Source organism: Spinacia oleracea, chromosome 4 (genome assembly GCF_020520425.1).
Source record: "Spinacia oleracea cultivar Varoflay chromosome 4, BTI_SOV_V1, whole genome shotgun sequence".
Classification (NCBI taxonomy): domain Eukaryota; kingdom Viridiplantae; phylum Streptophyta; class Magnoliopsida; order Caryophyllales; family Amaranthaceae; genus Spinacia; species Spinacia oleracea.
The window spans coordinates 100,040,746-100,112,834 of NC_079490.1; the positions used below are offsets into that span (position 1 = coordinate 100,040,746).

At 37.2% G+C, this 72,089-nt stretch overlaps 3 protein-coding genes across 9 annotated transcripts; all 3 read right to left on the reverse strand.

Moving 5' to 3' along the window:
- Positions 1–39,931: 39,931 nt before the first annotated feature.
- On the reverse strand, positions 39,932–53,824 carry LOC110801508 (uncharacterized). The gene is made up of 4 exons (XM_022006869.2): positions 53,678–53,824; positions 41,948–42,012; positions 41,037–41,622; positions 39,932–40,900 (listed from the first exon to the last, which is right to left on the reverse strand). The coding sequence occupies exons 1-4, from the start codon at positions 53,822–53,824 to the stop codon at positions 39,932–39,934; spliced, it is 1,767 nt and encodes a 588-aa protein (XP_021862561.2).
- Positions 53,825–54,056: 232 nt separating this feature from the next.
- Positions 54,057–54,581, reverse strand: LOC110801506 (uncharacterized). The gene has a single exon (XM_022006867.1). It carries the CDS (start codon positions 54,579–54,581, stop codon positions 54,057–54,059), a length of 525 nt encoding a protein of 174 aa, XP_021862559.1.
- Positions 54,582–66,884: 12,303 nt separating this feature from the next.
- On the reverse strand, positions 66,885–71,414 carry LOC110801519 (uncharacterized). 7 transcript variants are annotated; one of them, XR_002536934.2, is made up of 7 exons: positions 71,213–71,397; positions 71,084–71,113; positions 70,826–70,911; positions 69,551–69,692; positions 69,274–69,458; positions 69,062–69,190; positions 66,885–67,328 (listed from the first exon to the last, which is right to left on the reverse strand). XR_002536934.2 is itself a non-coding variant. In XM_022006879.2 (5 exons), the coding sequence occupies exons 3-5, from the start codon at positions 69,565–69,567 to the stop codon at positions 69,084–69,086; spliced, it is 309 nt and encodes a 102-aa protein (XP_021862571.1). In that variant the 5' UTR covers positions 69,568–69,692; positions 70,826–70,876; positions 71,213–71,387; the 3' UTR covers positions 68,627–69,083. The 7 variants fall into 7 exon arrangements, 3 of the variants coding, with proteins under 3 accessions (XP_021862571.1, XP_056682759.1, XP_056682758.1); XR_008918790.1 differs by lacking the exon at positions 66,885–67,328 and having other exon boundaries at positions 68,627–69,190; positions 69,551–70,536; positions 71,213–71,414; XR_002536932.2 differs by lacking the exon at positions 66,885–67,328 and having other exon boundaries at positions 68,627–69,190; positions 71,213–71,396.
- Between the last annotated feature and the right edge of the window lie 675 nt (positions 71,415–72,089).

Below are 72,089 nucleotides of genomic sequence, written 5' to 3' on the forward strand. Positions count from 1 at the left end.
TTAAAATTAATTAAAATTACGTAAACTGAAAAATTTCAAATTAAACATTCAAAACGATCTAATCGTAACGCAAACACCCTACGCATTGCACGCCCATGGGTCGCACGCACACAGCCATTCCTGGCCATGTGCGCGCAGCCCATGCGCTCGTCGCATAGCTGCTGCATCTTCCATCGCAAGCCATCGCACGCTGTGGTGCTCGCTGCGCGCGCGCCAGCGCTCGTCGCACGCGAGCCATCGCTCGCTGTGCGCGCTCGCCAGCGCTCGCTGCGCGCGAGCCATTGCTCGCTGTGCGCGCGAGCCATCGCTCGCTGTGCGCGCGAGCCATCGCTCGCTGTGCGCGCGAGCCATCGCTCGCTGTGCGCGCGCGATCAACGCTGGGCGCAGCGCTCGTGGTACGCGAGCTTGCGCTCGCTGCGCGCGAGGCTGCGCGCCCTTGCGCGAGGCAGTGCGCGTCGTGGCGCAGCTCGCGTGCTGCCCACACGCGACTGCCATGGCTCGCCTTTCGCCCATGCCCATTCGTCCATAGCTCGTGGCCCACGACACAAGGCAGGGCTACTGCCTTGTGCTCGTGCACCATGCCTTGCTCATTGCATTCGTGCCGCACGGGCGACGAGCTCCCTTGCTCGTCGTCGCATGCCCGCACTATACAACACCCCTTAAGGGTAACACGAAGCGTCCATTGCTTTGTGCGTGCAATTCATATGAACGAATCGCATAAAAAATTAAAATTTATATTTAAAATTAATGACAAATTAATAAATAATATTAATTTCATAATTTTAGGGCGAAAAAATCGAAAATTTATTATCCAATTGATTTCCGATTATTATGGATTCAAGTCTAGGTCATAAAAATTTAAAATTTATCATAAATTTACAATTTTTATGGTGGTTTTTAATCATAGGTTTCTAATTAAATTATAATTAATTATGAAAATCAAATTAATTCTAAATTATTCTAATTTTCAACAAATTAATCATAATTACAAATTAGATTGCATAATTAACAAGGCTAGGCATTCAAACTTGTTAAACATATACAGTAGGTCAATCAAAAATTCAAGATTTATCAACAAGAATCGCAAATATTTAATTTAACATCTTAAATTTACGAAATTTTGCATTCGAAAAACTAAAACCTTCGAAAAGTCATAGTTAGGCTTCGAATTTGAGAATTCCGGGTTCGGCAGAAAAATACTCTTTTTGTCAAAATTTTAGAATGCCTTTTACATGCGGAATTGACACAAAAATCACTCGATTTGGATGAGTAACGAAGAAACTGCCGAAAAACTGCGTACGTATAATTAAATAAACGCAATTTGCAATTAATTAACAATTACGAAAATTAATCACCCCTTTTAATTCTTGCAAATTTGTAATATTTAACCATGTTCATGCAATTTAGATTATGAAAATAATAAGGGGCTCTGATACCACTGTTAGGTTATGATACATATGACAATACATAAATCATGCGGAAACAACCATTAAGCCAGGAATACATATTATTTACACATAATCATATAGCATAATTTAGATGCATACTCTTTGTTGCGTGCCTTCCCTAGCTGCGCCCGAACCGAACAAGAACAAGTCTTTAGGACTCCAAGTGTCGTCCCTCCGTAGATAGTCCACAGCACGTCCGGATCCGCCTTAAGATTGACCAACTAGAATCGCCCTTAAGGTACTAGAATTTTCGGCACTATTGAGCAAGGAATGTGGCTAAATTTTTCTCTTAAAACTCACTTTGAATACTTGAATTAATCTCTGAAAATATGTGACCCTAGGCACGTATTTATAGAGTTATGGAAAGGGAATTGGAATCCTAGTAGGATACGAATTAATTAAACTTAGAATCCTATAAGAAATCTAATTAATTAATTTATCCTTTTAGGAATAGGAATTTAATCATATACTAATTCTAATAGTTTTAGGAATCGTGCATGAACACAAACTCACACACACACACGGCAGCTGTGAGGGCCGCCCATGCGTGCGTGCGAGCAGCAGCCCACGCAGCGAGGCCATGGCCTTGGCGCGCGCTGGGCCTGCCTTGCGGTGGGCCTGGGCGCTGCCTTGGCTGGGCGCGCGTTTGGCTTGCTGGGCGATGGCCCGACTTCGTGCTGGGCCTTCGTCCGGCAGGCCTCGTCCGATGCTAATTCGTACGATACGCTTCCGATTAAATTCCCGGTTCCGGAATTCATTTCCGATACGAACAATATTTAATATTTCCGATTCCGAAATCAATTTCCGTTTCGAACAAATATTTAATATTTCCGTTTCCGGAATTATTTTCCGATTCCGATAATATTTCCGATTCTGACAATATTTCCGTTTCCGGCAATATTTCCGATTCTGGCAATATTTCCATTTCCGATAATATTTTCCGATACGTACCATGTTTCCGTTTCCGGCAACATCTACGACTTGGATAATATTTATATTTCCGATACGATCCATATTTCCGTTTCCGACAATATCATCGTATCCGGAGTATTCATTTCTTGCCTGTGACGATCTCAGCTCCCACTGAAACCAAGATCCGTCGATTCCGAATATCCATAGATGGAGTATCTAATGCCATTAAATACTTGATCCGTTTACGTACTATTTGTGTGACCCTACGGGTTCAGTCAAGAGTAAGCTGTGGATTAATATCATTAATTCCACTTGAACTGAAGCGGCCTCTAGCTAGGCATTCAGCTCACTTGATCTCACTGAATTATTAACTTGTTAATTAATACTGAACCGCATTTATTAGACTTAACATAGAATGCATACTTGGACCAAGGGCATTATTTCCTTCAACTTTACTGTAAGAGATGAAAATCTGTCATAAGTAAATTTCATTAAAATTATTAGACACTAAATCCTCAATACCTGAGTGATTTGAGATTACTTGTTTGAGAACTGCTTACTTTGACGTTGACCAACCGTTGCACCGTAAAAAGTGGCTATAAAGGCAACGCTTAGGTAATCACCTATCAAACGAAGTCTAATCTCAAGATCGCAAAATTGGTATTGTCCTCCCATAAATTGGGATGAGATGCTGAAAAGTTGTACAAGGCCACTCGGAGAGCTAGAAACTGTAAAATGCATGGCCGTGCTCAGATGAATCATAGGCTATGATTATCTGTTTATTTGATCAGTTGAACTCTGAAACCGAGAAACACCTCTGGACGTAATAAGGATGACAACTCTTACCTTATGTTCAAGAGCAAGCATCGAGCGACAAAGGAATTAGGAAATGCACACTTGTCCCTAAGGACAAGTGGGAGACTGAAGGAAATAATGCCCTTGGTCCAAGTATGCATATAATGATAAGTCTAATAAATGCGGTTCAGTATTAATTAACAAGTTAATAATTCAGTGAGATAAAGTGAGCTGAATGCCTAGCTAGAGGCCGCTTCAGTTCAAGTGGAATTAATGATATTAATCCACAGCTTACTCTTGACTGAACCCGTAGGGTCACACAAATAGTACGTAAACGGATCAAGTATTTAATGGAATTAAATACTCCATCTATGGATATTCGGAATCGACGGATCTTGGTTTCAGTGGGAGCTGAGATCGTCAAAGGCAAGTAAATGAATACTCCGGAAACGATGATATTGCCGGAAACGGAAATATGGATCGTATTGGAAATATAAATATTATCCAAGTCGTAGATGTTGCCGGAAACGGAAACATGGTACGTATCGGAAAATATTACCGGGAATGGAAATATTTCCGGAATCGGAAATATTGCCGGAAACGGAAATATTGTCAGAATCGGAAATATTATCGAAATCAGAAAATAATTCCGGAAACGGAAATATTATATATTTGTTCGAAACGGAAATTAATTCCGGAATCGAAAATATTAAATATTGTTCGTATCGGAAATGAATTCCGGAATCGAGAATTTAATCGGAAGCGTATCGTACGAATTAGCATCGGACGACGCATGCCAGACGAAGGCCCAGCACGAAGCCGGGCCATCGCCCAGCAAAGCCACACGCATCACACATAGCCAAGCCTCGCCAGGCCCAGCGCAAGGCCAGGCCCAGCAAGGCCTTGGCGCGCGCGGAGCAATCAAGTGGGCTGTGACATTGGGCTGCGAGCGAGTGCAGACTCGCGTGGGCCGTAAGGCTTGCGCGGGTGGTGCTCGTGCTCGTGCTCGTGTACGGTTGTGTGCAATACAAATCCTAAAGGCTATTAGAATTTGTTCTACGATTAAATCCTAATCCTAGTAGATAGATTTATTTAATAAGAGTCCTAACAGGATTCTAATTAAACTAAATTGGTATTCTAATAGGATTATAATTCCTTTCCATAAACTCTATAAATAAGGGCCTAGGGTCACATATATATAGAGACGATTTGAAGTATTCAAAGGTAAGATTTTGGAGCAAAAATCAGCCAAACACTTGTAGCCTATTAGCCGAAATTCTTAGTACCTTAAGGGCGAATCTAGTTGGTCAAGCTTAAGGCGGATCCGGACGTGCTGTGGACTATCTACGGAGGGACGACACTTGGAGTCCTAAAGACTTGTTCTTGTTCGGTTCGGGCGCAGCTAGGGAGGGCACATTACAAAGTGTATGCATCTGAATTATGCTAAATGATTATGTGTAAATAATATGTTTCCTGGCATTAAGGTTTTTCCGCATGATTTATGTTTTGTCTTATGTATCATAACCTAAGAGTTGTTTGAAGTTGTTAATCTGATTTTAGATACTCGTTTTAATTGAATTGCAGTAATAAAATAAAGAGTGAGATGTTGGAAATAAGTGATGATGGTTGAGGTGTTATACAAGATATAAGTAATGATGATTTGGAGGATGATGTTGTGCAAACTATGGATGTTGTGCCACCACCTCCAGTGGCTGGGAGTATCGTTGATGTTGTGAAAACTCCAATAGTTGGGATCATGGATGTTGATTCACCTCCAAAAACTCCAACAATTGGGATCATGGATGTTGATTTTGTGTCACCTCCAGTAGTTGGGATGGTTTTAGATATCATGGATGAAGCAAATGATTACTACAGAAGTTATGGAATGCAAGAAGGTTTTGGGGTTATCCGTTGTAGTGCTAGTGGTCCGGGAAAGGGTCTGGGTAAGGTTCTAACTACTTCCACGTGGAGATGTGATTGCGTTGGTCAACCATACATACGGTGTAGAAGGCCGTAGAAAGTAAAAGCTTTGTGAATAAAACAAATTTGCAAAACCAGAGAAAGTCTAGTAAATGTGGATGTAATGCTCTCATATATGCTGGTGTTACATATGGTCAGTGGGTAGTTAGAAGAGTCGTACTAGAGCACACAAACCACAACCCCACACCAAGTAAATCCAAGACCATTTTTCAGCATAGGGAGTACGAGCTATGTAAACTATCGCTTGTAAGAAAAAAGTTGTTTGAAGACACCGATTCTGACATAAGTTGTCCTCTAATACATAGAATGTTGTCTCGACAAAGAAATGGTTTTGACGAAGTTCCATTAACCGTAAAGGATGTGCACAATATCTTAGCAAAAACAAAAAATTACAAAAAACTGATGGAGATGCACAAGTGATGGACGATTATTTCAAAAAAATGCACATTGTATTCAGGACTTTTACCATGTCCGTACACTTGATGCGGAGGGGTATTTGAAGGACGTGTTATGGATTGATGCTAGAAGTAGAGCGGCATACAAGGACTTTGGTGATGCATTTTGTTTCGACGCAACCTACCTCGTCAATTAATTAATCTCCCATTCGCTAACTTCGTCGATATCAATCACCATGGCCAGAGCATTTTGTTAGGCTCCGCTTTGATTTCTCATGAAAACATAGAAACTTATACTTGGGTCTTTCAAAGTTGGTTGACTGCTATGGGGGGAAAATACCTGATGTGGGCTTGGCATACTTCCACAAGGAGGCCCAAGAGAGGGGTAACCTGAGTCTAGCCCACCTGCCTATGGCACGTGGGTTCAAGGGCTGAATGATGGCCCAAGCCTCCTTCCTTAAACTGTAAAAGGACGTTAAAACCCACTTGATTCATGGCCAGGCCCAAAACCAAAGGGACCATCAGGCCTTATTCCATACTCTCACCCCTGGACACGTGTTCCAATCCCCAGCAGGCATCACATCTTACAGCTAGGGTTATGGGATCAATTCCCAAGGAACCCTAACCCTATAAATAGTTCAGATCCCAAGGTAAAAGGGGCATCCAATTCATTCCCACCTACCTAAAACTATCTTTGCTCTGCCTTCTCTCTTAGATTACTTCTCTCTCTAGCTTATACTTACTTAGGCATCGGAGGGAATATTCCTACGGGAATATTCTTGTTTTGCAGGTTGTTAGAGGATTGTGCCAGCTCATACTTGATACCTCTGAGGAACGCGTGACACGTCATCACCGTAAAAGATCACACAACATTTGGCGTCGTCTGTGGGGAGGTATAGTATCATGGCCGAACAGCAATCTGAGGAAAGCGCAGAAGGAGCACGGTCTACAATCAACAAAGGACAGCCCCTTGTTAGAGGCAAGACTGACAAGCATTGTGACGCCTCAGCAAGCCGTCCAGCCTCCGCGAGATCTCTGCGGCACTTGTTGCATGGTTTCCATCAGAACATCACGGATGAATGGCAAGAAAGACTTCAGCACGTCCTCCAGGAAGAAATCACCAAGTCCTTCAGCGAAACCAACCTAGTTCAAGGAAGTGGCAGGACGGTGGAGTCGGTTGCAAATGGACGTGGCCCACCCATGGAAAGACGACCTCTGAAGGAGGAAAGTCACCATGTAAGAGAACAACGCCCAGGACAGCGGACGAGCCTGGCACCACGAAGGCCAGCTTACAAGCCTCAGGATCGTCACTTCACAAGTAGGCCCACCATGACCTCTAGGAGGCCGCAATCAAACCTCACCCGAAAAGAAACTGGCCGAGACAATGAAGTAAGAAGGAAACGAAAGAAGCCGCCAACGGGAAACCTGCTTGTCTACAATACGGCCCTTGAAGATATTCTCCTAGCTAAGGGACAGAATCTGGGAATAGAACAGTGGTCCCCCAAAAGGCCGTATGCATCGAAACAGAACACCCTGTTCTATGCCTTTCACAAGGAGGACGGGCATGACACCCAAAGTTGTCGGATGCTAAAGAAGATACTGGATGGCTACATGGCTAGAGGATACCCGTAGGAATATTCAATCATTTATAGAGTAAATGACACTCTTGTTTTCTTAAATATTGGAGATAAAACTTAAATTACGTCCAACTACTTGTTTCTCCATGAAAGGATTCTTTCCATAATAGTATTGGAATGATGTTCTATTGTAAAGGAATAGTAATAACAATACCAACATATGAGCTTGTAACGATTGTGATAAAATACTACTGTTGTAGGAACTTTGTTGGTGATGATGTATCACCCTTTCCTCAGAGGTATCAAGTATGCGCTGGCACGGTCTTCCTGCAACCTGCAAAACAAGAATATTCCCGTAGTAGTATTACCTTCGATTCCTAAGTAAGTATTGGTTAGAGAGAGAAGTAATTTCTAGAGAGAAGGTAGAGCAGAATAGTTTAAGGTAGGTAGGAATGAATTGAATGCCCTTTTACCTTGGGATCTGAACTATTTTTAGGACTAGGATTTTGGGAATTGTACCAAAACCCTAGCCATATGATTGGCTAACCTCAGAGATGGGGACATGTGTCTTCACCTGATGTTTGTAATAAAAGGGCTTAAGGTGCCTTTTTGGTGTTGGGCCTCTTGTATATGTCTTTGGGGAAAATATATTGTAGCGTTTTACTCATCTGTTTAGCAGGTATGGTGGTTCCATGTGTTATTGCGTGGTTGGTCCAAGGTGGATTTCATTTATATAAGCCACATCATTTTACCCTCAAGGAGGATGTTCTATATTTTTTAGGGCATTCTTCTTGATGTAGATGTGCACCACGTGTTTGTTAGGTTATGATACATATGACAATTCATAGATCATGCGGAAAAACCATTTAGCCAGGAATACATATTATTTACACATAATCATATAGCATAGTTTCGATGCATACTCTTTGTTGCGTGCCTTCCCTAGCTGCGCCCGAACCGAACAAGAACAAGTCTTTAGGACTCCAAGTGTCGTCCCTCCGTAGATAGTCCACAGCACGTCCGGATCCGCCTTAAGATTGACCAACTAGAATCGCCCTTAAGGTACTAATAATTTCGGCACTTTTAGGCAAGGTATGTGACTGAATTTTTCTCTCAAAAACTCACTTTGAATACTTAAAACTCGTTATAAATTGTGAACCCAGGCCACATATTTATAGGGGTATGGAAAGAGAATTGGAATCCTATTAGGATACGAATTAATTAAATTAGAATCCTAATGAAACTCTTATTTAATTAATTTATCAAATAGGATTAGGAATTTAATCATTAAACGAATCCTGTACGTTTTAGGTTTCGTATGTGAACACAAACACACACGCACGCACAGCAGCCCACGAGGGGCGCCATGCGCGCGCGCGCACAGCCCGAGCATCGCAGCCCACGACTGCCGCAGCCTTGGGCGCGCGCTGGGCCTGCCTTGCGGTGGGCCTGGCGCAGCCTTGGGCTGGCGTGTTGTGGCGCGCGTTTCCCTTGCTGGACGTGGGCCTGGCTTCGTGCTGGGCCTTCGTCTAGCAAGCTCATCCGATGCTAATTCGTAAGACGCGCTTCCGATTAATTTTCCGATTCCGGAATTCATTTCCGATACGAACAATATTTAACATTTCCGATTCCGGAATTAATTTCCGTTTCGAACAAATATTTAATATTTCCGTTTCCGGAATTATTTTCCGATTCCGATAATATTTCCGATTCAGACAATATTTCCGTTTTCGGCAATATTTCCGATTCCGGCAATATTTCTATTTCCGATAATATTTCCCGATACGTACCATGTTTCTGTTTCCGGCAACATCTACGACTTGGATAATATTTATATTTCCGATACGATCCATATTTCCGTTTCCGGCAATATCATCGTTTCCGGAGTATTCATTTCTTGCCTGTGACGATCTCAGCTCCCACTGAAACCAAGATCCGTCGATTCCGAATATCCATAGATGGAGTATTTAATGCCATTAAATACTTGATCCGTTTACGTACTATTTGTGTGACCCTACGGGTTCAGTCAAGAGTAAGCTGTGGATTAATATCATTAATTCCACTTGAACTGAAGCGGCCTCTAGCTAGGCATTCAGCTCACTTGATCTCACTGAATTATTAATCTTGTTAATTAATACTGAACCGCATTTATTAGACTTAACATTGAATGCATACTTGGACCAAGGGCATTATTTCCTTCAGTCTCCCACTTGTCCTTAGGGACAAGTGTGCGTTTCCTAATTCCTTTGTCGCTCGATGCTTGCTCTTGAACATAAGGTAAGAGTTGTCATCCTTATTATGTCCAGAGGTGTTCCTCGGTTTCAGAGTTCAACTGATCAAATAAACAGATAATCATAGCCTATGATTCATCCGAGCACGGCCATGCATTTCACAGTTTCTAGCTCTCCGAGTGGCCTTGTACAACTTTTAAGCATCTCATCCCGATTTATGGGAGGACAATCCCAATCTTGCGATCTTGAGATTAGACTTCATTTGATAGGTGATTACCTAAGCGTTGCCTTTATAGCCTCCTTTTACGGTGCGACGGTTGGTCAACGTCAAAGCAACCAGTTCTCAAACAAGTAATCTCAAATCACTCAGGTATTGAGGATTTAGTGTCTAATAATTTTAATGAAATTTACTTATGACAGATTTTCATCTCTTACAGTAAAGTTTCATAGGTCTTGTCCGATACTAGTCTTCACAAAGTAAGTACCTATGCAAATGATTATGACATTGCCATGTCCACATAGTTCAAGAAACAGAACTACTAGTCATCTTGCATTCTAATCGTCTAACGTTTTCTATGCGTCCAATTTTATAGAAAACTCCGACTAGGGACCATTTTCAACCTTTGACATTCAAGTTCACTTGATAGACATTTCTTAGTCACAGGACTGGTCCTGACAGTCTATCTTGAATATATCGTCAAATTGAAGGGACTCATCATTTAATACTAAACCAAGATTAAATGGAATATGAAAATACATTTCATATATGATAAATGTTCAACCCCGATGTTTTACAACCATGGGCCTCAAACCCATCTTTAAAACATTTCATGGAATTCAAAGCTATGCTTGATTTCCAGTGCTACATCGTGAGTGTTGCTTCTCACTTGTTGCATAGGTTTAGTTATCACGCTTTGCCAATATTAACATCCTTTTCATCGAATGATATTCGAGATAGGATGATAAGATCTTTTGAGTTTGTTTATTAAGTGATCTAGTCTTTCTTACTTCGATAGTGGTTCTACGCATTTTGCAATGAAGAGCCATCAAGTTAGCAGACATGTGATCCACCAAAGTTCAATGAAGAACTCATTAATATAAACAACTCTGTTTTATTGCTTCTTAGGCAATAAGTACTTTTACTTCAACTGTTTAAGTTGCTAGTGATGCTTTGTTTGGATTTACTTATCCAAGCAGTTCACAGACATGTGGAAGACTTTCCAGCTGTATCTTAGAACATAGAAATTAATATTTTAATTTCCCACGCAACAACTCATGGTCTCCAATCCATGTTGCCATTTCAAAACACGATGCTCTTTAGCTCGTCCTTATCAATGGTTAACTCCAAAGGGTCTTGCTTGATCCTTTGCCAGTGTTTATGCGTGTAGCATCAATATTTAGCATATCTTTATTTCCTTGAATCAAGAACTATTCCTATGTACCTTTTCAAGTACCATAAGTATTCTTGATCTTAATCTAGTTGATCTTCACTTAGATCAATAGAGATTGGTATATGTTCATCATGCCTAAAGTCATACGATACGTTTTTGGCGATCCTCATATTATATCATACATGATAAATTCTTTTGCAGAATAATTCCCAATTGAATTCTATTCATGTAACTTTAGCTTATCTAGTTTCAGTAGATACTAAATTCAGCTAAATTCTTTGACATATAATATAGGTTAAGAATCTCATTTAGACTCTTTGATGTTTAACTTAGTAAATGCTTATACATAGTTCAAACATCCTTTACTTAGATTTATTCACATGGGTCGAATATCTCCAATGGAGACTTTCGTGTTTGATTTAGTAAATGCCATTACTTAATCCAAAACAATATCATAAGATCTTTGTAAATAGATCTTAATACCCAGTATGTACTAAGTTTCGCCTTGGTCCATCATTGATGAATAATTTCAAATCTAAGTCATTAGCATTTGAATGTTATTTCACAATAGAGAGATATGTGTGTGATACACACAGGACCAATCAAGTTTTTATGTACTCCCACTAAACTTCTTATATATCTATAAGAATCACGTACATTTTATGAAACTAAAATACTTATTAGCTTCACTAAAATACATTTCTAATTCCCAATTGCTTGCTTAAATCTGTACTTAGATTTTATAAACTAGCTTTTCTTTTCAAGCATTTATTTGGATCCACAAATCCTATGACATACCATGTACATAGTTTATTCCAACATTTGATTGAGGAATACGTTTTGTCATCCAATTGCTATATGTACCAATATGCAATCATTGCTTGAATATAGACTTGGGCATTACGATTATGCATGAGGTTTCAACACAATCCACACCGTGAAATTGTAACTTTTAGCAACTAATCTAGCTTTGTGTGTGAACACAATTCCATGTTTGATGGTTTTTATCCTTAAAACAAACTTGCAACCAATAGGTGTGAAACTATTCTTGCAAATCAACAAAATTTCAATTTTGTCATCAAAACATTGAGTAAGTTTTATGGCCTCTAACCATTTAAAACATTTGAGTCTATATATGGCCTCTAACCATTTTAGGGAATCTGAGTTTCGTCATAGCTTTCTTACAAGTCACAAACTCATTAATGATAATAGTTTGACTGTAAGTTGTATGTTTCTTCACTATCTAATAGAAGAATCTCATAGTTTCATTGACCTGATCTCTATGTTTCTTCACTATCGAATAGAAGAATCTCATAGTTCCAGTGACTTGAACTCTATGCCTATTTGGGTATAGAACATCAAACAATAGAATATCAACAGGCACTTTGAGAGTCCTTTGAATATTCTATTCCCTTTGAATATTCTATTCTCTTTGAAGCACTTGTAAAGTCTTCTAAGAGATGTCTATTCTTTAAAGCCACTTGTAAAGTCCTTACAGAATAAGTTCGGATTTTCTGAAGCACTTCGAAAAGCCTCCGGAATGTCCGTTTATGTTTGTTGTTCGCCTCGAAGACTTTCGAGGTCTATTTTCTCCCACTTGTCATTTTGGAAACGAATCTCAAAAAGGACATTATTTCGAGCAAACAAACATTATGTTCTCAAAAATTCGTGGTAGAAACAATACCCTTGTGTCTCATTTGAATAAATCACAATGAAACATATATCTATACTTGGGCCTTAGTTTGTTGAATAACAAACACTAAGCTCCCACTGAGTTTAGCAACTCTCTAGATATATATTATCGAAAAGATATTCTGAAATTTCTTTTCTATAGCTTTGACGAATTTAGTTTAGTTTGGTGGTAGTTGAGCATTTTGTTTTAGAAATTAAAGGAAAAGTCTTTATGATCCATCATTGATCGAATCAAGTACTAATCGACTTCGATCATTCCAACTAAGATATGCCATATCTTATGGACCTAGATTGTGAAATTACAACACACAATCATTGATGATCATATTTGGTCTCAAGTAATCATCAACATGATCTAACCTAGATCTTTATGATTTCTTGCCAAGTGGATTTTATACTTCTGAATCTTTGAACTAGCCAAACAGATTCAACTTATATCACATTTGAGTAAATAAACCTATATTCACTCAAATCCATGTGAAATAATAAAGTCATAAAATCTTTCTTTAGCTTTGAACTCTATTGTCTAGGCGTTCTAACAATAGTTCATATCTTTTGTTACTTTCAACAAGTAAGACTAGTTGTCTTAAAATGATCTAGAAATCAATCAACTTTCAAAAGTCCATAAAAATAGAGCTTATGAATGTTAACTTGTTGATATGGTCTAAGCAACAATGCCAAAGATTAGTGGAACTCAAATCAAGGGGTTGATTTGAACCTGGTAAAGTTCTTTAAAGAGTTGTTTGTTTTAATCAAGCATATTGACTCAACTTGTAATTGACCATTTCATTCAAATAAACAAACAAACATTGTTTTTGTTTTTCTTGAATGTGAGTCTTTCTGTGTTTGAAGCAGAAATTTAGGTATGCTGATTATGGAACAAAATAGCCATTAAGTTCCAGCCTTTGAAAGGACTTAAAACAAACTTAGATGACCCTACAATTAATGTAGCAATGCCATGCTTCATTTCCCACTTGTAGGTCATTAGTGTATCCTAGCTTCCATTGTTTGAGTTATTACCGAAGTAAGAACCTCAAGCGGTATATGATACCAAGGAAGTTTGATTGCTAGGTCACTTCTCTTTAAACATAAACTTATAGGTAGAAACGGAATTATAAATTCCTTTCATTTGTTCCTTTGTTTTCCTATTTCTTGTACCCTTTCTTATAGCCTTAAGAATTGAATTCTTTAGTGTTGACTTTTATACTTTGTTAGACATGTCCAATGTCACCAACAAGGTTCTTTCCATTTAATTTATGTTGAACATTCTGTTTCAACTAGATGATCTTACCAGAAGCTTCTAAAGTTCTCTAAGCATCGATCTATTCGAATGTCTAGGGACTAGACTCATTCGAGAATTAAATGGACAAAGATATTAGGTTGTTAACCATTGGTAAAGCTGAGCGTTTAAACTCAATGCTTTATGATCTCAAAACTACATTGTATTTTGAATTCACAAGCACCAATCGGTTCGCCATTCGACTTTGATACTCGAAAACAACCATAAAAGTCGCTAAAAGAAACGTACATTTTAAATTGCTCATTTTCTCTCATTTCCGTGAATCGTTCTTGGATTCACTACCAATCGAGGAAATTTACTGTTACCTTTCTAAAAGGATTTATTGCAGTGCAAGATATTTAATTATAAACAATAATTAAAACATACATTGAAGCATGCAAAGTCTAAACATTTATCATGAATAATAACTTGAAAATGAAAGCAATCATGCAATTTAAACAAATCATTAGCATTTTATTCGAATTTATTGTTCCGGCAGGTGTGAATAAAATGATTCCAAGATCCTAAAATCATTGAAGAACTAAGCACAGTTTGTCGACTTAATCCTAAAACATCTTAGGTAAGCAAAAGCCTTTTGCTAATAGTCTAGAAACTATTCTTGGTTGATAGGTACGTCTAAGAACTTATTAGGTAAACCTATCGATTTTGCCACGACATAAAAGGACTCCTTACTTATATCGTTGAGTTTCACCAAAACTAACATGTACTCACAATTATTTGTGTACCTTTCCCCTTTAGGACCAATAAGTAACACCTCGCTGAGCGAAAACTATTACTAGATTGATGTAAAGGATATCCAAGCAAGTGTATATTTTGGCATGGCACCTTTTAACTCAATTTTTTAAGTTTGGAACTTAAGGCTCTTACTATGTTGGTTAGATTTTAAGTGAACTAAAATCCTTAATCATGCAACATAATCAAGCTTTTGATCTCATGCATTTTAAGACATATTTAAAAGCAATAAATAACTTAAAACATGCATAAGATAAATGTGATCTAGTATGGCCCGACTTCATCTTGAAGCTTTAACTTCAAAGTCCGTCTTGAAAATCTCCGTGGGAGGCACCATTTTCTTCAAATAGGATAAGCTATAATTAAAACTAATTACAACTATTTGATGGTACGCAGACCATATTTGAATTGAAAAACAACTTTGGTACTTTAGACCAATTACATTCAAATTAATGGTACGCAGACCATATTTGAATTGAAAAACAACTTTGGTACTTTAGACCAATTACATTCAAATTAATGGTACGCAGACCATATTTTCTATCCTATTTGGGCCATACTAGTCACTTCATAACCTGCAAAACAGTACATATACAATATATACCATTCACCCATTCATTATCATGAATGACCCACATAGCTGGTTAGTAAAACACATTATGCATCACGTAAACATTTGCAGCAATTAATCAAGGGCACCAATAATCTACCAATTATTCAGTCCTTATTAATTCTAATCAAGTTGTTTTAACCTTAAGGATTTGTAGACCTAATCAAGAGTTTATGACTAAAAGCGCTCCAACTTAAACCAATAAATTCATATGCTTTACTAATTTTAAACATAAAAATGTATTTCTAGTCTAACCGGAAACATACAAATTTAATTAAAATTTAAAGCTCATATAAATTTATAATTGAATCCAAAAAGTTTAATTTAATTTCAGTCGTATTTAAATTAATTCATGATTTTAATTTTAGTAAAATAATTAGAATAAATAAAATTTATTATAATTACAATATTCAAAATTAAAATCCAAGAAAATAATTTAAATTATTAATTTTAAAATTAATTAAAATTACGTAAACTGAAAATTTCAAATTAAACATTCAAAACGATCTAATCGCAACGCAAACACCCTACGCATCGCACGCCCATGGGCCACACGCACACAGCCATCGCTGGCCATGTGCGCGCAGCCCATGCGCTGCATCGCATAGCTGCTGCTGCTTTCCTTCGCAAGACTCCACGCAAGCTCGTGCTCGCTGCGCGCGCGCCAGTGCTCGATGCACGCGAGCCATCGCTCGCTGCGTTCGCTCGCCAGCGCTCGCTGTGCGCGCTCGCCAGCGCTCGCTTGATGCGAGCCAGCGCTCGCCAGCGCTCGCTTTGTGCGAGCCAGCGCTCGCTGCGCGAGGCATCGACGCTGGGCGCAGCACTCGTGGCACGCAAGCTTGCGCTCGCTGCGCGCGCTTGCGCGAGGCAGTGCGCGTTGTGGCGCAGCTCGCTTGCTGCCCACACGCGACTGCCGTGCCTTGCTTTCGCCCACGCCCATTCGTCCATTGCTCATAGCCCACGACACAAGGCAGGGCTGCTGCCTTGTGCTCGTGCACCATGCCCTTGCTCATTGCATTCGTGCCGCATGGGCGACGAGCTCCCTTGCTCGTCGTCGCATGCCCGCACTATACAACACCCCTTAAGGGTAACACGTAGCGTCCATTGCTTTGTGCGTGCAAGTTATATGAACGAATCGCATAAAATTTAAAAAATTTATATTTAAAATTAATGACAAATTAATAAATTAATATTAATTTCATAATTTTAGGGCGAAAAATCGAAAATTTATTATTCAATTGATTTCCGATTAACATGGATTCAAGTCTAGGTCATAAAAATTTAAAATTTATCATAAATTTACAATTTTTATGGTGGTTTTTAATCATAGGTATCTAATTAAATTATAATTAATTATGAAAATCAAATTAATTCTAAATTATTCTAATTTTCAACAAATTAATCATAATTACAAATTAGATTGCATAATTAACAAGGCTAGGCATTCAAACTTGTTAAACATATACAGTAGGTCAATCAAAAATTAAAGATTTATCAACAAGAATCGCAAATATTTAATTTAACATCTTAAATTTACGAAATTTTGCATTCGAAAAACTAAAACCTTCGAAAAGTCATAGTTAGGCTTCGAATTTGAGAATTCTGGGTTCGGCAGAAAACTACTATTTTTGTCAAAATTTTAGAATGCCTTTTACATGCGGAATTGACACAAAAATCACTCGATTTGGATGAGTAACGAAGAAACTGCCGAAAAACTGCGTACGTATAATTAAATAAACACAATTTGCAATTAATTAACAATTACGAAAATTAATCACCCCTTTTAATTCTTGCAAATTTGTAATATTTAACCATGTTAATGCAATTTAGATTATGAAAATAATAAGAGGCTCGTGATACCACTGTTAGGTTATGATACATATGACAATTCATAGATCATGCGGAAAAACCATTTAGCCAGGAATACATATTATTTACACATAATCATATAGCATAGTTTAGATGCATACTCTTTGTTGCGTGCCTTCCCTAGATGCGCCCGAACCGAACAAGAACAAGTCTTTAGGACTCCAAGTGTCGTCCCTCCGTAGATAGTCCACAGCACGTCCGGATCCGCCTTAAGATTGACCAACTAGAATCGCCCTTAAGGTACTAATAATTTCGGCACTTTTAGGCAAGGTATGTGACTGAATTTTTCTCTCAAAAACTCACTTTGAATACTTAAAACTCGTTATAAATTGTGAACCCAGGCCACATATTTATAGGGGTATGGAAAGAGAATTGGAATCCTATTAGGATACGAATTAATTAAATTAGAATCCTAATGAAACTCTTATTTAATTAATTTATCAAATAGGATTAGGAATTTAATCATTAAACGAATCCTGTACGTTTTAGGTTTCGTATGTGAACACAAACACACACGCACGCACAGCAGCCCACGAGGGGCGCCATGCGCGCGCGCGCACAGCCCGAGCATCGCAGCCCACGACTGCCGCAGCCTTGGGCGCGCGCTGGGCCTGCCTTGCGGTGGGCCTGGCGCAGCCTTGGGCTGGCGTGTTGTGGCGCGCGTTTCCCTTGCTGGACGTGGGCCTGGCTTCGTGTTGGGCCTTCGTCTAGCAAGCTCGTCCGATGCTAATTCGTACGACGCGCTTCCGATTAATTTTCCGATTCCGGAATTCATTTCCGATACGAACAATATTTAACATTTCCGATTCCGGAATTAATTTCCGTTTCGAACAAATATTTAATATTTCCGTTTCCGGAATTATTTTCCGATTCCGATAATATTTCCGATTCAGACAATATTTCCGTTTCCGGCAATATTTCCGATTCCGGCAATATTTCTATTTCCGATAATATTTCCCGATACGTATCATGTTTCCGTTTCCGGCAACATCTACGACTTGGATAATATTTATATTTCCGATACGATCCATATTTCCGTTTCCGGCAATATCATCGTTTCCGGAGTATTCATTTCTTGCCTGTGACGATCTCAGCTCCCACTGAAACCAAGATCCGTCGATTCCGAATATCCATAGATGGAGTATTTAATGCCATTAAATACTTGATCCGTTTACGTACTATTTGTGTGACCCTACGGGTTCAGTCAAGAGTAAGCTGTGGATTAATATCATTAATTCCACTTGAACTGAAGCGGCCTCTAGCTAGGCATTCAGCTCACTTGATCTCACTGTATTATTAATCTTGTTAATTAATACTGAACCGCATTTATTAGACTTAACATTGAATGCATACTTGGACCAAGGGCATTATTTCCTTCAGTGTTGTCATCTGCTGAGCTTCTGTTTCCTCTAAAAACCAAGGCAAGGATTCATTTTCCTCTTTTATTTCTCTTTTGACGATTTTTTGATTTCTTTGAGAGCTTTCTAGAGAGAGAGAAGGGATTCTTCACTAGTTCTTGATTAAGCTGAAAGTGTTCTTGGCTACTCTTCTATTCTTTACATTTGCTTTGGGAATCAAGTCTTTAGCTAAAGCTTCACCCATTTGATCATTTAGAGCTACCTCTTTTGCTATTTTTCTTTCTTTTTTTCTTTTGTTAGTTTTTGTTGCTTTGTTATCCATCTCTTTGGGGAGACATTTTTTTCTATGGCCGTGCTCCTCGTCGTTGTTTCTTCTTTTTTTTTATTTTAAGTCGGACGTTGACAGGCTAAAGTCGTATCACCTAATCAAAGATAAACCTAAGTCCACTAACAAGATAGTAAGGGAAGTAGGGATCGTATCCACGGGGAATTGAAACATGCGTTCTTTTTATTACTAAAACTAAGGTCTAGACTATTGGGAAACAAGAGAATGGTTTATGTTTGAGTATTAAACTACGACGATAATTAAAAGAGGAAGAATTCAGATATTAAAAGGTCTAGGGCATAGGTTCACCAATGAACAACAATCCAGGATGATAAACAATATTAATAATCAATAAAACAGTTAATTAGACTAGCATGCTCTCTCAAATCGATACTAATCATAGAGTTAGAATTAACGGGCTCTCGCTACGTATTAATCCCAAATTTACCTATTGAAACAAGCCTGAATATCAAATCGCATCTCTTGAATCTTAACTTGACATTGCTAGACTAATACAATTAAACCTGCACAAGTATAATCGTATAGTAAATGAAAGCAATCAATAGGAATTAAACAACAATAACAACAATCAACAATATTCAATCATCCCTTCATATTAGTTCATGGATTCCCAAAATTTTAGAATGGAACTACTCACGCATAATTGAAATAACCAATGCAATATTATTGAATGGAAACATAATTAGGGACAATTAATAAAGCAGGTAAATGGATTGAAATTGAATAAACAAGCTAAAAATTGAAATAATACCTAAATGAAGAACAAGGGAAGAACTCAAAAGTTAGAACTTTTAATTGAAATAATACACTAAGTGTTTGATAATTTGAGAGACTAAAACTAGATGCAAAAATAAGCTAAGGGTTTAAAACTAGAAATTAAGGTGTTTCAAACAAATAATTAAGGGCTATATTTATAGTCTTGCCCAAAACAAAACGAAAAACCGGAAATGACTAAGCAAAAAAGTGCCCTTGGTTGTCGTCGCCCGATCGGGTAGACGCCCGCCCGATCAGGCTTTTGTCTCTCAATCAAGTCGATCGGGCAGAATTCTGCCCGATCGGACGGATGAGAAAGCTTCACAGTGACTGCAGGATGGGCGCCCGATGGACACCGGGAGATAGCCGCCCGATCGGGCGCGTGCTGAAACACTTAATCTTCTTTTTGCTCGCCCGATTTGTCTCCATTCACCCTCCAGTCGTAGGGCGACCGGCTAAACGCATCCTCTATCAATGTTAACACCAAATGGAACCCTTGGGGCTCAAATGTAAGCATCCTAGGCTCACTAATCGCCCTGAATATCCTCAGGACCGTGTAGTGGCCCATATCATCATGCAACGAGCCTAAAAAGGCTAATTTCCTATTAAACAAACTTGAAACTCAAGCCACACTCAATAACACATATAAGTACTTAAAATGTCTCCTAAGAGCTTATTTAACATAGAAAAGTACTAAGGGACGGGGGTAAAAACTCTATATAAAACGCATATATCAGACGTTTCGTTCCTTATGCAGGGAGGGATGGCACGTATTAGGCAAACCACTAATGTGGGTTCATGGGAAGCACCCCGGGAACGGGAAAGCTGTGTTCCTTTTTCGAGCCCCCCATATGTGGCAAGTGTTAGGTTATGATACATATAAAGCATATATATTTCATGCGGAAAAACCATAAAGCCAGGAATCCAAATTAATAGCCACATAACAATAAGCATAATTTAGGATGCATACACTTTGTAGCGTGCCCTCCCTAGCTGCTCCCGAACCGAACAAGAACAAGTTTTGGACTCCAAATTTCGTCCCTCCGTAGATAGTCCACAGCACATTCGGATCCGCCTTAGATTTTAATTAACTAGAATTGCACCTAAGGTATTATGAATTATTCAAATATTTGAAGCAATATTATTATTAGTTTTAATCCTTAAAACTAGGTGAATACTTGAAATTATGTGTTCATAAAGTGTGAAAGCCTTCACATATTTATAGGGTAGGAATAATGGAATTAGAAGTCTACTAGGTTTCAAGTAATCTAAATCTATTAGGATTAGACTTTACTTAAAACTAGTAACTTTAGGAAATTAATCTTTTTAATCTAATCCTAATTGCTTAAGGATTTGATGCATGCACGAACTTCAACACACACACGCGCATAGCCCACAAGAGTGCAGGCCATGCCCGCTCACGCGGAGAAGCCCACGAATGGCTCGCAGCCCGCGTCTGCTCGCAGCCCGCGTCTTGCTCGCAGCCCATGGGCGCGCTGGGCCTGGCCTTGCGCTGGGCCTTGCGTGCCTTTGGCTGCTACTGCGTTTTGCGCGCTTGGGATTGCTAGGCATGGGCATGGCTTCGTGCTGGGCCTTGCGTCTAGCAAGCTCGTCCGATGTTTATTTCGTACGACGCGCTTCCGATTAATTTTCCGATTCCGGAATTCATTTCCGATTCGAACAATATTTAACATTTTCGATTCCGAAATTAATTTCCGTTTCGAACTAATATTTAATATTTCCGATTCCGGAATTATTTTCCGATTCCGATAATGTTTCCGATTTTGACAATATTTCCGTTTTCGGCAATATTTCCGATTCCGGCAATATTTCCATTTCCGATAATATTTTCCGATACGTACCATGTTTGCGTTTTCGGCAACATCTACGGCTTGGATAATATTTATATTTCCGATACGATCCATATTTCCGTTTCCGGGAATATCATCGTTTCCGGAGTATTCATAATTTGCCTATGACGATTTCAGCTCCCACTAGAACCGAGATCCGTCGATTTCGAATATTCATAAAGGGAGTATTTAATTCCTTTAAATACTTGATCCATTCACGTACTATTTGTGTGACCCTACGGGTTCAGTCAATAGTAAGCTGTGGATTAATATTATTAATTCCACTTGAACTAAAGCGGCCTCTAGCTAGGCATACAATTCACTTGATCTCACTGAATTATTAACTTGTATAATTAATACAGAACCGCATTTATTAGACTTAGCATTGAATGCATACTTGGACCAAGGGCATTATTTTCTTCAGCAAGAAGGGGAGCTAACTCCTAGCATCGTTCTGGGGAGAAGGTGCCAAGGCGGCCCGTCTTCAAAGGAGACACAAGAGTGTGGCTCGTCGTCCTCTAGTCCCTAGAAAGGAGTTTAAGGATGATTCTTCCAGTTCCTCGGATGACGAGGTAACCAGGCACCCACCCCCAATGGTGCCGGGAAAAGAGGACTTGGATTTATTTCCATCTGAAATTTTCCCAAGTAGGAAATGGCTCCGATACCTAAATGAGCAGGGACACGATTTTGAGCGATTTATTTTTCTACCTCGTAGCTTCAGCTTCAGGTGTCCTAGCTCCCATAGTACCGCAGACCGCTTGTCTTTGGGTGAGGTTGCTGTCTATACGGTCGCTTTTAGGCTAGGACTTAGTTTTCCTTTACATCCGTTCGTACTTGATGTCTTGGACGGGTATGATATTAGCCTGGCTCATCTGACTCCCAATCCTTAGGCAAATATCTTTGGCATTATTTCCAAATGTGTTTTTAATGACATCGCCCCTTCCTTTTCATCATTTGTTAGATTAGTGGATATTGCGCCTTCCTCTCGTTCACCTAAGGGATGGTTTACCCTTTACAACCGAAGAGGTTTTAAGACAGTGGTAGGAAAGTCGTTCAGTTGGATGTGGTGGAGGACTAAGTGGTCCATTATATGAATGGAGGACGTCAAGCTTACGAGACGTCTTTCTCGGTAGAATTTTAGACCGCGCTTTATTTCCGAAACCGAGGCTTTTCCTTGTCTTCTTTCAAGGGAATGAAGACTTGTGGAGACTTTATTTCAAGCAGAAATGTATAGGTTGTCTTCTAAGAGTCATGACTGGGTGCCCAACAGTTGGCTTCCTCACGTAAGCCACTTTACCAATAGGGTATTTCTTACGGCCGTTGGTTTGTGTTCGTATTTTCCTAGAGGTAGTTTTACTCCGGAAATATTTGGGTACTCTGTGAATTTTTAGTTCCTCTTTTCTTCTTCATTGACCTCCTGGATTTATACAGAGTCTGCCATAAGTCGTTTGTCCTCAGAAGACAAGGGGGTAATGAAGATGCCTGAGTGGGTAGCCCAGGTATATGCTGACGAGGTTCTTAAGGTCGTGGAGGCAAAAAAGAAAGAGTCCACGAGAAAATCTAACGAGGTTGCCCCTAGTGATCCTCCTAAGGTATGTCCAATCGTAGGAGTAATTTCATCTTTAGAGCTATGCTGATTTATGTCTCTCTTTTTGTAGGCATCTGCCGCGTCCGTCGTTGGGAAGCGTCCAGGTTCTACCTAGCGGCTCCCCAATCTAAGCGGCCCTTCTTTAAGAAGAAAAGGGGTGCAGCTAGCGTTATGGTGCCCGAGCCGGTGCCGACAGCTCCACCATTTGTTGTTGACTTGGGGGTTTCTTCTCCTAACAGAGGGAATCCTTCTGTTACCAACGTGGATGGTGGGTATGCCCCTGCCGTGGTGGAAGGTGAGGCGTCTAAAGCTGACAGCCTAGATGCTAAGGAGACATCGGCCAAAGCGACGGCGGATGCTAAGCTTGCTGCTGAAGCGGCTGCCGGGAAGGAGTCGACTAAGGATAGACGTTGATCCTTCTGATTCTAAGGATAAGTCGCTGCCCCAATCTCCGTCCGTACCTCAGGCGTTGGCCTCAGGTTAGAACTTGTAGTTTGATGAGCAAGGCGTCCTTTATGTATTTAGTAGATTTTCTAATGCTTGCTCTATATGTCGATGCATCTGCATTTGATTTCCTGCGGATGAGCAAGGCTGAGGTGACAGAAATTCCGCCCTCCTGCGGTTTTAGTTCGGAGGAGAAGGATAAAATCCTTTCCACCGTGTATGCTGCGATCCCCAAAGAGTATGTAAGATCTCTTCCGGGAATCGGAGATGGGTTCTTTGGAGCCATGCAGTCCCTTGTGCTGGATGTAAGTCTTCAAAAGTCCTTGCTTTCCACTTGGTCTTCCGTGTAACTTTGCCGTCTTGTGCAGTTGACTAATTATTTTTCGTTGTATATTTGTTTATCAGGTTTGCTAAGGCTCGGGAGTACCGTGCCAACATGCACCACGAGCTTCTTGATCATAATGATCAAATTGAGAACCACGAAAAATATGCTGAGAAGAAGGCAGGGAAAAATCGTGCTGAGATAGACTTGGTCATCAAGTCGCAGACTTCTGCTCTTCAACAGGCGGAGGCATGTACCAAGGAGTATGAGGAGAATCTCAAGGAGCATGAGGAGAGTCTGGTCGTTCTCAGGTCTAGGTATGGTGCCGTCTCCGAGCATGTTGCTAACTTCACCACAAAGGTAGACGCCCTTGAAAAGAAGCTTAAGGCTAACCAGGAGGAAGTGAACACTATTCGGGAACAGGTGGCTAGCTCTTTCAAACTTGGAGAAGAAGTCGTTATGGAGGGTTCACGACGAGATTGGGACCAGGAGATGGAGGGTAAGGATTTCTCATGGTTTAAAGCTCGGATTTCGCATCAGATAGCAGTTATGGACGCCCAACGCCTCAGGCGAGAGCCTCCTGAGTTTCATTCTGATGAAGATGAAGAGGAAGAGGAGGTAAATTTCCCAGCCGAGCAAGACGTCCAGAACAACAGCTCTACTACTCCTCATACTTACGAATTTTTAACGTCGTCGATTTTTCTGCGCCATCCTCACACTTACGAATTTTTAACGTTGTCGGTTTTTCTGCGCCATGGGAACTTGTATTAACATTGGTGTCTTATGAGCACCTTTTATCTGGTTTTTGGTTCTTGTACGAATATTTGTGCCTTATGTGACTTTTCATTTCTTATGTTTTATGTTTGTCTATTTGTCTTTTGGCTTTAGACTTGCATTTTTTCCAAGGAACCTTCTGAGGGATTTTCCCTTTGGGGGAAATTTTGATTTGGAAGGGGCCTTTATGGCCGTTTTCTAAAGGTAGCCCCAGCGTTTAGGTGATCAGCCTAATAGGGGCGTTATTCTAGGCCACTTCTCAGGCCGTCAACCAATTAGTCTTTTGTGACGCCGTTGGGCGAGTAGGCGTCAATGTTGATTGAACAAGTCAATATTTATTGGGTAAAGGTGGCGTTTTGACATCTTTTCTGGGGTAGGAGTCACTGTTTATTGACGTCTTGTGTGCCTTAGTGATAAGTAAGAGTTTGAACTTAGTTTGATGACAAAAAATATAACTTCACAAATTTAGCTCAGATTATTTTACTACTTGGCTTTTACTAAATGTCGGCCTCTTTGTAGGCGCTTTACAAATATTGGCCACTTAGGTTGGCTCTTTATAGTGTTCGGCCGTTTAATTGGCTCTTACATAATACTTGGCCGTTTAATTGGCTTTTACATAATACTTGGCCATTTTAATTGGCTCTTACATAATACTGGTCTTTTGAGTGGGGATGGTCCTTAACCACTTTCTTCAATCTTGACAGGAATGCTTTCCACAATATTTGGAAGAATCTCTTCGTGCTTCCTTTTAATTCCGGTTTCGGCTAGTTCCTTCCTCTATGCGGACGGGTTGAGGGTAGTTAAATAGCAATCTCGTGCTTGTTGCTGATCACCGTGAATACCCATCGTCACATACATACTTAAAGAGCATTAGATGGGTGACTACCACAACCTTGATCTTGTTTAAGGCAGGGCGTCCTAGAATAACGTTGTATGTTGTTCGGTCCTTAACAATCAAGAAGTTTACATTCATCTTTCTTCCGTCATTGCGTCCTCCTATCCTCACATATAACGATATAAAGCCCACAAGGTGTATGATGCTTCCTCCAAAACCAATGATGGGATAGTGGATGCTTTTGGTAGCTTTTGGATTATGGGCCAGACGGTTAAGACATTACATACTCATTATATCGGACGAACTTCTAGTGTCTACAAGTATATGCTTCACTCTCATGTCAGCAATCTTGATCTCTATGACTAGTGGGCCATCGTGTAGGAGAATACAGTTAAATACATATAACATGTGCGGAACAATCCCCAAAGCCAGGAAACATGTATAAAGCACAGATTAAGCAAACTTACATTCGAAGCGTGTTTTCCCGAGTTTATGATTCACGAACACGAACAAAGAACTCCAATTGTCATTCTTCTATTTGGTTCACCGACACGTTCAGATCCCTCTTGAGATTCGTAGCTTAGACGTCACTCAAGAGTTTGTGCTTTTGGGAAGAACACATCCATGGAGGCTAAGAGAGAATTAAGGGTTTTCTCTCTTCCTTAGGGTTTGATGTGTGTAATCTGAATTGTATGTTAGAAAAACATATATTTAGGTTATTAAAACAACCCAGATAATAAGCAAGCCAACCGACCAAGGCCTAAGGCCATTAGCCGTCCAGCAAGCCCACGGGGGGCTTTATGCGCGCACATCAACATGGGCCGCGGGCCGCGAGCTGCTGCTTTTTTTGTGCCTTATCCGCGCGCGCCACACAGCAGCGAGGCCTATGGGCCAGCGTTGCATTTGCATGCACGCTGCACCCATGAGCCTTGCGCTTGTGCGCTCCGGCTCGTGGGTTGCTTTCGTATTGCGATTAAATTATCCTTCGACAATTTATTTATCGTTTCGTACTTGACGATCCAATGTCGTACGATACAATTATTCGTCTCGCCTAGTTTACGAATATACGCAATACGATATGCGATTTCACGATCCAATTTTAATTGTATAATTATGTTTTTTCGAACTAACACTACTACAAAAACACCTTTATAAGTCGCCCTTTTAGAGTCACCTCAAATTAATGTGCAACACCAAAACATTTGGAGTCCCATTTTATAAAACAGGCGACACGTAAAGTTGCTAGCATATATTTTAAAAAGACTGGCGTGTCGCCTTTGTTATAAAATGAGACTCTAAAAGTTTTGGTGTCGCACATTAGTAACAGACGACACCTATTTCTTCTATATATGGTTTTTTGATTTTAAAAAAAAAAATTCAAATAAATACTTTCAGTGTCGCCTGTGTTAAAAAATGAGACTCTAAATGTTTTGGTGTCGCATATTTTAACGGGCGACACCTATTTCTTCTTAATTTTCTTTTCAATTTTTTTTGAAAAATCAAATAAAATAACTATAGTGTCGCCTGTGATAATGAGACTTTAAAAGTATTGATATCACAAATTAAAACAGGTGACACCTATCACTCTCAAAAAAAAAAAAAAAAAAAACTAAATATAAACAAAAAAAATCGCGGAACAAATTTTCCTAAGGATTTCCTATAAACAAAAACTGAACATTTAGAGTTGGAAACTTGGAACCCTTAACCTACCCTCAATCTCTAACGCAAGACTCACCACGATCTTCCTCCCCCAAAACCTCTGGTAATCCTGCGGTTATCACAAGTGGCGATAGTGGAGAAAGGAACAATCAATGGGCTTCTCACCATCTTCGATTCTCCTGATCCTGCTTCCTCTTCTCCCTTCTCTCCTTCCTCTTTTCAGGTATGCTCCTCCCTATTTTCCTCAATCAATTGCAATTTATTTTTCACACAAATTCATTCCAGATGGGAGTAGTGTATAGTAAAAATTCTATGTCAAAACGTTCTAGTAGAACTTAGTGAATTAGAAGTTTTAGTCCGTAATTGTGGAATAGTATAGAGTCAGATGACTTGTTAAATATGCTTGCTTTTGAGTCGATTTACTATTTTCTTTGCGTTGTTGTCATAAATTAGCAATTATGAAATGTGTGCCTTTTTGGTAATTGGGGGAAATAAGACATCACGTGGATAGTGCATGTTTTTAGGATTGGAAATGAGCATGTTACACAATTGATTGGGTAGATGCGGCTGTTGTTACCTTTGAAAGGTGTTTTGTTGTGTTTATGGTATTTTGAACTATTGGTATTCATCTTTTACTAAGATATGCGGGTTTTCAGAACTATTATCAATATCTTGTTGATGTAAACTACCCTTGTTTTGAACCAGCAGATCTGCCTATTGCTAGGAAGGCCTTACTTCACTGTAGATTCTGCCTTTTATTTAAGTAATGTGTATTGAATAATCTTGCTTAGCCTTTGTATTGAATAAAATATCTTTATAGGTGGTGGTTTCTCCTGCATATCTCATTCTTTTACTCTCTTAGGGACGGTCATCGTTGTTCCATGCCCTTGATTGTTTATGGCCTTGCAGGTTTCGAATTTGGAAAATTGCTGGACTTGAGATTTCAGTTTACCAGGAAGGATTTTTTCTCATGACAGACCGCCAGACAGGTAACACTCTGATCTACAGGTATTATTATTCACTATTGAGGAATTTGGATGACCTAAGTAAAGTGAGAAAGAAAACTTACAAAATGCATTACTGCAAATAATTCGATAATTGTTTCCTTCATTTAGTATGGCCTCGGTGTGCTGCATTCTGACCTAAGTTCTGCAATTGATATATCATTTTTATGTAATCTAGGTGAAAGCCAAAAAAACCAAACATTCTGTCTTACATGGTACAGGAAATTGAGGCATTTTCTTATGCGCCATTAATAACTCTTTCCCCTATATAAAAATCATAGAAACTCTTAGAAATTAGTAAAATCAGACATATGACTAACAACACTAATTTATTGTAACTATTTATTAATTACCTTAGAGAGTATATGTAAGATTTTTGTTTTTTTGGCTTTAAGTTAAATGTGGTAGTCTAATAACAATGTTATACCGATGTATATATAAAGTGAGATATTTAGATTAATTATCTTGAAATTATAATATAGATGATCTTAGAAGAAATTATGCACCTCATCACTCATCAGTGTATCAAGGTGGAGATCCTTATTATAGCTCCGCCAGGCCCGACCCTACTTCTAGTCCAATGAGAATCAGGAGCCTATATCTTATGAACCAAGGCCCTCCGTCAAGTCCTATGGGGATTAGGAGTCCATATCCAGTGCACCAAGGTATCCCTGGAGTCTAGAATACATTTTCTGTTTCTTTGAATGATTATTCTTAATGCAGGGGACAATTTTAGAGTTTTCGAGTTCACTTATAACTAGCTTAAATGTGCAGGTAGTCCCAACTTCAGTATTCCACCTGTGATTAATTTTAGATTTGATGTGAGGACGAGTTGTGTGTTTCTTAACCGATTTATGTATCCTTGATGTTGAATATGTTGTTGTGGTGTTTGTCTTTATCTACTTTTGCCTTCTACTTTTTTTGGAAGCCCATAATTGTTATGAGTTAATGTTGTTTTCTTTGTTTGATGTAAGCTGAGTTTGAATTTATTTCTGATTTTTTATTGAGTTTTGGTGGACATTCTGGTGTTTTCCATTAGTGTACTTCTGCATATGCTTTGGCACATGAGTTGCTTGACATGATAATATGTATTTTAAAATGCACATTAGTTCATAAAAGTCCATATGTGTGTGTGTGTGGGGATCTGATCCAGAGAAACCTGAATGGTTTTTGGGATACATGGTCCCGCTACGGATTAGGTAGAAAGTATTTTAGTCGCTATAGTTTGAATGACAGTACTGTTTTACACATGCACTGGACTACAGTTAACAACTTTGCCGACCACCCATACTGATATTGACAGCTATTGAAGGACAGCTAAGGATGTCTCATACTCCTGGTCCTAGAATATAATCGAGAGGAAAGTATCAGTAGTATATATCTCTCTTGATATAAAAACTTAACTAAAAACGAGGCCACTTATCTATCTTGTTAAAAAACTTAACTAAAAACGAGGCCACTCCAGTATCATCGATCAAAGTGAAGCATAGAGAAGCTGATATGTGATAACTTGCCTGGGAAACTAAGTTTAACTGTTTAGTGCTTCTTGAAATACCCTTGTCTATGTTGAAAGTTAACATATATACTGATAGGTATTCCAATTATAAGTTAATATTCTAAGTTAATCGACCATGTATTATTGTAATACGAGTTCCACATATAAGTTCTAACATGATGGTTTCAGACCATGTTCTCCCGGCAATCTGACAATAACACTCGTTTGTTTCCTGTTATGCATAACCTTATCAGTTATCATCACCTTTTTTCTCCCTCATTTTGTTCTAAGAGCGTTAATTACACTGTAGTGTCTTTTTTCAGCTTTGTTATCTTTAGACGATTTTTTTGTACTGTCCAGGTGTTCTTGTTCGTTGTTGGTAGGTTTTTAATCACAGAATGCTCAGTGCACTCGTGATGTTGTGATGGAACTTCTACAAAGAACCAATCCTGAACAGGCAATTTACGTAATAGATGTGAGTAACTATCTAGTAATGTTACATTCATAATACTTTTTCAATTACTCATCTAAAATCTGATACAGTTTCATCTCGATCCATCTCGATCTGTTGATTTTTTTTCCTTTGCCTGCATGCAGGATTTTTCTGTGGTGGCATCAAGTCCACAAGCAAGTCGCGTGAAGCTAAATGAAATCGGAGGCCAGCATTTAAATGCCTGAGAGGTAGCACAAGAAGTCTACAAATGGAAACTTGTTTGTTAATAGCAGTAATATGTGGTCTGAACTGTAATGAAGTTTCACTTGTCAACATCTAATCACCTCTACCATGCTCCCAGCAGTAAATATTATATTATTTTGTTGAATTTTGATACATGTTTATGGTGTTTTGGCCTTTTTTTTACTGTGTTGTTGTAGTAAAAAGTTGATATTGAAACTTGAATCATGTTATTTACTTCTCCATCTGATTCTTGGTGATTTAAAATATGCCGCTTCTGATCAAATTTGCATGACCAGTGATTAGCACTTGGGCATATTCATTTGCAGCTTTCTTTTCTCAGGTGGACAACTAGGTTGCACTTCTCGGCTTGTGTTTTTCTCTAAACCCAAGGTAATCTTAGCGTGCTTTCCTATTTATCTTGCTGTTTATTTAAAGTGGTGTAAAAAGGCGTAAAATCTTTGACTGTTGGGCAATTGAGCTCAGACCAATAAACTTTGAGGAATTCAGTTTACCATACTTGAAAAATATTTCTAATTCTGTGAAACATGGAGGCCAATCTAATTCTATGCTCGAATGCTTTTTGTCGTTTTAGTCGTTGGTGTTATCTTGTGCCTGTCAAACAAACATACAGAGTAGTTATTTTTTTTGAAGTAGAGATATTTACTGGAAGAGGTACGCGTATTTTTGTTATTATAGCTTTGTCGATAATTTTTTTACTATGCGGTAGCTTTTATCCAAACTTTACTAATTATACATTATTTTGTTGTTATTTTGTTGAAGTACAGATATGTTCTCCTAACCCGTACACTCAAGAGGAGATCGATGACGTTCGAGAAAAATGGAGTAGATATTTTATTAGTAGTTGTTTGTAGTCATTTTCTAGTTTTCAGACATAGAAATTAGGTTATTATTTGGAATACAATTATTTACAATTGTACGTTGAACCAACTTTCTTGTTTGAATTAATACAAAAATATTTTCGCAATTCTGCAAATCTCAGCTCTATTTATTATTTTTTTGAATTTATTACGTACGTAGAAATAATTTAAATTAGCGAGAACAAAATAAAAAATAAAACTAAAAACATAATACACACTTTAGGTGTCGCCTCCTATAATTACATGCGACTCCTTATGGTTAATTAATATATATTTTTTTAAAATAATACTTTCGGTGTCGCCTTTTGGTAAAATAGGCGACTCAAAATGGGTAAAAACGTTTAAAAAATAATTCGGAAAATACTTTTCGTGTCGCCTGTAACATTAAGAGGAGACTCTAAAGGTAATTAGCTTAATAAAAATAATTGTGCAAAACATCTTTCGTGTCGCCTCTTAGTATATTAGGCGACTCGATTATTAACAAATTTAATAAAAATGTCCGAAAAATATGTTTTCGTGTCGCCTATAAACTTTAGAGGCGACTCGTATAATTTAAAAATTAGAAAAATAATTTCGGAAATTATTTTCCGTGTCGCCTATACAGATTAGAGGCGACATTAAAGGTTAATTAATTCTTTTAAAATAATTAAAAAGTACCTTTCGTGTCGCCTCTTATTATAATAGGCGACTCGGAAAGATTAATTAATAAATTAATTTTTTTGAAAAATATATCTTCAGTGTCGCCTCTTCCATAACAGGCGACACGTATAATAACATTCGTGTCGCCTCAAAGGGGCGACTCCAAAACACCAAAAAGTTTTAGAGTCCCTAGCTTCAGAGTCGCACCATAGGCGACACTAAAGACAATTTAGAGGCGACACGAAAAGGTGTTTTTGTAGTAGTGTAATTTCCCGAAAAGCTATTAAATGAATTTCAGATTCATTTAATCCGGTGATTTGTTACATGCCAAAAGTGTGACCTTATAGGTTCAGTCAAGAATAAGCTGAGAGCCTAATATAGATTAGAACTCACTGATCGGAAACATTGCTCCAGCTAGCTGTTCCGATCACTTGATCTCACTGAATTAATTGTTCCTAATTAATCTGAACCTTGGTATTGAACTAGTGCACCTTGGGTGAAGGACATATTTCCTTCAGTCTCCCACTTGTCACTCACACAAGTGTGCATTCCGATTCCTTTGTCTCTTGGTGTTACTTACTGAACATAAGGTAAGATCCAAGCCATCCTTATTAGGTCCAGAAGTGTTTCTCGAATTACTGAGTTCAACTATTAAACTTTTACAGAAGGTTAAGCCTTAACCATTCTAAGCACGGCCATGCATTTTCGAGAGGCCTTGTACAACAACACCACCATATCCTATCAAAGATAGGAGGACAATCCCTTCTTGTTACTTATGAACAACTTACTTTGATTTATAGTACGCCCAATAACTGCTTTAATAGTCTCCTTTTACGGTGCGATGTTTAGCGAGCATTAAAGCGAACTGATTCTCAAACAAGCATCCATAACTACTCAGGTTCTGAGAAATAGGTTCCAATCACCATTAATGAGAACTACTTATGACATGAATTTTATCTCTTAAAGTGTTCTCATGGTCAATCCGATACAAGATCCAATAAGTACCTATGCAAATGATTTCTGATATCCAGTCCATCTAGTTCAAGAAAAAGAACTATAAATCAACTTGCAATCTAATCTTCATTAGTCATTGGTCGTCCAACCTTTCAATGACCTGGATTAGGGATCCTTTTGTGATTTCAATATTCAAGTTCACTTATGGGTGTTTCTTTGTCAAAGAATCCATCTTGACATCCCATTTGAATGTTTTGAATCACTTGGACTTCATCATTTAATACTAAACCAAGATTAAATGATATATTAAATATGATTTCATAAATGATAAATGTTTAAACCAAATGCTTACCAATTTGTGGGCCTCTAACCCAAAATCAAGAATTTCATGTTTTATAGATATAGGCCTTTCACCCAAGACTTAAAACACTCATGGAACTCAAACTTGATTCCATTTCTGTATGAGTGTTGTATCTCATTTGATGTAGAGGTTTAGTTTATCATACTTTTCCATTCTTAGCATCTTTTCAATCGAAAGCCTTTCGATGTAAAATGAAAAGATCTTTGAATAGTTTATAGAATGATCTAGTCTTTCATTGCTGTTTAGAGTGATAATCGTATTCAAAATAGAAAATCATCCAGATAGCAGACTTGTGATCAACTTGAGTTCATGGAAGAACTCCCACTAAAAACAATTCCCTTTTATTGCTTCTTAGGCAATAATGAATCCATTTCAATTATGTAGAATTTAAAATGATGCTTCCCTTTTGGAATACTCCAACCAGTTCACAGAGATGTGGGAGATACATCTTTCAACTGAGAACTTGGAAACTAATCATTGATTCAGTTTCCCATGCATCACATATGGTTTAGAACCTATGTTACCACCTTTTAATCACGACGCCTAATTGCCCGTGTATGTTTGTGGTTTGCCTATCAACAAGATTCAACTTTTGCTTAGGAAAATGCATGTAGCATCAAAACTTTAGTTCATCTTCACTTCCTCTTATCAAGTGCTCATCCTACATATCCAGATGTATTGGATGTTCTTGATATTGTTCTAATGATCTTTGATCTAGATCAATAGAGATTGGTATAAACTCGTCACGATCCAATGTTCACGAGTTATCTCGGCAATCTTTATATCACATTATGCATGATTGATTGTAATGCAAAAACCATTCGCATCTTAAAATCTATCCATGTAACCTTTAGGTTTATTCTGTTTCAAGAGATACTGAATCTTGCTAAAATCTTGGCATTGCCATGTGATATAAGGTGAAGGCACCTCTTCAAGGTCCTTCATGTTTAACTTTAGTAATAATAACCTAGCTTTATACTTAGTTAAAGCATTCATTACTTAGAATTACTCATATGGGTGAGTCTCTTTTGAGTCTCTCAATTGTGTTTGATTTAGTAATTACTTTTACAGAATCCAAACAACGCTTTAGATCCTATCCAATAGATCTTTAACCCAGTATGTTCTAAGTTTCACCATGGTTCTAATATTGACAAATACTTTCAAATATAACCATTTAGAATTTGAATGTCATTTTCAATAGAGAGATGTGTATCTCATATATATAGAACCAATAAACTTGACTTAGCTCCCACTAAACTCCTCATCTACAAGATGATCCATGTTTACATAAAGCTATGATTGCTCAATAGCCTTGTTGAAAAATATGGTCCAATTAACACTTGCATGCTTTAATCTACGAATATATTTCTTAAGCTTGCTCTTTTATCTAGCATCCAAAACTTTTACATTGTGTGATGTACACAATTCCTTTCTACAAATCCAATTGAGGAAGGTGTTTCGTTTTCCAATTGCCATATTGCCATATGCAATGATTGCTAGATTTATCCAAAATAGTTCAAGCATTCCGACTTGGTGAAAAAGATTTCAACATTATCAACACCGTGAAGTTGTTTATAATATTTAACCACCAATCTAGCTTTTCTTTTGTATGTGTATACACTATCATCTTTATATGTTTTGAAAACATGTTTGCAACCCATGGGAGTGAACCCTTTATACAAATCGACGTTGTATGTTTAGAAAACATGTTTGCAACAAATGGGAGTGAACCCTTTATGCAAATCAACGTTGTATGTTTAGAAAACATGTTTGCAACTAATGGGAGTGAACCCTTTATGCAAATCAACCAAATCACAGATTTGATTCTTTAAGATGAAGATACTTTGGATAAAATGGCCTCAAACCATTTATATGGTCTCAAACCATAATTATATTTCTCATGGCCTCAAACCATACTTGGGAATTTTTAATTCGTCGTAGCTAACCTGTAACTCGTATGTTCTTGAAGCACTTCTAAAGTCTTCATAGTTTTCATTCCTCAAGATATCTATGTATCTATCTTGGTTGAATTCTATTCCTTATACGATTTACCTAGGTATTGAACATCAAACTTTACTGTCTATAAAGACATTACTCAAGTCTTTTGAGTACTATGATTCTCTTGAAGCACTTCCAAAGTCTTCCTAGAGCTCTTCTAAAGGCTTCTAAGTACGGAGCTTTTCCAAATACTCCTAAGTATCCTACATTTGTTTGTTGCTTGACTCGAATTTCTTTTGAGGTCACTTCGAGGTCATTTTTCTCCCACTTGCCTTTTTGGAAATAAGATGGTTTCCTAAAAGACATTATCCATAGCAACAACCATATGTTTTCAGATTTATGGTAGAATCAATACCTTTTGTTTCTATGAGTCGCTCATAAAGAAACATATATATATTATTGGGTTTGTTTGATGTAAACACTAACTCCCACTGGGTTTGACAACCCTATATATATACTGAAAAGATGTACTGAACCGAAGTTCAATCCTTATGACATCTTATCCTTAGCTTTGACAACTTTGTTTAGCTAGTGTGATAGTCACTTGAGAGTATCATTTAGAAACTAATTAGAAAAATAGTCGTGATTATCATTAATCGAATAGATTCCGATTTCTCCATTTGGACATACCATATTCTTATGGAGCTTCGATTGTCATAATGCCATATCAACAATCTAGATAATCTTTTTTGGCTCATGCAAACATCACCTTGACCCAGCCTAGATGTTCCAAGATTCTTACCAAGTTGATTTTATACCCTTTCGTGAATCGCATTGAAGCATTTCACATATTTCACCTTGAGTAAATATAGCAATATTTTCTCAAATTCTTGTGAAATAGGTAAGTCATAAAATCCATCTTTGGTCTATGAACGTAATTGTCTAGACTCTTCTAACAATAATCCATTTCAATGTCATGTTCAACAAGCAAGACCCACGTGTCTTAAATTAACCAACTTTCAAAGATCCATGCCATGGAATCTTAGAATGTTGTCTTGTTGACATGGTCGTATGACATTGCCAAAGATATGTGGAACACAAATCAAAATACTTGATTTGAACCTTCTGAAGTTTGAGTGTGAAGAGATTTGTTTGTTTATTAATCAATCATATGACTCAACCCGTAAATGACCATTTCATTAAAATAAACACTCAACAAATGTTTTTGTTTACTTTGAATGTGACTCTTTCTGTTGTCCAAACAGAACCTGTTTATGATGATTAATGGAACATAATACCATTAAGTTCCAGCCTTTAGAAGAACTTTAAAACAAACATGATGAACCTACAATTAATGTAGCACAACTTTGCTTCATTTCACACTTGTAGGTCAATAACCAGACTTAGCTCCCGGAATTTGAGTTCTTAACAAGAGTTAGAACCTCAAGCGGTAATCTAATACCATATGATTTTATTTTCTAAGTCGTTTCTCTTTAACGCAAACCTTTAGGTAGAAATTGAATCTTGAATTCATTTCTTTTGTTCCCGTTTCCTATCCTTTCTAGCACGTTTTTTTATAGTCCAAAATATTTTACTCTTTGCTTGATCTTCTTACTTTGTTATGCTTACAAAGTCTCTTTCTTTTATTCACTTTGAATTATCACATTCAATCACTACTACAAAAATAGCCTAAGAAACCGGGCAAAACAAGGCAAAGAAACCTCACTTTATACGGTGCCTAGGTAGTAGGTCTCTTAGCATAAGAGACCGGAGTTTTGGCCTGGTTTCTTTGATATATCTAAGGAACCGATTTTGGCAGAAAACTGGTTTCTTAGGTCATTTCCTGTGAATTTAAATACAAAGAAAAAGAGACCGAATTGAGGAAATATGCGGTTACTTTGACTGTACTAGGAAACCACTTTATTACAAAGTGCGGTTCCTTTGATGTTCTTTTTAAAGAGACTGCATTTTCAGATCTACGGTTTCTTTGATGCTCCTCTGTTATAAACGTGCAACCTAAGAAACCAGATTTATTAAATTAATAAATCTGGTTTCTTTGATATATTTTTTTTATTATTATTAAATTTTAAATGGCTGCTACAACCAATAAATTAGTGACAGATAATATATTTTCAAATTACATGGTACCTATTAGATTCCATTCAATATAAAAATTGGCTCAATTTAATGGTAAAAATCCATTAACTCTATATTATATATATGCATAAAAATACTCCAAACCGACCAATGTACCTTCTTGTTCTCCAAAACAATAAATTAAATAAAACTAATGTAATATATAACATTCTCCAAACTCCAATCACAGGCTTAAATCAAAAAGAATACTTCAAATGTAGTAACTTGCTATGAGATTCGCAAAACATTTGTTAAAAAGTGTCAACATGCACTAGCTACAAAGATCATTCATGATCAACGTCCAAAATATCATTTTCTTCATCTTCATCAATCTGATCATTGATAACTTGTTTTTTCTTGAAAAAATATGTAACCAAAGTATCCCGTATCTCATCAATCATCGCTTGAGAATAAGTGGCAGGAACTTGAGGAAAGTACTGCATACAAGACATAAAAACGATTAGAATAAAAGATATAAAGCCGAATGGAAGTAAAGCCATCAGTAAAATAGAAGTTGAAATTTGTTATGGTGTATTAGCAATGATAAATTTATTTTCCCTTATTTATTTTTCAAAAAATTAAACATAAATTTTTTTTACTGAAGCAAGAAAAAGAATAGTACTCTGCTAAAGTAGAGGGAGAAATAATGCAGAGGAATTTAAAGCAATGCATCAGTGTGTACTCAACCTAACTATTTCACATTTATATCTTAAACTCTTAATCTGATGCAGGATCAAGTTTGAGCATATCACTTGGCAGCAGAAATTTTCAATTGACTTGGATAATCAAGGGAATATCTCCTGTCTCAAACAGGTCATTGTTGCTGTCAATATATCTTATAATTATAACGTGCTTCCATATCTAAATGTAGTACGTATAGGGGCAGTTGTCTAAAATGATTAGTGTCTGTATTTCTTTTTTGTGATGCTTTATTCCCTAATTTAAAAATAGATCACGAGTTATAATCCTGTCAAAAATGAACTTAAACCAACTAGAACAAGTAGCTAGTGTTGGTTCTCAACTGAAACTAGCTAGTGTTCAACTGCAATGTTCATCTCTTGATCTGGTTATGAGAAAGTTGCTCATTTTACATTACAGGAATATTGATGACGTGGACCAGACAATGGACGAGATCAACAAGCAGACCGATAATTTAAGACAGATACAAGAGGCACTAGCTTCTCCTATTGGTGGTGCAGCTGATTTTGACGAGGTACGTAAGGGTTTTAGTCACAAATACTAGGAAAAAAATGTAGCTCTACAAAGGCATCACTTTTGTACTAACTTTTTTCTCTGTTGATTGTTGGTATAAAAGGATGAATTGGAAGCCGAGCTTGAAGAACTTGAAGGAGCTGAGTTGGAAGAACAACTTCTGCAGCCAGCTATCACTGCCCCTATAGCACCAATTAAGGCCATCCGAACTTAATTTCACTTATCTGAATTTACTAAACTTATTTTGTATGAAGTAAGTCAACAAAACAGGGCCTTAGAAAGGTTTGGCATTTTCTTTGTACAGTCGTCTTAACTTTCAATTTACTGCCAAGTTATCCTAGAGGTACCTCTGAATTTATAACATGGCCTTGTCTGTTGGATGAAAATGAAATAGGGATAGATTTTATAATGAACATCTTTTCTAGTGTTTGGTTTGTCATCCCAAGAGTTATCTTACAAGACTCGAGTAGCTGCGTATTAGTGGGTGTGACTAGGTGATTGTATTAACTGTTCTTAAGGGTTTTACGATTAAATTGGAATAGAGGTAGTATTGAATTTATGTTGAGTAGAAAGCTAGGATGAAGGATGGAGGGGCCAAACCAGTCTAATACAAAGCTGCTGGAAAAATGTGTATTTTCAATTGAAATCCCAATATGTAAGGATCTTCCTTATGACCAAGCTTGTCAAAATTAACCAAAGTAAACCCTATATCTTCATAGTCAACTCCGTTGTTGTTATCAACCCATTTGCAACCAAAAACTGGTATCACAAAATCATTGTATTGCAACTCAACAATTTTTTCAATGACACCGTAATACCACATTTTACCATGGGCAGGAAAACTATCTTTATCACTTGCAAAATACATAGCTTCGGCTTCAACAACAACTCCACTATTCTGCATAGTGCTAACTTCATCTTGCTCCTTAGTATAGAATGTGCAACCATTATATACATACCCAGAATAAAAAGAGGCTCTAAAATTGGGTCCTAACGCTAAACTCTTTAGTCGATCAGAAACAACATATAGTGGATCATTAAGCTCTCTCATCACTTTATCTTTCAACCAAGTTCTAAATGAATTGTGATGTTGACTAAGAAGTGATTTCTGACTTGTCTTACGATTGAACTGCTTAAGGTGATCAATGTGTTTGTTAATATATGGTGTAACTTCATCCTCGTTAAACAGAACATATGTGTGGGCCTTGTGCCATTCTTCATAAGACAAGTCACGTTTCTTATGACCTATGATCCCCTTTCCCTCCATTCTACCACTATGTCTTGATATTGGAAGCCCAATAATCTTTGCATTTTCTAGATATTGAGTACACGATCCAACAAGATCTTCATAGAAGTTCTTTTCAGCAATACAAGCTTCGGGTCTATAGGCATTCTTCACATATCCCTTATAAGTTTTCATTTGCCTTTCAAAGGACCATTGAGCTCTCAAATGAACTGGGCCACAAAACCTTATCTCTCTCACCAAGTGAATAGGTAAATGAACCATGATATCAAAAAAAGATGGAGGAAAATACATTTGTAATTGGAAAATAATGATAGCAATTTATGTTTCCCAATTATCTAAGTCTTTAGGATTAATGACTTTGGCGTACATTGCGTTAAAGAATGAACACAATCTAATAATGGCATATCGAACATTTTTAGGTAAAATTGAGCGAATAGCCACTGGAAACAAATATTGCATCAAAATGTGACAATCATGAGACTTAAGACCCACAAGTTTCAGATTTTCCATCGAAATAAGGTTGCGAAATTTTTAAGAAAAACCCTCTGGAACTTTCACTCCAGCTAAGGATTCATATAACACTTTTTTCTCTTTTCGTGACAATGTATAAGCTGCGGGAGGAAGGTATTTCTTGGGTTTTCCCTCAACAACGTGGAGTTCACTTCTAATTCCCATATCCTTCAAGTCATATCGAGCATTTTCACCGTCTTTTGTCTTCCCAGGAACATTCAACAGTGTGCCAATCAAGCTATCACACACATTCTTCTCAATATGCATTATATCTAAACAATGTCTGACAAATAAGTGTTTCCAATAGGGTAAGCGCCAGAAGTCAGAACATTTCTTGTACCCCTGCTTAGAAATACCTGCTCTAGATTTCTTCCCAAAGGTTATCTGGATGTCCTTAACCTTTTGAAACACCTCCTCCCCACTCAAGTCTCTTGGACGTTTTTTGAATTCTTGTTTCCCATTAAAAGCCTTTTTTTGCTTGCGGTATGGATGATCACAGGGAAAAAATGGACGATGATCAAAGTAAACCATCTTCTTAGAATTCTTTAGCCACTTTCCCTTCATACGATCCTCACATATGGGACAAGCAGTTTTCCCTTTCACAGTATACCCAGAAAGATTACCATAAGCCGGAAAATCTTGGATGGTGCAAAACAACATTGCTCTCAGATTAAAGGTCTCATTTTGATGCGCATCAAAAACTCTGACACCTTTTTCCCATAATATCTTCAAATCATCAATGAGGGGAGCCAAGTACACATCAATGTCATTTCCCGGCTGTTTTGGCCTGGAAATTAACAATGTAAGCATCATGTACTTTCTTTTCATGCAGAACGAAGGTGGTAGGTTGTAAGTAACCAAAATCACTGGCCAAGTACTATGCATGCTACTAAGAGAACCAAATGGATTCATACCATCAGTTGAAAGTGCAAGGCGTAGGTTCCGTTTTTCTTTACGAAACTCGGGGTATTTTCCATCAATAAACCTCCACTGCGGGGAGTCAGCTGGGTGTCTTAATAAGCCATCTTTGTTCCGCCCATAAAAATTCCATGTCAACTTTTTGTGCATCATCCGCATTTGAAAAAAGACGTTTAAATTTTGGAACTATGGGAAAATACCACAAAACCTTAGCCGACACTCCTTCCTTCTCCTTGTATCGCGAGGCATTGCATACTGGGCAATTCTTTAATGATTCACGCTCATTTCGATAGAGTACGCAATCGTTAGGACAAGCATGAATTTTCTCGTATGGCAAGCCCATCGGGATCAATATCTTTTTAGCCTCATATGCACCACTTGCCAAGACATTATCATCAGGAAGCATGTCTTTGAAAACTTCAAGTACTTCATCAAAACATTGATCCGTTAAACCATGACATGCCTTCACATTATATAATCTAAGTATACTAGATAATCTTGTATACTTGCTGCAACCTGGATATAAGGGTGTTTCGAAATCTTTTAACACCCCCTCAAATGTGGCAGGATTTTCAGCGAACTTATCTTGAGATGCACGTATCATGTCTCCTAACCTATCACCCTCTTTAGCATTAGGGATGTCATTAACATCAGGACCTTCATGAACATCATGAACATCGTTCCCAGAATCACTTGTACGAGTTCCTTCAAAGTTTTCCCCATGCCAAACCCAACGGGTATATGTTCTATCAAAAGCATTCTTGCTCAAATGACCGAGAATTTCATCTATCCGTCTATACAAAAAATTATGGCATTTGAAACAAGGGCATGGTAACCTAGAACGATCTCCGGCATTCTAAACCGCAAAATTTACGAAATCCTTTATTCCAGCTTCATATTGTGGGTCACCCGGTTTTGAATTTGATATCCAACTTCGATCCATCTCTAAGTATTCAAAATATAAAAAAAAAATTAAAAAAATATTACATGCACACATTCTTACGAATATGCAAGCAGCAAGCAATTTATGCTAGTAAAAATAATTCATCAAGTTATTAATTGTTAAATGATTAAAATAAAAAGGAGGAGACTAAGGGATAAGGAATTATATATACTCACCTAATTGAAGCGCGGACACCAATGAAACGAGCAAGTGAACCAAACCAACTAGCAACAAAAGGCTCCTAAAATTGAAAAGAACAAAAAAACGCAAGGTTAAATTTCTAATATTAACGTATGGCCAACATATAAAAACCTGAATTATTTAACACTAAAAGTTATGAGCATGGGAACAGTCTTTTTAACTAGCTTCTTCACAAACTAAAATTCATTACTTATTACTAGAGTGCTTCCTAGATAACCCGCAAAACTGGCCAACTGAATTGTGTTGTCACAATCAGAATACTTGGTCAACAGATACTTGATCTGAATTTTACATACTAGTATACTACTCTTAGCCGCATGAGGATCCCATAATATAAGTTTACTTGGATTGCCCAGAGTTCAACCTGGTCTAGAAACCTATGATAATAGCTAAAATAACCCACACATGCTACGAATTGGAGATCACCTTTGGAAAAATAAAACATATAATAAGCCATCTACGCGAAAATACTCCAACTTTAATTTATAACTCTGCTCTATTTGAAAAAACATGATACTAATGACATGATGGTAGCTGACAGCAACTTATGGTAAGAGAAAATTCATAGTTTAAGCAAATAAGATGGTCAATTATTATTCCTTCAGCAACACTGGTAATGGAGGAATGGAGGGAAACTACTGCGCACAGGTACAAACGAGTGCTGCCAAGTGCTAGTAAGATGGTACCAGGGCCTGCTGATAGAAAATGACACTGGTAAGAGTGCACACTGCTGACTAAGTCACTGACATCAGATCAAAGTAGCCGACAGAAGTAGTACGACAGCAAACAAACATGACCGACAGTAAACTAGCTGGTAGCACTTTCAAATGGTATAAGGCTGCCGACAGAGGTGTTTAGACTAAGTGTGTATACTGACAGAGAATGATCGGGTTGGTATGACACTTAAATCGCAGCCTACCACATAAAAAGAATTACCAATGAAGCATATTTCAAGAATCAGCAAATCCATTAATAGAGCATATCTACAGGGTATAGCTAAGATAGCACAATAGGTTATAGGAGGTTATAAGGCAAGTTATTGAGCTTATAAGACATATTAGGTTATAAGACATACAAAGGCTATTTAAAGGCTATTTAAAGGCTATATCAATTATATGAACAAACCGTAGGAGTCAAGGGCGGACCTATATAGACTTATAGGGGCCCAAAGGGACCCCCATTTTTCTAGAAAAAGAAAAACTGATAAATAAGTGACATTAACAATTAATGTGCGTTAGAATCATCAAACACAAAATAGCATAGTGGAGCTTCGAACTGTGCGTGAAACTTTACCACGACTTGGAGGTCTTGAGTTCGAATATGACCTTCGGTATGTTTTTCATTCTTTTTTATTTCTCACTTGGCGTGATCTCCTCTTTCTTTCTTGTTTATTTTTTTTTCTTTTCATTGTTTTGTTTTGATTTTTAACTATAACAATTTTATCACTTCCTTAATTATATACATAATGCAAATTTAGTACTAGTAGTGGGTTTCTTAACTTTTTTACTTGCCAAATTTGATGCATAAAAATTAGATAGTGCTTAATTGAGTAGGCTTTTAAACGGTATTGGTACTATATTTTTTTTAATAGTTTCTTTGAAAATTTCCAGGACCTAATAAAATATTTCTCCGTAACACAAATGCACAATGCCTCGTAATCGTTGAAAAAAAATTGACATCATTTTACAAGTGTCGTGTATTACATTTTTGGACCCCCTTTAATAAGTTCCTGGATCCGCCACTGGTAGGAGTTGTATTGTGTATACTCAAGTCTAAGTTAAGTTAGGTTAAGGAATTCGCTAACACGAAGCTATTCTATTGATAGGCTAAGCTACAAAGGCAGACTGCCTGACTTACCAACTAACTGATCCTTCTTACTAATTGACTGACTGATTTACAGACTAACTGCTCCTTCTTACTAACTGACTGACTTACTGACTGCTGATAGCAAATAACACTGGTAAGAGTGCACACTGCTGACCGCATTACATGATGACGGAGTCACTGACATCAGACAAAGTAGCCGACCGAAGTAGTACGCCAGCAAACAAACATGACCGACAGTAAACTAGCTGGTAGCACTTTCAAACGGTATAAGGCTGCCGACATAGGTGTTTAGACTAAGTGTGTATACTGGCAGAGAATGATCGGGCTGGTATGACACTTAAATCGCAGCCTACCACATAAAAAGAATTACTAATGAAGCATATTTCAAGAATCAGCAAATCTATTAATAGAGCATATCTAGAGGGTATAGCTAATATAGCACAATAGGTTATAGGAGGTTATAAGGCAAGTTATTGAGCTTATAAGGCATATTAGGTTATAAGACATACAAAGGCTATTTAAAGGCTATATCAGTTATATGACCAAACTGTAGGAGTTGTATTGTGTATATTCAAGTCTAAGTTAAGTTAGGTTAAGGAATCCGCTAACGCGAAGCTATTCTATTGATAGGCTGAGCTACAAAGGCAGACTGACTAACTGACCGACCTACTGGTTGATCCTTCTTACTAACTGACTGACTGATTTACAGACTAATTGCTCCTTCTTACTAACTGACTGACTCACCGACCTACTGATTGATCCTTCTTACTAACTGACTGATTGATTTACAGACTAAGTGCTCCTTCTTACTAACTGACTGACTTACTGACTGCTCCTTCTTACTAACTGACTTACTGCTCCTTTTTACAGATTGACTCACTTAATGACTTATAAAATCAACCAGACGTAAACGGGCATTCGATCACCATCATAAACATACATATAACCACAGGGAGACACAAACAAGAGTGATGTAACCGGGCATTCGATCACAACTTATAATAAATACAATGTAGCATCACATAATCAGAATTTGAGGTAGTGAATAGTGCTGAGCAGAACAATGATTTGACTCAAAGTAATGAGGCATTCACATAATGACACAAAAAGGCCAAAGCTAACATAAAAAAAACCAATTACAAATTTAAAGCTTTATCAGAAAATTACAAATTTGAAGCTTTATCAGAAAATTATAAATTTGGTGTTCACCCGTTTTTTTTAGCTGAAATTTTTCCTAACCCCTGTATTCATTTTTTACAAAAATTGTTCATATCATCATAGAAAAATTAATTTCAAATGAAATTTCAACCAAATTATCACTCAAACACATATTAGGAGAGAAAATTGTAAAATTAAAATAGGGAAAAAGGGTGAGAAGAGGTATTACCTAAAATTACAGGAGCTGACGAACTGGCGCAGAGACGGAGATTGTACGTGGTGGTGGAGATGGTCGTTGCGGTACCGGTGGAAGTTCCAATCAAACCACAAAAGTATAAGAAATTAGGAAGATGGCCGGAGAAGCGAACGAGAAGGAGACTTGTCGGCCCTTCGCCGGTGGTGGTGCGGTGGTGCGGTGCTTTGAGCTCTGTGAATTCGTTTCTTAGGTGAATTGACGTTATTAGGTTTTACAGGTTTTTTGAGTTCTTGGTGAATTGATAAGCTTGAGAGATCGTGGTTTTAGGAAGAAGTTATTTTGTTTCCTAATACTACGCGGGTAGGAATCGGCGGGAATTGCAGCAATTTTTTTTTATTTTTTATTTTTATTTTTTTTAGGCTAAAAAATTCACAACCTTAATTACATTAAAAATAAAAATGATAATATTTGAAATATATGAGTAGGAGACCGATTTTAAAAGATCTACGATTTCTTTGATTTTTTTTAAAATATAATATTATCTAGGAAACCATATATTTCACGTACAAGGTTTCTTATATTTTTTTCTAAGAAATCGCACTTCTAAGATAATTGGTTTCTTCATCTAAGAAACCTAATAAGTGACTTATACGGTGCCCTATCAATGGTTCCTTAGCCCATTTTTGTAGTAATGAATGAGTCTTGTAATTTATTGAATCAAAAGAAAATTGGTTGTTAACCATTGGTTATACATGAGTCTTTAACTCAATATTTTATTATTCCAAAACTACCCAGTATTATGAATATATGAGGTCCAATTGGTCTACCATTCAAATTTTAGTTTGAAAACAACCATGAAGATCACTATAAGAAAATAACATTCAAGATACGCTCTCATTTTCCTTTTCTTTGAGAATCGCTCTCAAAATTAGTTACCAATCGATCGAGGAAATATCGCATTTCTATTATCCGAACGCAATAAGGTTGAAGATTTACGATTCTACAAAATGAACTAGCTAAGAAAACATTTATCATACTTTAATAACTTGAACTAAAAGCATTCACGCAATCATCAAAGCTACTAAACATTTCATTCACGCAAAAATAAAACATGGTCAAAAAATGAATGAAACGATTCCAAGACCCTAAAAGTCCTAAATCCTTAAGCAGCTTTGGCATGTCTTAAGTCTTTTAAGATTCTAGGTAAGCAAAACCTATTGCTAGTAATCTCCAAATTAATCTTGGTTAATAAATTAATTCCATAATTTATTCCTTTGCCACAACATATGCCATTGTTGTTTGAGTTACAACTACAATCAACGTGCTCCTTTGGGACGCCTTACCATCTAAGTCTACTAAAATAGCACCTCGCTTTGGCGGAAACCTACTACGTTAGATCCTTAGATTTTTGTAAGTGCTTGATTTGGAAGGCAATTTTAAACTCAATATTACTTTGGACCTAGTTGTTTCTATGTTGGTTCGATTATTTAGTGAACTAAATCTAATCGAGGATACAAACAACATTCATGCATAATATACATTCATTCACAATATATATAGTGCATAAATAAACTTGGTGAACTAGTATGGCTTAAAACTTCTGTCTTCAAGCATCCAATCTTCTTCACCAACTTGTTAGCTTGGCATCGTCTTGAACTTCACTCAATGCTAACTTAAATTTCTAAACTAGAAATACTTAAAATAATTAAAATTACATCAAAATTTCAATGGTACGCAGACCATATTTATAACTTTATATTCAAAGATAAAACGGTTCGCAGACCGTATTTAACTATCCTAGATTGGCCATACTAGTCACTTGGAGTACCTGCATTACATAAAATATATGTATTCTATGCATTCATCCATTCGTGTCCTAAAACGAATGGCCCAATTAAATTATGCAAGTATTTACGTGATTTATTTAGAAATCAAGTTCACATTAACGCGTCCTAAAAGATTAATCCATTCCGAATTATTAATCCTTAGAATTTATTCTAATCATAAATTTAATTTAATTAAAATAAAGCGCCCTACGAAAATAATTAAAATAACAATTTCATTTTAATTTCATTAAGAGGCTCCCACTCAAACCAATATTTTATTTTGGATGATTTAATATTAAATATTTAATTAAACTCACGGCCCGGCCTGAGTTAAATAAAATAATTAATTCATTATCCCCGTTAGCCATTTTAATACAATATTAAATTTTAAATCCCAACGAACAAAATTAGCCAAATATTGTGCAATGCGGGCTAGGCTTGCGCCCAACCCAGCACTGCCTTATGCACTGTGGCCTACGAGGCCTCGAGGCCCATCGCCTCATCGCACACCACGCAACCATCGCTGCTCGTGGCCTTTGATGTGCCTGTGTTGTGCTGCGCGCAAGGCAAGGCAACCACGCCCCTTGCTTGCTCGCAGCTCACAAGCAAAGGCAGTGGCCTGTCTTGCTCACTCCCTCGGCCAGCGAGCGCTGGCACGCCAGCTCGCTAGGCCTGTTCATCGGTCCAAACCCGGACCGGACCGGACCAATGACCGATGACCGAAAAAATAAAATTCGTGACCCAATGACCGGACCGAAAATAATCGGTCCAAGACCGGACCAGAACGATAAAATCGGTCCGAAACCCGGACCGGACCGGTTGGACCGGTTTAAAAACCACTCTCTGTTTAAAAAAAACAAAAAAAACCAGTCTTGAATTCCTAATCAATAGCAATTGTTATCTATCGTTACTAATTGAACTATTAATCAACTTATTGGATTTGTTTAGCTTGGTACCTGCAACATGCTGTAAATTTGAGTATGTGAATACGACAGATAGGCAGAGAAGATTATAAGAATTTGAATAGCGTGGAGACTACGAGTAAGGGAAATGATGAATTGACTAAGAAGTTTTAACTTTTAAAACTCTTAAGATTCTTTTTAATAACTGCAACTCCGCAAGACCGCAAGTCCTTTTTAATTATTTTTTTATTGTAAAAATCGGTCTTCGGTTCGGTTTTTTTTCGGGTTTTGACCGGACCGGACCGAAACCCATTTTTTATTTTTGAAGACCCGAAGACCTGAACGATTTTATTCGGTCCGGTTCGGTCCGGTCCGGCCTAATTTTTCGGTCCCGACCGATTTTTGCACAGCCCTACAACTCGACCGCTGGCTGTCGCGTCGCTGCGCGTGTGCTGCGGGGAGGCAACTCGCATGGGCTACGCCGAGCCACACGCATCGCACACCTCTTTGTCTCGTGCCTTTGGTTCGTGCCACAAAAACCAACTAATTAAAAATAAATAGTTTTCAATTTCACGAAACCATATTTGCATTAGTTATTTTTCATAAATTTAACAAAATTAATCGTTTTTATTTTCGAAACATAACAAGTTTACGATTTAAGTAATTTTTACAACAATCCAATTTTGCAAAATTTATTAAATCTAGGCTAACAATATTCAAATTTAACGAACAACCAATGTCAACAAAAAATTTAACATTTTGATAATCGAATCCAAAATTTTAAATCGTTCTAAACATTCACAATTCAGATTTTTACCAATTTGGTTTAAGTGACGATTAAAATTAACGAATCTAATCAAAATTTTAATCCAATAATTTTTAAAAAATGCCACTTTATATCAAATTATATTCCCTTTTCCAATGAACCAAATTTCCATATCTAAATTATTTAAAAAATCAATTAGCGATCTAAAAATTACAAATTTGGGGAAAGTGAAATTAGGGTTTATACTTAACAATTATGGCCGGAAATTTTACCATAATTTTAAAATATACCCAAGAACAGTAGGTAAAAATTTCAATAAATTCCGAGTAATTTAGGTCGACCAATTCATTGAAATACTTTCTTAATTTGTTAATTTTAATTCGTTAATTAACAAAAACGCCCAAAAACTCATACTTCGAGGCCTGTTTTTGCGATTCAGTTCTCATGAGTTGATCTTAGAAAATCGTTTTCAATCAGATTAGGGTCAGAAAAATTGAAATTTCGACACTTTTTGAATTCAGAACAAATTATACGATTCATCCAATAATCCACAATATTTCGTAAATTCACCAAAAAATCCGAAAAATTCGACGGCATACAAAAACATATAATTAATGCTAAAAAGTACTTTAATACATAAGACTCATGATACCACTGTAGGAGAATACAGTTAAATACATATAACATGTGCGGAACAATCCCCAAAGCCATGAAACATGTATAAAGCACAGATTAAGCAAACTTATATACGAAGCGTGTTTTCCCGAGTTTATGATTCACGAACAAGAACAAAGAACTCCAATTTTCGTCCCCCAATTTTGTTCACCGACACGTTCAGATCCGTCTTGAGATTCGTAGCTTAGATGTCACTCATGAGTTTGTGCTTTTGGGAAGAACACATCCATGAATCAAAAAATGAATGAAACGATTTCAAGACCCTAAAAGTCCTAAATCCTTAAGCAGCTTTGGCATGTCTTAAGTCTTTTAAGATTCTAGGTAAGCAAAACCTATTGCTAGTAATCTCCAAATTAATCTTGGTTAATAAATTAATTCCATAATTTATTCCTTTGCCACAACATATGCCATTGTTGTTTGAGTTACAACTACAATCAACGTGCTCCTTTGGGACGCCTTACCATCTAAGTCTACTAAAATAGCACCTCGCTTTGGCGGAAACCTACTACGTTAGATCCTTAGATTTTTGTAAGTGCTTGATTTGGAAGGCAATTTTAAACTCAATATTACTTTGGACCTAGTTGTTTCTATGTTGGTTCGATTATTTAGTGAACTAAATCTAATCGAGGATACAAACAACATTCATGCATAATATACATTCATTCACAATATATATAGTGCATAAATAAACTTGGTGAACTAGTATGGCTTAAAACTTCTGTCTTCAAGCATCCAATCTTCTTCACCAACTTGTTAGCTTGGCATCGTCTTGAACTTCACTCAATGCTAACTTAAATTTCTAAACTAGAAATACTTAAAATAATTAAAATTACATCAAAATTTCAATGGTACGCAGACCATATTTATAACTTTATATTCAAAGATAAAACGGTTCGCAGACCGTATTTAACTATCCTAGATTGGCCATACTAGTCACTTGGAGTACCTGCATTACATAAAATATATGTATTCTATGCATTCATCCATTCGTGTCCTAAAACGAATGGCCCAATTAAATTATGCAAGTATTTACGTGATTTATTTAGAAATCAAGTTCACATTAACGCGTCCTAAAAGATTAATCCATTCCGAATTATTAATCCTTAGAATTTATTCTAATCATAAATTTAATTTAATTAAAATAAAGCGCCCTACGAAAATAATTAAAATAACAATTTCATTTTAATTTCATTAAGAGGCTCCCACTCAAACCAATATTTTATTTTGGATGATTTAATATTAAATATTTAATTAAACTCACGGCCCGGCCTGAGTTAAATAAAATAATTAATTCATTATCCCCGTTAGCCATTTTAATACAATATTAAATTTTAAATCCCAACGAACAAAATTAGCCAAATATTGTGCAATGCGGGCTAGGCTTGCGCCCAACCCAGCACTGCCTTATGCACTGTGGCCTACGAGGCCTCGAGGCCCATCGCCTCATCGCACACCACGCAACCATCGCTGCTCGTGGCCTTTGATGTGCCTGTGTTGTGCTGCGCGCAAGGCAAGGCAACCACGCCCCTTGCTTGCTCGCAGCTCACAAGCAAAGGCAGTGGCCTGTCTTGCTCACTCCCTCGGCCAGCGAGCGCTGGCACGCCAGCTCGCTAGGCCTGTTCATCGGTCCAAACCCGGACCGGACCGGACCAATGACCGATGACCGAAAAAATAAAATTCGTGACCCAATGACCGGACCGAAAATAATCGGTCCAAGACCGGACCAGAACGATAAAATCGGTCCGAAACCCGGACCGGACCGGTTGGACCGGTTTAAAAACCACTCTCTGTTTAAAAAAACAAAAAAACCAGTCTTGAATTCCTAATCAATAGCAATTGTTATCTATCGTTACTAATTGAACTATTAATCAACTTATTGGATTTGTTTAGCTTGGTACCTGCAACATGCTGTAAATTTGAGTATGTGAATACGACAGATAGGCAGAGAAGATTATAAGAATTTGAATAGCGTGGAGACTACGAGTAAGGGAAATGATGAATTGACTAAGAAGTTTTAACTTTTAAAACTCTTAAGATTCTTTTTAATAACTGCAACTCCGCAAGACCGCAAGTCCTTTTTAATTATTTTTTTATTGTAAAAATCGGTCTTCGGTTCGGTTTTTTTTCGGGTTTTGACCGGACCGGACCGAAACCCATTTTTTATTTTTGAAGACCCGAAGACCTGAACGATTTTATTCGGTCCGGTTCGGTCCGGTCCGGCCTAATTTTTCGGTCCCGACCGATTTTTGCACAGCCCTACAACTCGACCGCTGGCTGTCGCGTCGCTGCGCGTGTGCTGCGGGGAGGCAACTCGCATGGGCTACGCCGAGCCACACGCATCGCACACCTCTTTGTCTCGTGCCTTTGGTTCGTGCCACAAAAACCAACTAATTAAAAATAAATAGTTTTCAATTTCACGAAACCATATTTGCATTAGTTATTTTTCATAAATTTAACAAAATTAATCGTTTTTATTTTCGAAACATAACAAGTTTACGATTTAATTAATTTTTACAACAATCCAATTTTGCAAAATTTATTAAATCTAGGCTAACAATATTCAAATTTAACGAACAACCAATGTCAACAAAAAATTTAACATTTTGATAATCGAATCCAAAATTTTAAATCGTTCTAAACATTCACAATTCAGATTTTTACCAATTTGGTTTAAGTGACGATTAAAATTAACGAATCTAATCAAAATTTTAATCCAATAATTTTTAAAAAATGCCACTTTATATCAAATTATATTCCCTTTTCCAATGAACCAAATTTCCATATCTAAATTATTTAAAAAATCAATTAGCGATCTAAAAATTACAAATTTGGGGAAAGTGAAATTAGGGTTTATACTTAACAATTATGGCCGGAAATTTTACCATAATTTTAAAATATACCCAAGAACAGTAGGTAAAAATTTCAATAAATTCCGAGTAATTTAGGTCGACCAATTCATTGAAATACTTTCTTAATTTGTTAATTTTAATTCGTTAATTAACAAAAACGCCCAAAAACTCATACTTCGAGGCCTGTTTTTGCGATTCAGTTCTCATGAGTTGATCTTAGAAAATCGTTTTCAATCAGATTAGGGTCAGAAAAATTGAAATTTCGACACTTTTTGAATTCAGAACAAATTATACGATTCATCCAATAATCCACAATATTTCGTAAATTCACCAAAAAATCCGAAAAATTCGACGGCATACAAAAACATATAATTAATGCTAAAAAGTACTTTAATACATAAGACTCATGATACCACTGTAGGAGAATACAGTTAAATACATATAACATGTGCGGAACAATCCCCAAAGCCATGAAACATGTATAAAGCACAGATTAAGCAAACTTATATACGAAGCGTGTTTTCCCGAGTTTATGATTCACGAACAAGAACAAAGAACTCCAATTTTCGTCCCCCAATTTTGTTCACCGACACGTTCAGATCCGTCTTGAGATTCGTAGCTTAGATGTCACTCATGAGTTTGTGCTTTTGGGAAGAACACATCCATGGAGGCCAAGGGAGAATTAGGGTTTTTCACTCTTCCTTAGGGTTTGATGTGTGTAATCTGAATTGTATGTTAGAAAAACATATATTTAGGTTATTAAAATAACCTAGATAATAAGCAAGCCAACCGACCAAGGCATAAGGCCATTGGCCGGCCAGCAAGCCCACGAGGGGCTTGATGCGCGCACAGCAACATGGGCCACGGGCCACGAGCTACTTCTTGTTTTGTGCCTTTTCCGCGCGCGCCACGCAGCAGCCTATGGGCCAGCGTTGCATTGCCATGCACGCTGCGCCCATGGGCCTTGCGCTTGTGCGCTCCGGCTCGTGGGTTGCTTTCGTATTGCGATTAAATTATCCTTCGACAATTTATTTATCGTTTCGTACTTGACGATCCAATGTCGTACGATACGATTATTCATCTCGCTTAGCTTACAAATATACGCAATACGATATACGATTTCACGATCCAATGTTTAATCGTATAATTATGTTTTTCCGAACTAATTTCCCGAAAAGCTATTAAATAAATTTCTGATTCATTTAATCCGGTGATCTGTTACATGCCAATGGTGTGACCTTATAGGTTAAGTCAAGAATAAGCTGAGAGCCTAATATAGATTAGAACTCACTGATCGGAAACATTGCTCCAGCTAGCTGTTCCGATCACTTGATCGCACTGAATTAATTGTTCGTAATTAATCTGAACCTTGGTATTGGACTAATGCACCTTGGGTGAAGGACATATTTCCTTCACATCGTATGAAGTGGCTATACGTCCCCCATCAGACTCACTAATTCCAATTCTGGGAAAAGGGTGCATTGGTGATTTTCCTAAGAGTATTACTTGCCCTAGTCTCCGAGCATAGTCTCTTTGTCCCGAGGCGAGGCCTCCTGATATGACGGCTACAAATCCCCCCTCAGTTTGAATTCCTTCTCCAGCTGAGACAGGTGATTTGTTCTTGTTGTAGCTAGTGACTCTTTCTTGTGCCATAGGTATTCCTTTGTAGGTAATTTTTCAGATGTCCCTTGGATGCTAGCCTGTCCAAGGCCATTTTTAGACTCCTACAATCTTTAGTGTCATGACCTATATCTTCGAGGAATCGGCCGTATAACTTGGGGTCTGGACTTTCAGCGGGAGACTTCATCGAGAATGGCCGTTCTAGATCAAACCTGGTCCCTACGTCCACGAGGATGGTAAGGAGATCCGTGTTATACTCGAAGAATTATTTCTCTTGTCGACGTCCCCTTTTTAGCCCTGTAGAGGCAGGGTCTTGTTCTTTAGATATTTCCCAAGTGCCATTGGCCTGTGTAGCCTTTCGATCAATCTTCTCCTTCTTCCCAAAGGATTCTGCTGCCTCTCCAGTCTTGCCGTCTTTGGATACACTGCATATTTCAGTGGCGTGTATGAATGCCTCGGCTTCGTCAAGGACTTTGGCCATTGTGCGCACACTTTTCTTGAATAAATTAAACTTGAACGACCCCGTTTTCAAGCACTTGATGAAGTAATCGAAAGAGACCCCATCTGGAAAATCCGGGATCTGACGTGCCTCCAGATTGAAGGGCTTGACATAGCTCCTCAAAGACTCGTCTTTACCTAGCTGAATGCGGCCTAGATGCATACTTGTCTTTCTTTCTTCTTTGTATTCCATGAACCTTGTGGAGAATAGTATTTCTAGCTCATTGAAGGAGGCAATTGAGCCCGCAGGTAGTCTTTCGAACCATTTAGAGCCGGAAAGTATTTGCACCATGTAGCCTCATTGGTTCCTTGTACATACATGTGGTGACGGTATGCGACCAAATCCATATCTGGGTCAGAGATACCGTCATAGGCCTATATGGTAGAAGTCTTTACTTTGGGTTCCTTAGGAGTATTCTTTATATCTTCACAGAAAGGGGTACTCATGTGCCTTAATGTCAGGTTGTTTAATCCTTGCTGGATGTGATATGTGGGTTCACGACGGCTGGAAGCTATTCTGTGGCGCATGCCCATTATGGGAGAGGTCATTTGAGTTTTTCCTCGAGTGGAGGGATAGAAAAGATGGTATTCCATGACGGGAGTCGATCCAATGTCGGATAATTCGAACTCGGCGTCGTAGTGTTCCTGCCATCCTGTTAACGGGTGCAGGGGGGTGGAAGGATTTACTCGGGAAGCCGGTCGGGTCATCTCTTCTCATCGAACCGGGAGGGCCGAATTGCCTCGGTCCACAGCCAGACGCTCTGTGAAGGGACTGGCGCCCCTGTTAGCTATCGGTCGAGAACTTTCCCCCGCCCTCCAAACATTAGACCTCAGCGGCATTCGGTTTATCCGGTTGACGCCAAGGCTAAAGGGTCCTTGTGGGACTGTCTTCTCAGCATTGGTACTGTAGATTAACATGTTTCTTCCTATTTCCTCTTGCAATGTGGTGCTCATTTGCTGTTGAAAAGTTTGGTTCATTTGTTGCTGGAATCCAGCTAAGATCTCTCGCAGCATCCCTACTGAAACCGACAGGTCCAGGTTTACATCCAGCACAATGTCTTTTACACTGGACTGAGATGTCTACCAGGAGGAGGTGCCTCGACCTCCGACTCTTCTTCAATGATCACTTCGACTTCGTGGATGCGGTGGGGAGTATTTCTTGCATTGGAAATACGATTGGCTTCTTCTATGTGGCGTTGGACGCCTTTCTCCTGAGTTGTCATTATGTCCCTCACCTTCATATTGCATATCTACCATGATGCTATACCTTCCCACAGCCGGTGCCAAATGTTGTGGGAACTTTGTTGGTGATGATGTATCACCCTTTCCTCGGAGGTATCAAGTTTGCGCTGGCACGATCTTTCTGCAACCTGCAAAACAAGAATATTCCCGTAGGAATATTTCCTCTGATGCCTAAGTAAGTATTGGCTAGAGAGAGAGAAATAATTTCTAGAGAGAAGGCAGAGCAGAATAGTTTAAGGTAGGTAGGAATGAATTGAATGCCCTTTTACCTTGGGATCTGAACTAATAATAGGACTAGAGTTTTGGAAAGTGTTCCAAAACCCTAGCCATATGATTGGCCGACCTCAGAGATGGAGACATGTGTCTTAATATGATGTTTGGAATAAAAGGGCTTAAGGTGCCTTTTTGGTGTTGGGCCTTTCCAAGGAGTTGGGCCTCTTGTATCTGTCTTTGGGGAAAATATATTGTAGCGTTATGCTCATCTGTTTAGAAGGTATGAGGGTGCCATTTATTATTGTGTTGTTGGTTCAAGGTGGATTTCATTTATATAAGCCACATCACCTACTATACGAGGCGAACTTTCGGAGAAATTCGATAAGGTGAATATTAGTATAGAATATATGTTTCTCCTCGTATTTCATGTTATATAAATGGGTTTCAAAAGAAAGGTCGAAACACAACAAATCACAGAAGTTTGAAAAATAGAAACACAAGCTTAATAACAATGAAATGGATTAAAGTTTCTTCGTGTCAAAAACAACTTACTCTATGATTTAAAATCCAATGGTTTTGTGTTTAAACTCTATACACTTAACTATACGATGTTATAAATCATTTATAGAGTAAATATAAGTATTAACTTTACAAGTATTATATCTAATAACCGGAGAAGAATATGAAAATGGAAAATTTAATCCCTTGACGAGTGTTGAATTATGTCAACGTTGGGATATGAGCTCAGACGAGTGAAATGCATATTTTCGTGTCTGATATTAAAACTTGTGTCCATTTTAAGGAATAAACGAAACAACCATTAATCATTCATGAAAAAGTTTCTAAACCATTAATCATTCATTTATTTTTTGTATTTTACTTTTTTTATGTAAGACGAGTATTATGACAATTATTTAAACTTGTATTTATTAGACAAACTCAAACTTGATTTGGTGTTTTAGATCGGTCTGGTGAAATATATTCATATATTATATACGACTGGGAGGAACAAATATAGTTTGTTGCAATTGTGATACTACACATATCTAAGAGAGACGTATATAAGGGATGGTGACACCGTTTATGCAGTTTTCTAGAATTATGAGAGGGGTTATAAGTATGTGTAAGTATTGTAATTCGTTTTGAATTTTATTAGTAATTATACCTACTTTCCTTTTTCCTTTAGATGTATCCTTTAAATTGGTTAATAAATTGAACGTTTATATTTGCGTGCTAATGTGTAATGCAAGATCTATAGGATGATGTAGTTTCGTTGTTTTAAATCCAGTGATTGGTTCCGATTAATTAAATATAATGTCAACTATTACAGTTGTGTGTGACACATAATATTAGCGATTTAACTTTTATTTTAATTGTAACAAGAAAATATTGTGTAAAAATATGTTCAAATTAACTAAATTTGCATAGTAATACAAATTTAAGGAGTATAGTTGTATCTCGATTATTTAAGAAAACGTGTCTATTTAATCTATAAATGAAAATTAATTGTATATAACAATATGTGTATAGTTAACCCTTGCATAACCAAATAACATAGGAAACCATGAGTTGTTTTGCTCCGTAAGAAACTTGAAGTTCCTCTTTCTACTAGTCAACTGACATTCCATAGTCCCTAGTATCATTTTCTAACATAATAAACTTCAATGTTTTATTTATTTGATCTATTATCACTATTACTAGCATTGGAGTATGTAGCTTGTGTTTTTTTTAAGACGAGTAATCACAATTATTTAAACTTGGTATCTATTAGAAAAACTCATATTCACTTGGAATTTTAAATAAGTACTTAATTTCGACAAAATTTGGACAATATAAATTAAATTAATATATCCATTGTACACGGGTGAGGTAGCACGCCGCACGCTTACGTGTCGTACATGAATTGATCCAAATAAATGGATAATAACAACCCTTCATGTTGTTTATATAAACCCTCTCATTTCACCTACGGTAGAAACTAGACAATCTCTCCAAATCCTTCAATATTTTATCGGGTAATTTAATAGATCGTTCTTAATTGATTTTCTACATGGCTTTCTTACATAAATTAATAAATCTTGTAGAAGACTTGTTCAATTAAGAAGTGAAAACAATATTAAATATGTTGCATCACAAGAGCCATTGATGTCTTACCCTAAACCCTAAACTGTTGCCCCAAAAATTATTAATTACTGTAATACACTCTAACAATGCTTCCGAATTCACAAATTTTATTATTGCATACTACAATGTAAGTAAGTAGTATTGCTCTATATAAATTGGTCATGATCGAAACGTAAACTTTAGTATAAAAATAAGAACTGTTAATAAAAAAAACTCATAAGAATTAAATCATGATCATGCAACTTTTAATATAAACAACACAAAAGAAAAGGCACTATTGTCATATTTATAGCTAATAATAATCTTCATTTCTTTCAAAAAGCCATAATGCACTACATCATGCATTCAACCGTCAAATAAATATTAAATTTATGTACACTTAAATTTCCGAATACAATATTCAACTACGGGTAGCAATATCATCCTCGGTTGTTGTGTATGTGTCAGCCGTGTCATAGTAATATTCCTCTGCCATTCGGAGCCTCCATGGTCGGTTAACAATGACGACATCTACGTGAGACGCCCCAAAATGGCGGAGGTCAGAACTCCTTGCTAGCCATAGATATGACCCTTTCTTTTCAGACCCTTGATTCCACCTGACCCTTCCATGGGAGGCACGATCAAACTTCTGCACTAAATGAGCAGCAGAACCATGATGAATTTCCTGCGTTCCAAACTCAATTAGCCCATACTGAGCACAATACCCCATAAGAGTCATTTTCCTCACCCTATACCCCAGACTTTGTAGAAATTCACTCATCCACGTGTAGATTTGAGTAATAGGTCTACCGTTGCCATCATACTAGACAGGGAGGTTCTGGATTATGCATGTGAATGGTGAAATATATTGTGAAATAGTGTTTGACATGGTATGTTTTCGGTGGATCTGAGGAAGGACGGAGAAGGAGAAGGAGAAGGAAAGGGAGAGGGAGTGGGGAAGAACGTACAATATGCACATTTTATAGGGATAAATGTTAGGTTATGACAAATATAAACAATATATTTCATGCGGAAAAACCATAAAGCCAAGAATCCAAATTAATTGCCACATAGTCAATTAGCATAATTAGGATACACACAATGTGATGCGTGCCTTCCCTAGCTGCTCCCGAACCGAACAAGAACAAGTTTAGGACTCCAAATGTCGCCCCTCCGTAGATAGTCCACAACACGTTAGGATCCGCGCGCCTTAGATTCAATTAACTAGAATATTATATAAGGTTTTATGTTTATTAGGAAAGCTTAATTATTAATTTAGGCAAATTATTAAATTCTTTCTTGAACTTAATCTATGTGAATACTTATTGAATTGCCATATAAATTGCGATTATGAACCACATATTTACAGGGTGGAAATAACGGATTTAGAATTCTACTAGGATTCCAATAACTAAATCCATTAGGATTCTAGTTAAATTAAATCATTAGAATTTAATGTTTAATCAAACACCTAAGTGTTTCAGATTTAGCAAAAACATTCAATTTGAGTAAAATTAGGAAAACGAGATTTAAGCAAGCAATCCTAAACGACCAAGCCTTTGGTCGCACGAAGCCTCACAACCACGCAGCCCACGAGGGGCGCTGGTGCTCGACTTGGCCCAAGAGATGGGCGCTGGCCAGCAAGCACGCGGCCCATGATGTTAGGCACTGCTTTGCTCGGCCTACCTTGCTCGCTCCTCGCGCGCGCGGGCTTTGCCGGGCGTTGGGCCTGGCTTCGTGCTGGGCCTTGCATCTAGCAAGCTCGTCCATCGATCGTTTCGTACGTCGCGCTCCCGATTAGTTTTCCGATTCCCGAATTCATTTCCGATTCGAACAATATTTAATATTCCCGATTCCGGAATTTATTTCCGATTCGAACAAATATTTAATATTTTCGATTCCGGAATTTATTTCCAATTCCGACAATATTTCCGATTCCGGCAATATTTCTTTTTCCGATAATATTTTTCGATACGTACCATGTTTCCGGAAACATCTACGACTTGGATAATATTTATATTTCCATTACGATCCATATTTCCGTTTCCGGCAATATCATCATTTCCGGAGTATTCAAATGTTGCCTTTTGACGATTTAACTCCCACTGGAACCGAGATTCGTCGTTTCCGAATGTTCATAAACAGAGTATTTAATTCACTTAAATACTTGATCCGTTCACGTACTTTTTGTGTGATCCTACGGGTTCAGTCAAGAGTAAGTTGTGGATTAATATTATTAATTCCACTCGAACTGAAGCGGCCTCTAGCTAGGCATACAACTCACTTGATGTCACTGAATTATTACCTTGCATAATTAATTAATACTTAACCGCATTTATTTGACTTAGCATTGAATGCATACTTGGACCAAGGGCATTATTTCCTTCAGTCTCCCACTTGTCCTTAGGGACAAGTGTGCATTGCCTAATTCCTTTGTCGCTTGATGCTTGCTCATGAACATAAGGTAAGAGTAGTCATCCTTATTATGTCCATAGGTATTTCTCGGTTTCAGAGTTCAACTGATCAAATAAACAGATAATCATAGCCTATGATTCATCTAAGCACGACCATGCATTTTTCAATTTCTAGCTCTCCGAGTGGCCTTGTACAACTTTTAGCATATCATCCCTATTTATGGGAGGACAATCCCAATCTTGTGATCTTGAGGTTAAACTTCGTTTTATAGGTGATTACCCGAGCGTTGCCGTTATAGTCTCCTTTTACAGTGCGACGGTTGACAACGTCAAAGTAACCAGTTCTCAAACAAGTAATCTCAAATCACCCGGGTGTTGAGGATTAGTGTCTAATAATGTAATGCAATTTACTATGATAGATTTGCACCTGCTACAGTAAAGTTTCATAGGTCTGTCCGATACTAGTCTTCTCAAGTAAGTATCTATGAAAATGATTGCGGCATTCCCATGTCCACATGGTTCAAGAAACAGAACTACTAGTCATCTTGCACTCTAGTCGTCTAGTGTTTTCTATGTGTCCACCTTTATAGAAAACTTCCGACCAGAGACCATTTTCAACTTTTGGAATTCAAGTTCACTTCATAGACATTTCTTAGTCACAGGACTGGTACTGACAGTCTATCTTGAATATATATTCAAATTGAAAGGACTCATCATTTAATACTAAACCAAGATTAAATGGAGTATGAAAATACATTTCATGTATGATAAATGTTCAACCCCAATGTTTTACAACCATGGGCCTCTAACCCATCTTTAAAACAGTTCATGGAATTCAAAGCTATGCTTGATTTCCAGTGCTATAATGTGAGTGTTGCTTCTCACTTGTTGCATAGGTTTAGTTATCATGCTTTGCCAATCTTAATATCCCTTTCATCGAATGTCTTTCGAGATAGGATGATAAGATCTTTTGAGTTTGTTTATTATGTGCTATAGTCTTTCTTACTTCAATAGTGGTTCTACGCATTTTGCAATGAAGAACCATTAAGTCAATAGACATGTAATCTACCCAAGTTCAGTTAAGAACTCTTTACGTAAACAACTCTGTTTCATTGCTTCTTAGGCAATAAGTACTTTTACTTCAACTATATAGGTTGCTAGTGATGCTTTGTTTGGATTTACTTATCCAAGTAGTTCACATATATGTGGAAGAATTTCCATATGTATCTCAGAACATAAAAATTAATATTTAATTTCCCACGCAACAACTCATGGTCTTCAATCCACGTTGCCATTTCAAAACACGATGCGTTGTAGCTCGTCCTTGCCAATGGTTAACTACAATGGATCTTGCTTGTTCCTTTGCTAGTGTTTATGCGTGTAGCATCAATTTTTAGCATATATTCATTTCCTTGAATCAAGAACTATTCCTATTTACTTTTCAAGTACCATAGGATTTTCTTGATCTCAATCTAGTTGATCTTTACTTAGACCAATAAAGATTGGTATATGTTCGTTATGCCTAAAGCCATAGGATTCATTTTTGGCGATCCTCATATTATATCATACATGATAAATTATTTTGCAGAATAATTCTCAATTGAATTGTATTCATGTTACTTTAGCTCATCTAGTTTCAGTAGATACTAAATCCAGCTAAATTCTTTGACATATAATATAGGTTTAAGAATCTCATTTTGACTCTTTGATGTTTAACTTAGTAAATGCTTATACATAGTTCAAACATCTATTACTTAGATTTATTCATATGGGTCGAATATCTCAAATGGAGTCTTTCGTGTTTGATTTAGTAAATGCCATTACTTAATCAAAAACGATATCATAATATCTTTGTAAATAGATCTTAATACCCAGTATGTACTAAGTTTCGCCTTGGTCCATCATTGATGAATAATTTCATATATAAGTTATTAGCATTTGAATGTTATTTCACAATAGAGAGACATGTGTGTGATACACATAGGACCAATTAAGTTTTATGTACTCCCCTAAACTTCTTATACATCTATAAGAATCATGTACATTTTATGAAACTAAAATACTTATTAGCTTCACTAAAATACAGTTCCAATTCCAAATTGCTTGCTTAAATCTGTACTTAGATTTCATAAGCTAGTTTTCCTTTTCAAGCATTATTTGGATCCACAAATCCTATGACATACCATGTACATCGTTTCTTCCAATATTTGATTGAGAAATACGTTTTGTCATCCAATTGCCATATGTACCAATATGCAATCATTGCTTGATTTATAGAATGGAGCATTACGATTTTGCATGAGGTTTCAACACAATCCACGCCATGAATTTGCTTGATACCTTTAGCAACTAATCTAGCTTCGCGTGTGAACACAATTCTATGTTTGATGGTTATTATCCTTAAAACCAATTTGCAACCAATAGATGTAAACCATTCTTGCAAATCAACAAAATTTCAATTTTGTCATCAAAACATTGAGTATATATATATATATATATATATATATATATATATACATATATATATACATATAGGTTTAGGCTCACGTGAGAAGGACATCCTACGTGAGAAGCGTGAGAAGCATCCTACATAGTCGGAATTGTTTGATCTGATGGCTACAAATTTGTGCGCCTCATTAATGGCAAGATGGTAAACTCAACTAGTGTTATAAGAAGTCTAATTAAAAATATGCGCCTGTTGTTACAGCTATCACCAAAAAAGGATGTACCCACCTTTCTCTCTCCTCTCTCCTCTCTCCTTCCCTACTTCTCCTCCAAAACCATATAAATAAACAAACCCACCATAGTTGTTCGATTGTTCCTGGGTTATTCTTGTGAGTTCTAGGAGATTTTGAGAAGAAATGAAAACTGAATTTGGTGTTCGGATTTGAATTAAGGTGCAATATCCCTTAGGATTTCCAATTAATTTGTCCAGTTGATTATATGTATTTTCCAGGTTCATTTTTTAAAGGAAAGGAATTGATGTATCTCGAAATTAAATTCGATGTATTTATGTTGTACTTGTGATGTATTTCCATGGATGACTTTAGGAGGAGCATGGGAACTTGTGATTAATTGATTATACAGGAGTAGTTTTAATTAAGGATAAGTAATAATAACGAAAAAAATTAATTATTCGATAGAGATCATATCGGGTTCTTTTGTACGGAGTTTTGGAGATGAGGAGGGTGAAGATGGAGGAGAGAGAAAGAGGACTTGGGGTTTTTATTAGCTCGGATGACTGGGAAGATGTACTTATAATATACTTGTGATGTACCTCGAAATTAATTTCGATGTACTTATAATATACTTGTGATGTATCTGCCATTGATGAATTTTAAAGAGGAGCATGGAAAGTATTGTGATTAAACATTAGTAGTATTAATTAATTAGGGATGTGTAACAACAAAAGTAATTTTATTTGTTAGTGTATCTGAGTTTCTTTTGGATTGAAGATGAAGAGAATGAAGATAGAGGAGATAGAAAGAACGCTTGAGATTTTACTGGAGAAGACTTTTTTTTCATGTACCTGTTGTTCTATGTTAATGTACTTGTAGTTCTATGCTGATGTATTTGCATAGGTTATTTGATGTAGCTGGAATCTGCTTCTAAAACAATTAAAGCTAGCTTTAATTTCATGGCAAATTAATGTTGATAGAGTAAAAAAAGGGAGAGAGAGAATGGGGCAAAAAGAAATGCTGAGTACACTACACGTGGGAAGTGGAAAAGGTGATTTGTTTTAGTTACCGACTTACCGCCTGCGGCTCCATTACTAAGAAGTGACGCAGAATTAATTTACTCCGTTCGATTTGTTTATCTAACGGTTGAGATCATTTTTCACGTTTCTCACCGTAATACCACTTTTCACCGGATTCCAACCCTATATATATATATATATATATATATGTATGTATATATACATATATATATAGAATCAGGATCCGGTGAGAACTTCCCCTTAAGATGAGAACTGAGAACTAATCTCAATCGTCGATGAAACCAATCCAACGGCCGAAGTTCTACCCGACCAAACGAAAATAATAAGGGTAGACTAGTAATTTTCTTGCCTTGAATGACCTTTCCAACTCCCCCAATTTTCAGAATCTCTTTCTCTCTCTTTCTTCCCTCCTCTCCGCAAATTGAACGTTCTCTCTCGACCTCCTCCGCCATTTCGATCTCTCTCCTCCGTTCTTCATATCTTATCTGCCAAAATTGTAGATCCAATTCCTTCATCGTTCTTGAAAATTAGTAATTTGGTAAGTTAATTTTAGTTGGTTAATATTGTATATTTTCTTCAATTAATATTTCGATTGAATATGCTTTTGATTCAATCTTTGAAGTTCATTTTGCTCGAATTTGTGGTTTTCTTTTGATTTTGTGGAATTAGGTTAATTCATTCGCATTCCGTTGATTTCTTTGAATCAGTAGTTTTGTTCAATTGAGTTCCTTTGATTCATTCTTTCGAATTAGGGTTTTTTTTTTGTTGGGAATTAGCTAGGTGTTTGCTGATTATGGAAATTTGATGTTGTTGCAATCATTGTCACTTTCCCTGGACTCATTGTTGATGTAGGCGTGGAATATTAATTGCTTCTAGGCTGGGGTGATTGAAACGGATGCCTTTGGTTTCTGGAATTAGCTAGGTGGTTTGCTCGAATTGAGTTGATGTTAGTGGAAGAGATGTTTTTATTGGTTAAGCTGCTTGACAAGGTTATTAGGTTGGTGTTATAGCTTGGTCGGTGAATTCTTTGGATGGGAGTGCTTAATAGCAGCCCTTTTCTGGATCTAATTGACAAGGTTAGGTCTTGGGTTTCTTTTGGTAAAATTAGTTCTTTATCCTGCTCCTCTGATTTGGACATGGCTGAGAGCTTTTGCTGTCACTCTGTCAGTGTGAACTTAAGTTTTCAGAGTCGTGCCACAAGTATAGCTGCCTAGGCTGTAGAAGATTGTTGTGTGCCTCTTGTGTTCGTGGAAGTGGTGCTCGTATTGTTGTTGCTATATTTAGTGGTAACAGAAATGATGATCACTTGGAGAAAGTTATTAAGGCTAATATAGTCTTATGGGCTAATATCAGATTGCAGTATTAAAAACCCCTTAGCTCCTTCCTTGGATCGAGTGATTTTGCACTGTAAGATGTTAAATATTGCTAGGTGATCCTAATTCCTAAATTTTTTTAGTTTACAAATTTCACTGAAACTTTACTTTGAGAGAGGGAATGAGGTTAGCAACCTTAGGTTGTGTAGAAAAGAACATGAGATGTGTTTGTGATTTTGCAATATAAATACATATCTTTTTGTGAAATGATTTAACCAAAGGGCTAAAGCTAGGCAGCATTATAAATTTCTGATGGATTCACAGGCAGTAACACCATTATTGCTAACTATGAAACAAGAACCACAGCTAACAGGAAAAACTCTAATCTTTGCACTGACTGTGCACCATCCGTAGTCAACTAAGGTCAAACAACCAGCAAGGAGCCTGACTGAAATAGAAATCAGTAGCCTAAAGTCGACCTGATCAACTTGCTTCACGCGACCTACAGTACCCACCAAACAGAACATGGCTATATTTTGTTTACTTTGGATCATTTCTATTTACTTTTTTCAGTTTTTGCTTTACTTTTGAGTTAGATAAATCACTTAGTGCAAGAAAACCTCAAATTGCATCACATTTTCAAAAGTAGATAAATAACTAAGAAACGTAAATGAAACTAATTGAAAAGTAAATCTCATAAACAAATTCTCAAGTTGCATCACATTTTCAAAAGTAGATAAATAACTAAGAAAAGTAAATGGAACTAGTTTAAAAGTCATTTTGAATCATAGATGATATCAACTACCCATATTTCTATCTAGTTCCTAAGACCATAGAGTTTGTAGACCTGGTAGTTTACCATAAAAAAGTACAAATAGGAGAAAACATAAAAGAACCATCTAACAGACTAGATATACTAACATGGTAGTTTACCTCCAACAGACATATTAAATCACCAGACTGCAGTAAAAGAATACCACTCCAACAACCAATTCTACAAACAATATCAGCTAACTTGACAATCCTAACATGAAGTTCAGATGGCACAATGCAGACGTTCATAACAAACTATCTACCCTAACGGTCTTGTTTGCACGGTCAGTTTCAGATCTGTTAGATGCAGCCTTTGTTCTAACCAGGTTGACATCCGCATTCCATTCTGCTGGTTGTGCAGGCCTGTTGGCAGTAACTAGTTGTAGTCCTGATGCAGAATGTTTGGAGCTGAAGCCAACTGTTCAAACGTGAATTCATAGCAGGTCGTTTAAGATTTGTTTTTGCTTGTTGCTGTGTCTGCTTTTGTTCAGTTCATGGCCAATTTGAGCTTAGGTTTTAAGAAAATATTTAAGAAAAAAAATTAGAATCAAAGTTTCGTTATTATTTGTTTAATTTTAGTCTACTTTTAGAGGGAGTTAATCTACTTTTAGAGGGATTTATTCTACCAATTTTCCAGTGTCTTAAGTCTTAACCCACCAAACTACATAAAACACTTATTCCTACTAGATTTTTTCCCAACTGTTCTTAATTTTTTTACAACAAATGATTTGTGTAAATAATAGCTGGAAGAACTTGTAAGAAGATATCAAGAATTTGAATTTTTCCATCTGATGCTTTTATCTAGAATTTGTCGTCCAAATCATTCTAAACTTGTGTTTTACATATCATATAACAATATTAGCTACATAAGCCTTTAATCTCGTGTTGTCCTCCTTTTGTAGTGAAGAAGAAGATGGGACTAGTCTCTATTTTGCTGAAATTGAATGAGTTAGACCCTCCATCTGAAGAGGAAAAGCTGAGAAAAGAAAGAGTATGTAGGCTTTACCAGCACAATAGAAACCCATTTATAGCCCATCTAGAGTATGCTAATCTGATATGGACACAAGTCATTAAAGTTCTTCTAACACCTTGAAGCCGAGGTCAGCCATCCAGCAACTAGGACTCTGGAAAACATAACACTGATACCGTTGCTTTGCGCACTTGAACGGGTACGGTAACTGTCATATCCGAGCTTGTAGAATAATCACCATCTGATGTCTCTACTGCAAAATAACCACCGCCCTTTGAGGTTATCACATGAGGGCATGGCAGATTGGCAGCCATGATGTAGATAGAAAGAGGAGAAATCTAGATCAATAAAATTATGCTATGGTAAGAGTTGACTTGCGTTGACTTCGTTAAACTAGGCGTTTTCTGTTCCTGTTAGGCTTGCAGTTTATTTCTAGTGTGAAGCTGTTATTTTTGCTTGACTTCTCAATTATATGGTCTGATTTGTTTTCGTTTGGTGCTGTAGGCCTGCTTAGTTATGTTGGGGATTACAGTATTGTTCAGATTCTCCTCCGTTGCTGCTGTTAAAGGTTTGATAGGCTTCAGGGTTATTGTTCAGTAGATCAGTCTAGTAATATGCAATCCGTTTGCTACTGTTTTTTTTTGCTGTAGTCCTATATATTATCCTTTGGTGTTATTTACTTTTCGTTTTAAAACCTTTACTTTGAATTATTTCGATTTACTTTTTTTGGTTTTTACTTTAGTTTTATTTAACTAGCCTACTAGCTCAATTGGTAGAGCATCATAAGATGTGGGTTCGAATCCCACGTAGGTTCGTGTTTACTTTTTGTATTATTTTATTTACTTTTAATTGAAAAACCTTTACTTTTAACTTATGAACTCCAATAATAGGAGTTCTCTAGTTTTTTATTTTTATTCACTTTTTGTATTATTTTATTTACTTTATAGTTGAAAACCTTTACTTTGACATCCGACCATATTTCTTTCTTACAGTTTGTTTCATATTGTAGAGAGATGAAAGTCAATGACTCTTTGCTCGATCATTTGCCACTTTGAACTATTTGATTGTAATAAGTTTTTGAGATTTTCTGATTTACTTCTAAGATTTTTAGTTTACTTTTGAGTTTAAATTATTTACTTTTGAGTTTTTTTTGTTTACTTTTTGAATACTTCTTATTAATAATGCAACGAAAGTCGATAATATTCATAAAGGTTTAAACAATTTGCTTTAGGTCTACAGTGAAATATTTGATTACTTTTGAATTTTTATGAGATAGTTTTGAGTTATTATAATTTACTTTTGAAATACTTTGATTTAGTTTTGAGTTTCTTTGATTTAGTTTTGAGTTTTTTTTAATGTACTTTTAGAGATAACCTATGTAGGAATGGAACCTACACCCCCTATGCATTTGCATAGTGCTCTACCATTTGAGCCAATAGGTTCAAGAAAACATTAAAGAAAAAAATATAATTGATGTAACTGTTTTCCGTCACCAGTTCAGACCACTATGTAATCCTGGTTATGAGTTGCGTACATTATCAACTCAGAAGGTGCTGATAAATGCGGTACATTCAAATAGAAGATCAAAATAGAGAAACATCCGTCAACACCATCTCTGTCAATAATTTACACGAATCTGCATTGTCAACAGTGATACAAGCTGTGACAGACATCTTTTTTTGCAGATCAACAGTGAACAAACAACAAACAGACATCAGCACCAACTAAGCACCAACTAAACAACAGACGAGAACTGAACACTCCGGAGCAGTAAAAACAACCCCAACATCCAGCTCTGCACCCCAGACTTAGAACAGACACAAAAAGACCAACAGAAACAAATGACAGCAGCAGAGAACAACATAGAACACTATCATCTTCACGGATTACTTCTCAGCCTATTTGATTTACTTCTACCAAGTTTCGATCTACTTTTTAAAATAAGAGAAAATACTACTTTATGAGTGACTATTTCAAGCAGCTTACCAATGTAAACCTATACTAGCAACTAACCATCTTCCCACTCAACATCTTCGTCATCGTTATTCTCCTCCTCCTCCGGTAGAGGTTCGGCTTTAATGTTCAAGTCCACCTTGTAGCTTTCCCCAGTGTTCCCTGCTAATTAAGTAGCATTAGTCAATCTTGACAAATGTGATACTAGCTCAATGCAAGTATTTAGAGACAATATAAAACCAGACATTTTCCTGAAAGTGTAGCTTCTTCCCATACATCCTCATCCTCACTCTGTTCCTCGCATTTTGATTTCAAGCCAACTTGTGTTTTGACCCGTAACTTCTTCACTAGATACATCCGGCTCCCCCTTGACATCTGTTTCCCGTTGTCGTTCCAATATAGCAGCATAATAAGCTTTGAAATACTCGTCCTACAAAATTATCCGGCAAAACCAATAAGTATAAAGATTGCCCTTCAACTCTGCTTCCTCTTTCTAAGCAAAATAAACACAATAATACAAACCTGGATGCTTTTATCATCCTTTACAACAGTTGACTTCTTGTCGTCTGATAAACAGCCGGCACATGCATGACATGAGTCTTCCTTTTAAAATTTGATATGTGAAAGACATCTTGTTTCTTGTACTCAGCAACTAAATCTCAAACTAGCAATCAAACCACAAAAAAAGAACAAGGTTGTAAACCAGACCCTAAAAGTAAACTAAATCTCTTGAAAAGTAAATTTAATCTCTCCAAAAGTAAACAAAACACATTAGGATAAAAACTAATTGAACACACAAATCAAGTTCAACACAATCTCGTATTCGCCTGCATACATCTTAACCACAAGCCATCACCTACCTTAGCACACAACCTCCCAAAAATCACCAAGATACACCACAATATTACTGCATCCACACATGATCAGGTCGTTGTGCAGAAACTAGACGCTTCCAACAACTCTGAACCTAGTCCCAAGATTGTTTCTAAGCCACCAACACTTAACAATTTTAGTTACTTTATCAGTTTGTGTAACCACATCGTCTTAATTATCAACTATTATTCTTTTTTTTTGAAGGAACCCATTTAAGGTAGCTTATATTAATAAATCAGCTGTAGCTGCTTGCAAGATAGAGTTCGGCACATCGTTGCTCCATGTTTGTTGCCCATAATCCTAGGGTTGGAAGTGAGCAAGACTATGGGCAACTTTGTTGCCACTACGTTTAACAAAAGCCAATAAAACATTCTCAAAGTAAGAACACATAGCTAGGATATCATCCACCACAAGAGCATAGCTGCTGCTGCCACTTGCTCCACTTCGTAGGACTTGAATTACCGCCAGGCAGTCACTCTCAATTATCACCCTGCGCACTCCCATCTCCCTGCAGACCTGCATCCCCACTAGAACTGCCTTTGCTTCGGCAACTCGAGTTTCCCACTTCTCCACCCCCTGCCAAACTGAGCATGCCAATACCTCGCCCTCACTCCCTCGTATCACAACTCCCAGTCCTGATAAATTATCAACTATTATTCTAACAGAACCTGATAAATTTCAGTCAACCACAAAAGTGCATAGTACAAACCATTTATAGCAAGCACTATCAAAAGGTGTAACAATCTACAGATTTAGGTTACTTATGAGTATAATTGATTTACATTAACTATATTTCTTTCTACTTTCTAAAACATGAAACAATAATTGTTGAAGCAATTGTACTAGAAATTTGGTAATAATATAGTATGAAATACTTAAAAACAAAAACTAAAAAGACAAAATAGAAGAATGCAATGTAGAGACCTGAAAAAACAATGATTGCTAGCAGCCTTGGCGACACCTCCAGCAAATCCACTTGCCACAATTAGAGACGTAAACTTCAATTAAACCTAAAATTGTTGAAGAAACCAGCATAATTTCTCTCGATTCGAGGATCATAGAAAAGTTAAATCAATGAATCAAGTATTTTTAAAGACTTCAAAACTTAGACTAATTTTTCTCTGAAAACGAAAGAAATTTAAAAACCTTTAAATAGAATTGGACTTAAATCGAAACTCTTACCTATATCGATCAAATTTAATAAAATTCAAGCTGAAAATCGACCAAAAATTCAATCAAATTATCGTAGAATAAATAATTTACAGAAATTAAAAACCTGAAATCGAATTTAACTAAATTAGCATCATTTACCTCTATCTTTAAGAAAATTTGGATTGAATCACCAAGTTATGATCTCGAATCGACAACAAGTTTGAGATGAACTTGCGCATTTAAGCTAAATTTGAACGTTCGTTTGGAACTAGAGAGAGAAAAATGGTCTCGTTGGTTGGAAGTAGAGAGAGAAAGAGTAATGTTTTTCTGGAAGATTTAATCGCAGTCGTTCGTTCCTCCATAATCCGACGGTTCTAATGGTTTCTTATCTCAGCCATCAGTTTTATTTTAATCCAATGGCTATCAAAGGTTCTCATTATAAGGTAGGTTCTCATCTTAAGGGAGGATCTCACCAGAACCTGGTCCTGTATATATATATATATATATATATATACATATATATATATATATATATATATATATATTAGGAAATCTGGGTTTCGTCATAGCTTTCTTACAAGTCACAAACTCATTAATCTACATGATAATAGTTTGACTGTAAGTTGTAGGTTTCTTCACTATCTAATAGAAGAATCTCATAGCTTCAGTGACCTGAACTCTATGCCTACATGGGTATAGAACATCAAACAATAGAATATCAATAGCCACTTGAAAGTCCTTTGAATATTCTGTTCTCCTTGAAGCACTTGTAAAGTCTTCTAAGAGATGTCTATCCTTTAAAGCCACTTCTAAAGTCCTTAAAGAATAAATGTTCGTCTTTTCTGAAGAACTTCGAAAAGACTCCGGAATGCCCGTTTATGTTTGTTATTCGCCTCGGTGATTTTCGAGGTCTATTTTCTCCCACTTGTCATTTTGGAAACGAATCTTCCAAAGGACACTATTTCGAGCAAACAACATTATGTTCTCAAAAATTCGTGGTAGAAACAATACCCTTGTGTCTCATTCGAATAAATCA

Coding starts and splice junctions, on each gene's coding strand:
- LOC110801508 (XM_022006869.2), bottom strand. CDS start 53,824: ATGGCACAAGAAAGAGTCACTAGCTACAACAAGAACAAATCACCTGTC. Junction 42,013..53,677: donor ATGCTCGGAGACTAGGGCAA/GTAATACTCTTA, acceptor TTTCAATTTTAG/GAGCCTTTTGTTGCTAGTTG. Junction 41,623..41,947: donor GGTGTCCGCGCTTCAATTAG/GTGAGTATATAT, acceptor TTTTTTGTATAG/ACGGATAGATGAAATTCTCG.
- LOC110801519 (XM_022006879.2), bottom strand. Junction 69,191..69,273: donor AGCTACACTTTCAGGAAAAT/GTCTGGTTTTAT, acceptor CTTAATTAGCAG/GGAACACTGGGGAAAGCTAC.
- LOC110801506 (XM_022006867.1), bottom strand. CDS start 54,581: ATGGTGCAAATACTTTCCGGCTCTAAATGGTTCGAAAGACTACCTGCG.